The sequence below is a fragment of the Nicotiana tomentosiformis genome, chromosome 12, assembly GCF_000390325.3.
Source record: "Nicotiana tomentosiformis chromosome 12, ASM39032v3, whole genome shotgun sequence".
NCBI classification, from domain to species: Eukaryota; Viridiplantae; Streptophyta; class Magnoliopsida; order Solanales; family Solanaceae; genus Nicotiana; species Nicotiana tomentosiformis.
In genome coordinates, this window is record NC_090823.1 from 129,352,233 (window position 1) to 129,424,321 (window position 72,089).

General features: G+C 40.0%; 2 protein-coding genes, 1 long non-coding RNA gene and 1 pseudogene across 3 annotated transcripts in view; 2 read left to right on the top strand and 2 right to left on the bottom strand.

Annotated features, from left to right (window-relative positions):
- The window catches only part of LOC104108048 (uncharacterized), a 767-nt gene extending 626 nt beyond the window's left edge, over positions 1–141 (top strand). Inside the window, exon 1 of the mRNA XM_009617003.4 lies at positions 1–141. This exon is cut by the window's left edge and continues 626 nt beyond it. The gene's annotated coding sequence lies outside the window, so the exon portion shown is untranslated.
- A 699-nt stretch (positions 142–840) lies between these two features.
- On the bottom strand, positions 841–2,172 carry LOC104108047 (inositol oxygenase 2-like; annotated as a pseudogene).
- Positions 2,173–10,680: 8,508 nt separating this feature from the next.
- On the bottom strand, positions 10,681–12,186 carry LOC138903390 (vicilin-like seed storage protein At2g18540). The gene is made up of 4 exons (XM_070191361.1): positions 11,824–12,186; positions 11,274–11,465; positions 11,091–11,204; positions 10,681–10,974 (listed from the first exon to the last, which is right to left on the bottom strand). Exons 1-4 carry the CDS (start codon positions 12,184–12,186, stop codon positions 10,681–10,683), a joined length of 963 nt encoding a protein of 320 aa, XP_070047462.1.
- A 26,464-nt stretch (positions 12,187–38,650) lies between these two features.
- LOC138903616 (uncharacterized) lies at positions 38,651–39,403 on the top strand. Its single transcript, XR_011412945.1, has 2 exons — positions 38,651–38,814; positions 38,978–39,403. It is a non-coding gene; the product is annotated as an uncharacterized lncRNA (long non-coding RNA).
- Positions 39,404–72,089: the final 32,686 nt, after the last annotated feature.

The following is a 72,089-nucleotide window of genomic DNA, read 5'->3' on the forward strand; positions in this document are numbered from 1 at the left end:
TGTGTTAGTTATTGTTCCTAAGCCATTGTAATAAGGACATAGTGATAGTTTGTTTAGGTTGTTTTACGTTATGTTCATTTCCCATGTAATTGGGATTGTTGGTTTAACTTGTTTCTAATGTTTGAACTTCGTTTCCAAGAATTTTTCCTTTCTAGTTTAACTCTTTAGTCTTTAAACTTATGAAGGCTTTTATTAGCATGTTAAGTATATGGTCATGTTTTCTGCCTTTTCCTTCTTTTTTCATATTATATTTGGAAGGAAATTGAGATGAAACAAATTAAATGATAAGAATCTTACCTCAAGTATGAAACTAAGCACATGTAAGAAAATATGTATACAATAAGGTTACAACTTATGATCAGACAATTACAAATAAATCTCTATGCTAAGTATTAATAGACATGGTAAAAATGGTAACTTCTGCTGCTATAATATGTTAAGCAACACTAGCAATACAAGAGTTGAGTAACAAGAAAATTATCTATTTTTCTTTTTGTTAGTGCTCAAGCACATGCAAGATGCGCTATTTATAAAGTTCATATGATTGTTGGATAATTTCAAGTGGCTTTGACGATCTCAGTAGTAGTCCAGGAATAATCATACTATCATAATTATACAAATTTATTAATTATGTTGGACCAGCTTACAATTTAATTATCTTTTCCGATCTTGAAAATGTTGGATGCCATTGGAGTATCCCCAATTTACAGAGTTGATTTTTTAACAAGATTGTCAATAATATATTCTTATATCAGAATAATATCTAAAGAATAATGATATATATAAATACTGTTACAAAAATAAAAACAAAATAATAATATAGTCATGTCATTAATGATATAACATAAATATTGTATACCATTTTATAAATATCATTTTTTATGAACAAGTATTTCTAATAGGAAAAGAATGGATATTTACATATTTCCCTTTCCATATCCAATATGGGACTATTAAGTCTCCTTATTATTTTCACTCATGTACACATCCTGTTTAACACATACTCTTCTATCTGAGGGGCTTTTTTTTTTTTTTTTTGTTTTTGTTTTTTTTGGTTCTTTACACAAATTTACAACTTTATACCATATATAGACAAATTGTATTTACAACTCCTCATCACCTTCTTCACCACCTTAGCTTTGCTGGGAAATATTTTCCAATGAGAGACATGTAGTAAGGCTTGACTTCTTCCACATTAACCCTAACTTTGCTTTTGCTGTACAAATCATATTTGTTAAAAATATGAAGCCACTTCAAATTCTCCTTATCTTCTTCATTCATTAAATGTTTGTAAGTTCCAGATTTATGCAATGGATAAAATGAATGATATCTTAGGATAAAAAGACCAGCTGATGGTAATGTTGTACCATTCTCTTTTGCAACCATGTACATATAATCGTCATGACCCCATGACATCATAACATTATCTAGTCCACAACCCTCAAAATAAACTCCATTTTTAGTGTTGTAAATTGGGTTATTAAAATCTTGATTTTCTTTGAAGTATTTGTAATGAATAATTGATTCATCAAATGCACATCCAACAGGGAATGCGTCACCTACAACTGCCCATTGAGGAAGTCCTCCAAACTTAGGTAAAACAAGAATTTTACCTAAGTCATGAATTAGGGCAGTTAAATGAATCCAATCTTCATTAGGATAATCTTTTCTAATAGCTTCGGCACTTTGTAACAAGTGCTGAATTTGGGGTTCGTCTAAATCAGGATCACTGTCATCGACAACATCGTTGAGTAATTCGCAACATTCCCATATGCTCACAGCTCATTTGTGCCTTGTCTAAATTTGCATAGTCTTGTCTCATTTTCTTGACAAAGTCATAGGTTTGATGTATGTGTTGTGTTTTGTAGAAATTTTCTACCCCTTGTTGCCTTGCACTTTCTGCATTATTGTAGTCCCTAAAGTTATGGCCAAATGCATTGGTTTGGGGTACCATAAATTGATCACCCTCTAATGCCAATTCTTTTCCATTGCCATGGATTTTCTTTTCCTCTACTTGGATATTCATTTTGTGAATAAAATGTAGAGGCAAACAGAACCACAATCTCAAATTTTAGAAAGTAAAGTAAAACAAAGCAAAAGAGGGACAATCAAGAAGCAAAGAAGGTAGGATAGCTTAGTTTTTTTCCCTTTTTTATCTCAAGAAAGAATGGAAGTTATGTGATGTGATATTTAAGTAAAAAAAGGTTCAGTATTTATAAGTGCTAGAAAGTCCTTCCTAAGTTATTCCTTCCTGAAAAATCTTGAACTAGATAATCTTTTCACCTCCCAAATTTTTCTTAAGTCCAGTATCCACTTAACAAGTGTTTGGATAATTTACGTTAGAGGATAAAGATCAATTAGCTACCTATATGGCTATATCCTATGCAAATAATCTGATCCAATATTGATATTTGCTAATCGCAAATATTTTCAGTGAATATAGATTTAAAATCACTAATAGCCAAGCATTATTTTGGTGAAACAGATTAATATGTTCAGACTTCAGTACCTTCGGAAACTCTTGTAACATGACCAAAGAAAAGAAATAGCTTTCCCATAAGGAAACTCAACGTTTTGGGCTCGATATCTATAGTGTATAATCTAAACTAAATAGAATTTCACATTAAATATATATATATATATATATATATATATATATACCCGATTTCGGTGGCAGGGGAGTTGCCTCGAGGGTAACCTCATAATAGATCGGTATATATATATATATATATATATATATATATATATATATATATATATATATATATACACCCCCGATTTCGGTGGCAGGGGAGTTGCCTCGAGGGTAACCTCATAATAGATCGGGCTCTAGCTCAAAGATAGAACATCAAGCCTGGAGATCGAAGTGCTCACTGAGATCGAGGCCAACAACAATCGAGATCAAGCATGACTGGCTTCGAGTAAGGCATAATAACAGAATGGCGAGATGTCAATAATCGGTCGAAGATCACGGCGAAAATCCCAAAACAGATCAAATCAAAGCGGTTATTAGTGCCAATCATGGGATCTATTTCCGTTATTAGATTTGTACCTTATTTAGGATTCCTCTATTATATAAAGAAGGATCCCATTCACTTGTAAAAAAATAATGATTATTCACTGATAAGAATATACATATACGCTGCTTTCTTTATTTTACTTACTGTTCATCGCTGTTTGTTCCATCCTCCATTGTTCTTATTAACTAATCTTGAGACTATCTCGAATCGACGTCGAGGTATTGTTCGGGGACCGGTTTGATTTATTTTATTGTCCAATTTATCTATTTAATTCGTTATTTATCAATTGGTGCTGGTTCAAATCATATATCCTTAAAACCACAATATATGTTTAATTGTTACTTAATTTTTAGGGTAAACAGTTTGGCGCCCACCGTGGGGCTAAGGATAATAGTGATTGTTCAGTACTGATTCTGGTAAAATACACTATTTTACGCTTGTTCTTGTCAAGTATCTTTGCTTTCAGGTTAAAACATGTCAAACTCACAAAATGCATCCACACACGGTGACAATGGCCTCGGATTCCACGATGAAAACGAAAATGTGATTGCTCCAGGAGTCGAGGTGCCACAGGTTAATCTCGGGGGAGCATCGGTTGCCAACCCAGTCGATGTCAGTTCGCACGTTGCTCTAAACGCGGGCCTAGGCGCAAATCTCGATGGGAGCATACGCAGAGAAGGCCGATCTAGTGGCCAAGGGACACAGGGCAGAGGAGACGAAGGAGTCAGTCTCCAAGTGATATTTGATATGCTTCAGGCTCAGAAAGTCGCTATTGCTCAGTTAAAAAATCAACATAGAGCTCCAAATAGGGTCGAGACGGAAACTACCTACCGTACCGAGCCAGTATCGGAAAGGTCGAATGGTAACGAATCTGGGACTGATCCTGCGGTAATGAAAATGCTCGAGGAGCTCACCAAAAGAATTGAATCAGGGGAGAAGAGAATCAAAGCCAACGATAAAAAAATAGAGACATACAACTCTCGAGTTGATCAGATACCGGAGGCATTGCCAATCTTAAATGGGATGGATTTGAAAAAGTTTGTACAAAAGTCGTTTCCTCCAAGTGCGGCTCCGAAGCCTATTCCAAAGAAGTTTCGTATGCCAGACATACCCAAATATAATGGGACCACCGATACCAACGAGCATGTTACTTCATATACATGCGCCATCAAGTGTAACGATTTAGAAGATGATGAAATCGAATCTGTGCTGTTGAAAAAATTCGGAGAGACCCTTTTGAAGGGAGCAATGATTTGGTATCACAACCTGCCACCAAATTACATCGACTCATTTGCCATGTTAGCATATTCTTTCGTAAAGGCACATGTCGGGGCCATAAAGGTCTCAACAAAGAAATCAAACCTTTTCAAGGTAAGGCAAAGGGATAATGAAATGCTGAGGGAGTTCGTGTCCCGATTTCAAATAGAACGCATGGAGTTGCCACCGGTCACAGATGATTGGGCCGCTCAAGCTTTCACCCAAGGGTTGAAAGAGCAGAGTTCAATAGCATCACGTCAGTTGAAATAAAATTTGATCGAGTATCCAGTTGTAACTTGGGTAGATATGCATAATCGATATTAATCGAAGATTAGGGTCGAGGACGACCAATTAGGATCCCCTTCCGGTTTAGTACATCCAAACAGGTCAGCAGTTAAAAACCAGAGGGACATCGACAGAGAGCCAAGGTCGAACAGAGACCGATATCAACCATATACCGCAGATCGAAAGAACAATGTTTCAGGATTCAATTCCGCCCGGAATGATCGAAGAAGTGATCGAGGATAGAATTCTCGGGGATTTATGAGCACAAGTGGTTTTGACAAGTATGCCGATCCCACAGAGGCACCTTGGTTATCGAAATATAACTTTAGCGTCGATGCATCGGGCATTGTATCGGCAATCGGAAGGATCAGAGATACTAGGTGGCCCAGACTCATACAAACTGATCCTTCCTAAAGAAACCCAAATTTGATGTGGAAGTATCATGGCACTCATGGTCACAAGACCGAGGATTGCAGGCAATTAAGGTAGGAGGTAGCCCGTCTATTCAATGAGGGCCACCTTCGAGAGTTCCTCAGCGATCGAGCCAAGAATCATTTCAGAGAAAGGGACACCAATAGGAAAAATGAACAGAAGGAACCCCAACATGAAATTTATATGATTGTCGGTGGGGTCGATATTCCACAGGGACCCATATTCAAACGCACTAAGATATCAATCACTAGGGAAAAACGAACCCGAGATTATGTGCCCGAAGGCACTTTATCATTCAACAACGAAGAAACAGAAGGCATTTCTCAGCCCCACAACGACGCTCTGGTAATATCCATCTTATTGAATAAAGTTCAAGTTAAGCGTGTTTTAGTGGATCCAGGCAGCTCGACGAATATCATCCGATCAAGGGTCGTGGAGCAGCTCGGCCTACAAAATCGAATTGTACCCGCAGCTCGGGTCTTAAACGGCTTCAATATGGCCAGTGAAACAACTAAATATGAGATTATTCTACAGGTAAATGTGGCTGGAACCATTCAAGATACCAAGTTCCACGTAATCGAGGGCGACATGAGGTACAATGCCCTACTCGGAAGGCCTTGGATCCACAATATGAGGGCGGTCCCTTTGACTCTCCACCAAATGATGAAATTCCCGACGTCGGACGGTGTAAAAACATTATATGGGGAGCAGTATGCTGCAAAGGAAATATTTGCGGTCGATGAGGTAACACCGATATCGACACTATCAACCTCAAAAAGGTCGAGCATCAAAGGTAAACAGGAAGTCAAATAGCAATCACAGCCACCAACCTCGACCTAATCGGGGAAGCAGGAGATAGAAGAAGAAGAGGAGGATTTTTTGACCCCTCAGACTTTTATTGTTCCCGAAGATTCTGACGCCACGGTCGAAGAGCTAGAACAAGTTATATTGATCGAGTACCTGCCCGAGCGAAAGGTATACCTGGGAATGGGATTAGCCCCCAAACTCAGGAAAAAGCTTATTCAATTTCTTATTGATAACATAAATTATTTTGTTTGATCCCATTTAGACATGATAGGGATCCCACCAAAAATAATGATGCATCGGCTAAGCCTGGACCCTAGGTTCAAACCGGTGAAGCAAAAGAGAAGACCCCAGTCCGAGGTAAAGCACGCATTCATAAAGGACGAAGTAACTAAACTTCTCAAAATAGGGTCCATTAAGGAGGTGAAATATCCCGAATGGTTAGCTAATGTAGTTGTAGTCCCTAAAAAAGTGAACAAACTTAGAATGTGTGTAGATTATAAGGATTTAAACATGGCGTGCCCCAAAGATTCTTTTCCGCTGCCTAACATCGATCGCATGATCGATGCCATGGCCGGTCACGAGATCCTTACTTTTCTCGATGCCTATTCTGGGTACAATCAAATCCAAATGAACCCGGAGGACCGAGAAAAGACTTCATTTATCACCAAGTACGAGACATATTGTTATAATGTAATGCCCTTGGGGCTAAAAAATGCAGGAGCTACTTACCAACGCCTAGTAAATAAAATGTTCAAAGAACAAATAGGCAAATCAATGAAAGTTTATATGGATGACATGCTAGTTAAGTCCCTACGCGCAGAGGACTATTTGGCTCATTTGCAAGAAACGTTCGAGATTTTTAGGAAATACAACATAAAGCTCAACCCCGAGAAATGTTCTTTCGGGGTCGGTTCGGGCAAGTTCTTTGGCTTCATGGTGTCGAATCGGGGGATCGAGATCAATCCCAATAAAATCAAGGCCATCGAAGACATCACCATCGTAGATAGTGTAAAAGCCGTGCAGAGGCTAACTGGACAGATAGTTGCCTTAGGCCGATTCATTTCGAGGTCGTCGGATCGATGCCACAAATTTTTCTCTCGACTAAAAAAGAAGAACGATTTCGCCTGGACCCCGGAATGCCAACATACATTAGAGGAATTGAAGCGATACCTATCGAGCCCACCACTACTTCACACTCCAAAGGCAGATAAGAAACTTTACTTGTACTTGGCAGTATCAGAAATCGAGGTAAGTGGTGTCCTAGTTCGAGAAGAGCAAGGTACGTAATTTCCCTTTTATTATGTAAGTCGAACCTTAGGAGAAGCAGAAACTAGATATCCACACTTGGAGAAATTGGAACTTGCACTGATAAGTGCCTTTAGAAAGTTAAGACCATACTTTCAATGTCATCCCATATGCATATTAACCACTTACCCACTTCATAATATTTTGCACAAGACCGAACTATCGGGCCGATTGGCCAAATGGGCCGTCGAACTCAGTGGGTACGATATCAAATATCAACCCCGGATGGCCATCAAGTTTCAAATTTTAGCGGACTTCGTGGCCGATTTCACGCTAACCCCCGTACCCAAAGTTGAAAAGTAACTCTTGTTAAAATCGGATACATCATCGGGGGTATGGACCCTCTTCACAGACGGTGCTTCGAATGTGAAGGGGTCCAGGCTAGGCATCATTTTGAAGCCGCCCAGGGGTAGCACTATTAGGCAATATATCAAAAATTCTAGATTGACTAACAATGAGGCCGAGTACAAGGCCATGATTGCAGGTCTCAAACTATCTAAAAGCTTGGGAGCAGAAGTCATTGAAGCCAAGTGTGGCTCTTTACTGGTGGTGAACCAAGTAAACAAAGCCTTCGAAGTTCGAGAGGATAGAATGGTATTTGGATAAACTGCAGGTAACTTTGCACCGTTTCAAGGAATGAACTTTGCAGCATGTACCTCGAGAACAAAACAGTGAGGCCGATGCACTTGCAAATTTGGGGTCATCGGTCGAGGATAGTAAGATCAGCTCGGGGACTGTCGTTCAACTCTCGAGATCCGTCATCGAGGAAGGTCATACCGAGATAAACTCTACAAGCTTAACATGGGATTGGAGAAATAAATATATTGAATACTTGAAGAACGGAAAGCTCCCATCGTACCCTAAAGAGTTGAGGGCCCTACGAACCAAAGCTGCTCGATTCACATTGGCTGAAGATGGAACATTATACAGAAAGACATTCGATGGTCCATTGGCAATATGCTTAGGACTAGGAGACACTGATTATATTTTATGAGAGGTCCATGAAGGCACTTGTGGGAACCACTCCGGCGCCGTATCACTGATTCACAAAATCATTAGAGCATGATACTACTGGGATATCCTGGAAAAAGACACTAAGGAGTTTATTCGAAAATGTGATAAATGTCAAAAGTTTGCACCGATGATCCATCAGCCCGAAGAATAACTTCATTTAGTCATGTCCTCATGGAAATTCATGAAATAGGGGATGGATATCATCGGTCCTCTGCCATCGGCCCCAGGTAAAGCTAAGTTCATTTTATTTATGACTGACTATTTCTCTAAATGGGTTGAAGCACAGGCGTTCGAGAAAGTGAGAGAGAAAGAGGTTATAGACTTCATCTGGATCACATCGTATGCCGATTTGGGATACCCGCCGAAATAGTGTGTGACAATGGAAAATAATTTATCGGCAGCAAAGTGACGAAATTCCTCGAAGACCACAAAATAAAAAGGATATTATCAATGTCGTATCACCCTAGTGGGAACGGATAGGCCGAATCAACGAACAAGACTATCATTCAAAACCTAAAGAAAAGGTTGAACGACGCTAAGGGGAAGTGGAGAAAAATTCTACCCAAAGTCCTTTGGGCATATCGAACAACATCAAAGTCCAGTACGGGGGCAACCCCGTTCTCCTTAGTGTATGGCTCCGAAGCTTTGATCCCAATCGACTTCGGGGAACCCAGTGCCAGGTTTCGACATACAACAAAAGAGTCAAATCACGAGGCTATGGAAACTAGCCTCGAATTATTGGATGAAAAACGAGAAGCCGCACTCGTTCGAATGGCTGCACAAAAGCAACAAATCGAAAGATACTACAATAGGAGAACCAACCTTCGCCACTTCAGAGTCGGGGACTTAGTCCTAGGGAAAGTCACCATCAACACTCGAGATCCTAATGAAGGGAAGCTCGGCCCAAATTGGGAGGGACCCTACCAAGTCCTCGACATCGTCGAAAAGGGATCTTATAAGCTCGGCACGTTGGATGCGGAACAACTGCCAAATAATTGGAACATATCGCTTCTCAAACGGTATTATTGCTAAGGTATGACTTTATCTCTTTTTTTTTTATTTATATATTCGACACTCACTCACTGCAGGTGTTCGATCGAAGACATCGAGACCTCAAGTTTTAAAGTACGTGTTGCACTCTTTTTCCCTTAGATCGGTTTTGTCCTAAGTGGGTTTTTCCGGCGAGGTTTTTAACGAGGCAACAATTATGTGCTACCTGAGGATAATTCAACAGTATCCAAGGCTTCTTTACAATCAACCTCGAATACTGGGGGGCGTCACCCTCGGATGTTACACTTTCGAGAAAAATACTTCGTGTCAAAGGGTCTCGATAGAGAAACTTTGTAATTGGTCAAACGGTCGAATGAACTGTGTCCGTATAGATTAGTCGAGCCCCGATGGCAAAATATGTACGCATGTATAAATTATACAAAGAAGCATTCTTTCTATATCAAAAATCTCGAGTCTCAAAGAAAATTTTCTACTATACAAGCTCCATACTTATGATTTTGTGAGAAATGACTCAAGGGCCAAGTGCAAATATATCTCGTACAATCGGGGACTACCGTCGACGATCGACATATTCGAATAAGCTAAACTCAAATTCATAAGACCTCAAAGAGGCACCCCTCAATCTATAGGCCAAGAACATCACTCTCGGGGACTAACACTTCGAATAAGTTCGAAGTGTTATTGGGAAATAAGTCCAAGAGGCATACCCAAAGGCTACAACCAAATTAAGGCGGCTCGGAGACGTCTGAATCCCTCAATAAAAGTAGACCTTCGAATTATTTGAAAAATCGGTTAAAAAAGGCTACCCTCGGCAAGTAATCAAAATGGCTTCGATGAAATCAGCCGTAGAAAAACCTTAAGAGGTATCAAAATTTCTTAACACAAATGTGCTAAGGCACAAAAAGCAAAGGGGTTTCAATCGACATCAAACCCTCAAAAAACCCAATGGGTAAAGAATATGTGTTAAGGCATAAAATGTTTTTTTACTAAGTCTTCTAAGCCGAAAAAGGGAAAAAATAGCCATCTTTTAGAGGCCATATCGGTCCAATCTAAAGAGCCTAAGGGCCAATACACTTAGAATTCGAGATTTTGTTCTCACTCAATTCGGACTTGAGGGTTCCCCCATTCTGAGTTCAGATAAAACTGACTTGAATATAGCTCGAGGATTCATCATTATTTGATATAAAACATTAAGGGGTATGTTACTGTGAGTTCGAAACTTACTCAAACTCGGCTATAAAAAAGTATGATTATGGCTTTGATCAAGCCATCCGAAATCAAAATCCCGAACATATTGTTGAGCTCGGGGACTCACCCTCGCTTGACTAAAAAACCTAAGGTTTTGTTCTATCTGAGTTCGAGCTATTGCTCACTCGATTATAGAAGATACAACAACCCGATTGCAACGACGTTTTCACAAGGCAAAGGCAAAACAGAATTTATCATAAATCAGAAATCGGAGACAAAACGAAAAGAAAAAGAGTCTTTCACATATGCAAAGTATTAACAAAGACCACATGGGGTCTTACACAAATTATTTCCTAAGTGCCTAGTCCGCCTCGGGAGCCGCATCTTCGGGAGCTTCATCTTCATCTCCTCCATTCTCAGATCCACTCACAGAGTCTTCATCATCGGAAAGCAAAGCTTCGGCCTCGTCCTCCAAAACCTTCGCACTCTCGATATCGACCGTGAGGTCAAATCCACGAGCATGTACCTCCTCAAGAGTCTCTCTCCGAGACTGACGCCTAGCATGCTCGGCAACACGGGACAATCTAACTTCAGCAGCGTCAGAAATTTCCTTTGCCCGAGTGTTAGCGGCTTCAACTCTGCCTCGGATGTGGCCCTTGCAAGCTCAACAACCAACCGTGTCTTGAGCTTTTCAACCTTCTGGGCTCAGGGCAAGTTCTCCTCCTTCACACTTTGGAGTTGACGCTCAACCAAAGATAATTGGGCCCGAACCTCATCTTTCTCCGAGGCGAGACGGTCCACGTTCTGCTTCCACCCCAAAGTCTCTGCCTCTTTCATCTTGGCCTCCTCACGAAGCTGCTCAACCAATTCGGCCTTCTGCTGAACCTGCAGAATCAAAGTGTTAGTCACCAATATCAAGTTAATACATAACAAGCTCCCAAAAATTTACATTACCTGCTCAATGAGCTCTGTCTGATCTTGATGAGCTCTTGTCAGCTCGGCTCGAATACTCATGATCTCCTCTTCTTTTTGCACATAGAGGAGTTTGAGGGCGTCTCTCTCCTCCATAAGCTTTTTGATATCAGCCTCACATCGGGCTAGCTCAGCCCGGTATTTGGAGGACGATTCTCGATGGAGCGTCGTAGCCTATGCAGAAAGAAATGAAATCAGACATAGAGAAATAAGAACAAACGCAGGCATGGTAACATCATCGACCACAAGTAAAATTCAGTTGGTTCAGAAGCCGCTGAGCCTCATCAAAAATGAGTGATGCGTCCAGGTCGGAAACATCATCGACCCCCGCGAAGCAGCCGCGAAATATATCATCCCCTTCGGGGGCCGTCCCTACATCAGGTGTCCCCATGGACCGGGCATCCTGAAACTGCCCCTCAGAGAACGTGGGGGCGGGAGGTGAATCATCAATGTTAATTTCCCGAAGCTAGTAACTTGGGGCATTCTCTTCTATTTGAAGGGCCTCAGAACTAGACTCTTTCAGCATACCCACCGGTTGCTCATCACGGCAGGAGGCATCCTCAACACCCGATGACTCGGGAACTTTGCCCGGACCTTCTTTCGAAATCACCTCGGTCTGCGTCTGAACCTCCTCGACCGTCATTGGCTCAATAGTTCTTGAAATTTCTATGCCCTCCCTTTTCCGAGCCACCAGCAGACAGTCGACATCTTCTCCCTCCTTGTCTTCATCTCGTAGCGTTTGGACTACATCGGCAGGCAGAATGGCGAGATCAGTCTTCGACTTTCGAGCCCTGCTTTTCTTGGGCTTTGGCGTATCTGGTGGCGAGGCCCTTCTCCTTTTATTGTCTTTGGTTTGCTTCAGGACCTCCTCTTCCCCGAGGGAAGGTGGCCTCATAACGACACTATCTCCAAGACATGTATGAGAAGAAATCAAGTTAAAAGGAAGTATTTCACAGGAAAGCATCAAACACGGACAGGGGAACTTACCATGATTTTTGGCCTCCCATCGACCCTTGGCCAAATCACGCCACGAGCGCTCAGCATACGAAGAGGTTGAAACCAGTTATCGAACCCAACCTGCAAGGACCGGGGCTGTACCAGGAAACCAGGGGGAAGCTGCACCATAAAGAAGAATATAGATGAGAAGAGGTAAAGGAAACATAACAAGTAATCAAACGTTATCGGTGAAATTCTACTTACGCTTCATGTTCTATTCTTCGAGGAATGACATCTTCTCGGCGGGGATTAAATCGGAGGTCCTGACTCGGACAAACCGGGACATCCATCCTCGGTATTTGTCCTCGTCTATGCTCGAGAATAGCACCTTCGTGGCCCGGCGCTGAAGCCTTATCAGTCCGCCTCGATAAAGACGGGGGATGTATAGCATAATGAGATGATCGAGGGTGAATGACATCCCCTCGTTCTTGCTCGAGAAGAATCTGAGCAAAATGAAAATGCGCCTAAAAGAGGGGTAGATCTGGCCTAGGGTTACCTAGTATTGGCGGCAGAAGTCGATTATGACAGGATCAACCGAACCCAATATGAAAGGGTAAGTATACACACTTAAGAACCTTTTCACATGAGTGGTGATGTCCTCTTCGGGGGTAGGAATCACCACCTCTTTATTCTCCCAGTGACAGTCATTTTTCACCTGCTAGAGATCGCCTTCGAATATCGAATAGATGTATCTAAACATGGGCTCGCATCGACGAGGAACCGAAGAGGGTTTTCCGACTTCAAAGTCGGAAGTAAGTTCACATGGCCCGGGGATGCACTCTTCGATACGTGGCTCCACCAGTGTTTTGTCACCGGCCGGCCGCGATGAGGAGGCCTTTTCTTCTTGAGGAACGGTCTTTAATATTTTTTCCATTGCTATATGAGGTTTAAGGAAGAAGAAGGCAAAATTTGTGTTTTAATAAGATATTGGCAAACGAAAACTAGCAAAATTAATGAACTTGAAGAAGATAGAAGAGCTTTTGAAGATTAGAAGAAGTTTGAAAGTAAAGTTTGAGAAGATTATGAAGGTGGTCTATTTATAATAGCCACTTTGACGGTTTGAAAGCACTGGTGGCCGACTATCAACTGGCGTTAATTAATGACCTTGGGAACTGTGCAGACGCGACGCTTCAATCACTTCTGTCGCTTACGTCACGATGTTGACGTCATAATTGATTGAGGTATTAAATCGAATTCTCGAATTCGTTTCTTCTCGTTACACTCCAAAAAACGAGGGGACTATCTGTATACGGTCGAAATACCCGATTTCAGTGGTAGGGGAGTTGCCTCGAGGGTAACCTCATAATAGATCGGGCTCGAGCTCAAAGATAAAATATCAAGCCTGGAGATCGAAGTGTTCATTGAGATCGAGGCCAGGAACAATCGAGATCAAGCATGACTGACTTCGAGTAAGGTGTAATAACAGAATGGTGAGATGTGAGTAATCGGTCGAAGATCACGGCGGAAAGATCCCATTTAGGATCACGGCGGAAAGATCCCATGTCATTAATAACTGACTTCTATTTCCGTTATTAGAGTTGTACCTTATTTAGGATTCCTCTATTATATAAAGAAGGATCCCATTCACTTGTAAAAAAATAATGATTATTCACTGATAAGAATAGACATATACGTTGCTTTCTTTGTTTTACTTACTGTTCATCGCTTTTTGTTCCATCCTCCATTATTCTTATTAACTAACCTCAAGACTATCTCGAATCGAGGTCGAGGTATTATTCGCGGACCGGTTTGATTTATTTTATTGTCCAATTTATCTATTTAATTCGTTGTTTATCAATTGGTGCTGGTTCAAATCATAAATCCTTAAAATCACAATATAAGTTTAATTGTTACTCAATTTTTAGGGTAAACAATATATATATATATATATATATATATATATATATATATATATATATATATATATATATATATATATTGTCTGATTGGATCAGGACAACGGATTGAGTAAATGAGAAGAAATTGCCACAAAAGACTTCTCATGATGATTGTAAAGGTTTTCGAGAATAGTCTCGTCGCTGAAACTTATTTTCACTTAGAAGTTGCCACGAAATATTATTTTGACTTTAGTTGCCACAAAAGTTACTTGTAAAAAGTGTTTAAAAGATGCCGCCACTTAAAAATGAGCTCGTCAAGAGAGGTTTTTATTCTTCAAACAAAGCTTATTAAGCTCAACCCCTTTACCTTCTTCCCTTTTCATCTTCTCACTCAATTCCCTTGATTTCTCTCTTAACTCTTCCCCGTTCTTCTCCACACATCACCCCCCTCTCTTTCACACGTTCGTTGTATCCTTTTGACAGATTCTCATCCATACCACTAACCTTCTCACCAAATAAAAAATTATTTAAAATATAATAATTAAAACAGTTCTCGCATTAATATATAAGACAACATAGTATAATTATAATACTGAAATAAAGTTAGTGGCAAATAGTACATAAGTTTGTATAATGCTGCACCTACAGAAAAGATCCATTTAAGTGCAATGACCGAAGCAAGTTAAAATATAACCAGGTCTCTGTGTTATCACTTGTATTTGTTTTTTTGGTAAATAATTTTTTTTATTAATTCTTCCTTTCCAATTTATGTAACACACTTTTCGTATTAGTTCATTTAAAAAAGAATAATTTTGAAATTTTTTTAACTTTAAACTCTGCATTTTATCTACTTTACTCTTAATGAGAAGTCATTATAGCCAAAAGCCACACACAAGCTTTTAGCTAAACTTTAAGATCATAACATTTAAAAGTATTTATATTTTTATTAAATTGCGTGCCAAGTCAAATTACGTCACATAAGTTAAAACGGGTGGAGTACTGCCAAAAGAGTTATGTAAACTGTAAAGGTATCTAAATAGAGCTTGAGAATTAGGCAAAACAGCCCTAACTTTAGCTTAGCAATTACAAAATTCTGTGATCATGCATGGGGTCCTTTAGGTTGGTTAGTTCCAAGTGAAAATTTTCCTTTGGAAACAAGATCACCAGGACAAAGTATGGTGGTGTGTGTCAACATGATTTTCACAGCACTAATTGCACAGTGTTTCTTGGTTTCACTTTGTCACCTCAAATATGGCATATTTCTGCTGTTTGCAGCTTTGATTATTATTATTATGAGTTGCTTCATATTGTTGCTTTTGCCTGAGACAAAGCAAGTTCCATTTGAGGAAATTTATTTGTTGTGGCAAAGTCATTGGTTTTGGAAAAGGTACCGTGCTCCAGAGGAGAATGGAATTGATTTGAAGAAAGGGCAGCTAGTTTAGAGTGTTACTTGGATTTTTAGGGATGAAAATTTGCTTATTGTTTTTATTTGTTCTATGAACCTATGGTAGTTGATATCTTTTTATGCATGAAAAGAAAACCTTTACTTTATGCACTTTGGATGGGTTTTTGAATCAAGAGTTTCTTAATTTCTTTTTCAATATTTTATTGAAGATATATTTTGGACAGTAGACACTAAGTGGAATAGTTGAGTATATTTTGGACAGTAGACACTAAGTGGAATAGTTGAGTTACGCGCAAATGGCCCCAATACCATAGTTATGAAAAATGACACACACACAAGATAGTCAACTCTATTATTTTATATGCTCAGACATATATTTTTAAAATCCTTCGGCCAATTCTATAGAAACATTAATGATTTACAAATGATACGCGATGGCATCATCATGTTTTTGGATCATCTCCAAATTCCTTATAAATTGTAAGATATAGGCTTCCAAAGTCGGATTTATGACAACATAATTTTCCTTTATGCGTTCGCGAAAAGGCTTTCGCGATCGCGATTCACAGTGCCCAAACTGTCACACCTCCTTTTTTCCGAAGGGGAGATATTTGAATTTTTTCAATTAAAGTGACAATATCCGAAATGGAATTATTTATTAAATTCAGAGTCGCCACTTGGAATAAGTTATGGTGTCCCAAGTCACCGGTTTATTTTAAATCCCAAATCGAGGAAGTTTGACTCCATTTATGGTCTGCGAACACAGAAGACCGGGTAAGGAATTTTATTAACCCGGGAGAAGGTGTGAGGCACTCCCTAGTTCCGTGGTTTTAGCACGGTCACTCAACTATTAATAATTGGCCTAACTATCTGATTTATTACATATTTAAAATCTATTGTGCTTTTTAGCTTTCTGACCGCTTTTATTATTTATGAAATTTATTTGAAACAAGTCACGATGTCGTACATTTGTCGTTTTGACACACGTCGCAAACCGCGCCACATGAAATGCACTCGCGATTTACGATATGCTTATTTTTATTATTATTAGAAGTTATGGTCGGGTCACATGAAATGCACACCCGAATGGGATTTGCGTATCGTGACCATACCACGAAAATCGTACCCATAGTCACGATAATTTATTATTAATCGCGTCTAAAGCAAAACTATAATTTTTATGAATTAATTAACCCATCCTAAAATTTGAAATTATATATGGAAAGGTCCAAAATGTATGGAAAAGGAATGTTGGAAAGATAGCAACTTGCTCTTTTGAATCCATAATGAAATGAATCTTTCGTTGTCACGAACCTAGATAACAATTATAAACGTGACCCAATCCATTTTTTATTATTTTTTAGTCAGTTCTTAACTACTTCGAAGGAAATCAAAATGAACTAAGATTGCATCGAATAATACGAACGCGAACATGAGTAGCTAATCAACATAAACTGGGCAAATTCGAGATACTCTAAACGAAAATCTGAAAGTCTAACTGCATTCTTGAGACACTGAATCTAAATACAATAATTTGAGATACACTGAAGAGCCCATACACGTTTTAACAAACTGAAATTAGCTACTGCATTTTGGAGTACGAACCTGGGCTATAGAATGAGCCCAGTAACATGAAACTCTGAATATGCTACTAGCGCAATCTCAAGTGGAGTTCTATATGAACAAAGAAAAACAATTGCAAATGAATCGACAACCCATTGGTCCTGAAATAAATTACAAAGTTTAACTGATAGAATTTTAAATCTATGCTTTAATTACAACAACTTTCCAAGAGAAATCATTCCCGGCACATTACTTCCATTCTTTTCGCACATTTCAAGTTTACAATAAGATAGCCACTGAGTTACTCTTGGAACCGAAATCTGCCAAACGAACTAGCAAGTGAGAAGATGGCATCAAAACTAGCTTAATGAACAGGAATATCACTTAGGATAAAGTGCTTCATTTTAGAAAGACAAATCAATGTTAATACCTTGAATCCTATCGGCCAATAATACTTAATTTGGACTTTTCAATAGAGCATGAGGAGAATTCATCAAAAGAAAGAAAAAAGAAAATAAAACATATAGATAGATTAAATCACTTAACACACGATGGTTTGTATTTTTATTTAACAGACAACCATGGAACACTACAGGTGAGCATAGACATACCTAGCTGCAGAAAAGCCAACCGAATGACCAAATAAAGGTCTAAATATGAAAGAGGAAAATTCAGCTACGAGCCAGCAGAAGCAGCAATTTCCAGCAACAGAAAGACAGCAGCAAGACCAAAATAAAACCCAAAATCCCAAAGCTGGAGCTTGGTCACAGGAGAATGAATAAAAAGAAGTAAAGTGAAGGCTTCTTTGACTCAAGCAAATATGAAAATCCAGGAAAACAAACAACCACTGAGTATAAACTTAGCAAAACAAATTTTCTTCTTCTATGATTTTTCTGTCTCTAAGTTTAAATTCAGAGTGCCATTTTTATTTTTGGAAGATCAGTGAGTCTCTAGAGTGTGTGTTCTTCAATGTATTTGAGAGGAATCGAAACTCAGTAAAAAATTCCACCCTTCATTTCTGTGTGAAGGGTGTATATATAGGCTATCTAAAATCAGAGAAGGTCTGTTGGGGGGAAGGAATATGTCAGCGTGAATTCAGGGAAAATAGACGAGGGGAGGGAATCTTTTTCCAACTGAAAAATGCCAGCTGTTCCTTCTAGAAATAGACTATCTGCTTAGGCTTGGGCCAAATGTTATGACCCAAATGGCCCAAGACCAAGCCCAGATCTGACATTAAAGAAAACATCCCAAAAAATAACAAATGCCATATTTCAAATAAAATCAGAGATTTGACTAAGTACTTAACCTTTAATTAATCTAAATCAGTTTATTAGTTGAACAAATTGAACATGCAATTAACGACGAAGCTTAATCAACCAACTGAAAAAAAGAAAAAGAAGGAAAAACAACAAAACAAAAACAAACAAGAAAAACACAGAGCCGGAACAAATGAGGAAAAAGAATACTAGTTTAACGCTATAGAAATGAATAAACAACCCGACGGGCAACGGGAACGATGAACTCTGGCCGCGAATCGATGAAAGGACCAGACTCCTGTAACTTCGAAACGGGTCGAGACTAGCCTAGAATAGATGCTCTCAACAAGATTACTCGATGCATGTGAGTATTGAACTAAAATAAACAGAAACACCAAAGTCATTTAGAAATAAACCAGACTAGGGTTTATCTGGAATTTTAGACCTAAGATTCGCTAATTTTGGTGGGGTTTTTGATGAAATTGATGGGGGATTAGGGATTAGGAGGGTATGAGGGTTATAGGGTGTGAGTTTGAGAGGATTCGGAGTGGTGCCGTCGGCGTGGGGATTCTGGGCGGCTAGGGTTTGGAGTGAGTTTGAGAGAGAGAGACGAGGGGTTTGGGGGTGGCTAGGGTTTGGTGATTGAAGGAGAGGGAGAGGAAAATGAGGGGGGTCTCGAGGGTTTGGGGGGTGGATCCGACAGATATAAGGGTTGGGGGAGGGGGGAGTTACGGGCCGTTAGATCAAAGGAGATCAACGGCTGAGATCGCCTGTTAATGAAACGACGTCGTTTTGGTTAAGTGACGAGGCTGGGCTGGGTGAGGGGTTGGGTTTAGCGGACTTGGGGCGATCGTTTGGGCCAGACATTGTTTTGGCCCAAGTTTGAGACCAAACAAAATCTCTTTCTTTTCTTTTCTTTTTCTTGATTTTAAATTCTAATTAATTAAAACCTAAATTAAGTATTAAATCAAACTAATTTGTAGAAATAAACCTAGTTATCTATTTTACCATAATTAATTAACTTAGACTAATAAAAGAAGAATTACTAATTTGCAATTTAAAGCCTAAAAATGTAAATACAACTCATATTTTTCGTGATTTTTGTTTAATAATGCAGTTAACTCATGCAATTAAATCCTAGATGCGATTAGACCTAAAATGTTATGCACGAAATACTTTAGACATTTTGGTATTTTTCTTATGATTTTAGAATGTTAAATATGCAACTAAATACGAGCAACTTTTAACCGAAATTCCTACAAATTCTATAAAACTAAAAACAATTAAGAAAAAAATCTATTTGTGAATTTCTATAGGAATATTTTAGTCGGGCAAAAATCACGTGCTCACAGCTGCCCCTCTTTGCTTGGAAATATGAAGAGTTTTCGGGCAAAGATACCTTGAGCAAATACGAGCGATTTTTGACCGTTTGTATACTCTATGGAAGCATTTTGAAAACGTTTGACCGAACCTTGCTTTCGAGGTTGCCTACATATCCTCGGCTATGGAGGAATCAGGTCAGTGTAGTTCTGGATGTTTTGGTAGCTGGAACTACCGAGAAGCTGTGATTTCACTGTTGCTGCTGCTGCTGCTCTTTCTTGCTGAGCTCCCTATTACACCAAAGTCAAAATGAAAAAAAAACTAACTAAGCCCATCAGCTACGAGTTACAAGATTCCTATCTATGAGTCTTCTGAAGCTTGATCTTGAGTCTTGAATGGTTCTTCATGCGGACTTTTGACTTGAACCTTGATGCTTGCTAACTGCAGGTGCTAGTTCTTTCTTCTTCAGCTTTTCGGATCAAGATGGGACATGCAAAGCTTGCGACTTCAATCATGTCTTGAGCAGCCCATATCTTTTCATCTACTTCTGCATTTTGGATTCACTTCTTTTTTTTTTCTTTTTATTCTGGATTGAGACTTCTTCCTTTGGTCATCTCGGACTGTCAGCTCATATTCTTGAGGCGAGATTCTGCTACTTCTAACTTAAATTGAATCCTCAAATGGCTTCCCTCGTTCTCCAGGTGGGCGCCTGATGACTTAAAACTCGAAATAAATTCCCTCATTCTCCAGGTGGGCGCCTGCTGACTTAAAAACTTGAAATAAATTTCCTTATTCTCCAGGTGGGCGCCTGTGCTGACTTAAAAATAGAAATGAATTCCCTCATTTTCTAGGTGGGCGCCTGATGACTTAAAAACTTGAAATAAATTCCCTCGTTCTCCAGGTGGGCGCCTGATAATGACTTAAAAATGAAAACAAATTCCCTCATTCTCCAGGTGGGTGCCTGATGACTGACTTGAACTTAAAATAAATTTCCTCATTCTCCAGGTGGGTGCCTGCTTACTTAAAAACTTGAAATAAATTCCCTCATTCTCCAGGTGGGCGCCTGATTACTTAAAACTGAAAATAAATTCCCTCGTTCTCCAGGTGGGCGCCTGATGACTTAAAACTTTAAATAAATTCCCTCGTTCTCCAGGTGGGCACCTGATATTGACTTAAAACTTGAAATGAATTCCCTCGTTTTCCAGGTGGGCGCCTGCTGACTTAAAACTTGAAATAAATTCCCTCATTTTCCAGGTGGGTGCCTGCTGACTTAAAACTGAAATAAATTCCCTTATTCTCCAGGTGGGTGCCTGCTAACTTAAAAACTTGAAATGAATTCCCTCGTTTTTCAGGCGGCGCCTGATGTTGAATTAACACTTGAAATAAATTCCCTCGTTCTCCAGGTGGGCACCTGCTGACTTAAAACTGAAATAAATTCCCTCATTTTCCAGGTGGGCGCCTGCTGACTTAAAACTGAAATGAATTCCCTCGTTCTCCAGGTAGGCGCCTGCAATCATGACAACACAGACAAAACAGAGAAAATTTTCTGCCCCAGTTTGTACCAGGAACATTCATTGATTGTTAGTTGCATCCCATTATCCAGGAGGGTCCTGAAAACTTAAAACTAGATCCCATTATCCAGGAGGGTCCTGAAAACTTAAGATTGAACTTATCTGGAACATACTTTCCTCATAGGGGATTCCTAGCAAAGCAAACAAGATTTCTTTCCCCTGCTTAAAACAAAGAAAATTTTGTCAGTTTGAAACTATGGTGGTTAGTTTGTGGCATCCTTGCTGAAGGTGTCTGCTTCTGCCACTATCCTGCTTCATTCTGATTAGCTTCTTCGGGCTATGAAGAATTGTTTGACCTTTCAATCGGACCTCGAACACAAAACCTCTGAATGACTTGAATCCCTTACATTCAACTCGTCGTATAACACTTTCATTCTGACAACTGTGGAACCTTTGCATTTCCTACAAATTCACGAATCACTTGACCACCTGAACTTCAGTTATCATCGCATTGCTCATTCTAAACCATGTCACTTGGAATGTGCCTGGCCAAATTTCGCTTGGTGCAAATAAAAAGCCGGTAATGAGCTTTGAAGTCCTTTCTTGCTTGCTTAACAAAAAACTAATTTGACAGAAACTTACAAAAATAGACCCAAAAGAAACGAAGTGAAGTGACTTCGAGAATTAGGAATAAAAAAGAAAAACTGAGATGACTATTTGAAGAAAAATTGAAAAGAAACTTATCTGAATGAATCAGCTGGCTCTAAAGATCATGACATGCATTTCGGATTGATCAGCCTAATCCATCCAACTAATCACATTTCTGTTCATGTCATGTATTCATACTTCAAAAACCCGGGCTTTCAACGATCCAACTTTTCCGTAAAGTCACCAACCTCTTTTGACTTGTAGTGCCCCAAAAGGTTTTCACCAACAAGCCTCTCTCATTTGTTCATCTCTCAACTCACCGCCGCCTTACGGTGCCCGTGAGGGTTTTCACCAATAAGACTCTCTCATTTTAAATTTTTCCTCAGCTCACCATCGCCTTACGGTGCCAGTGAGGGTTTTCACCAATAAGACTCTCTCATTTTATTTATTTTTCTTGTACCCAATGAACAAAGTGTTACCCATGATGGAAATTATACCTCTATCTCACTTGACTTGGTATCCTCAAAGATTGATCGGAAGGTCTTTCTTTGGACCGTAGTATAGGCTTTTGGAAAGGGTTAGAAAGAAAAGGTGGTATAAGGCTCAACATGACTTAAGATGAAAGGGTTCAAAATTACAACTTTTGGAATCAAACCTATTGCAAAACTAAAACTTCTGCCCTAGTTTTTGAATCTGGGGAATTTTGAATTTTATTTGATGGGACTGAACCTCAGAGTAAGGCTGCCTACGTATCCTTAAAAGGAATCAAGTCTAACGTAGTTCCAACATAAGAGTTTTGTTTTTGTTACTTTGCTTTTCTTTTTCTCCTTTCTTTTCTCTTTTCTTTCTTTGCTTTTCTCTTTTCCTTCTCTTCTTTTTTTCTTTTTTTTCTTTTTTTTTTTTATATTTCTAACTCTGCTTCTGATTCCAAAAGAGGGGTATGAAAGAAAAATAAAAGGCTCAAAAGGGGTAACAAATGATAACAGTGTTTGTGATAGCAGAATAAAATGCCTTCATCATTCCAACTTTGAACATGCCTAGTACAAAATGCGATTGAAGATAAGCAAAGAAATCATACATAATATCTCTTGACTGCATCAGAATTGATAGCAATATCCACACATTTACCTTCTATATCTGTTAAATACAAAGCACCATTGGGCAACACCTTTGTCACAATGAACGGCCCCTTCCAGTTTGGGGTGAACTTGCCTTTAGCTTCAGCCTGATGTGGAAGGATGCGTTTCAATACCAGCTGACCCACCTCAAATTTTCGGGGACACACCTTCTTGTTGTATGCTCTTGCCATTCTTCTCTGATACAGTTGACCATGGCATACTGACGCCAATCTGTTTTCATCAATCAAACTCAACTGCTCTAGCCGGGTTTTGACCCACTCATCATCATCAATTTCAGCTTCAACAACGATCCGCAGGGATGTAATCTCAACTTTCGCAGGTATAACTGCCTCGGTTCCATATACCAGCAAATAGGGAGTTGCGCCTATTGAAGTAAGAACAGTAGTGCGATAACCCAGTAAAGCAAAAGGTAACTTTTCATGCCATTGCCTAGAACCTTGCACCATCTTACGAAGTATCTTCTTTATGTTCTTGTTAGCAGCCTCAACAGCTCCGTTTGCCTTAGGACGATACGGAGTGGAGTTTCGATGCATGATCTTGAACTGTTGGCAAACCTCTTTCATCAAATGACTGTTGAGGTTGGAAGCATTATCTGTGATGATTACCTTGGGAATTCCGAACCGGCAAATGATGTTTGAATGAACAAAATCTACCACCGCCTTCTTGGTCACGGACTTGAAAGTTACAGCTTCGACCCACTTGGTAAAGTAATCAATGGCCACCAGAATAAACCTATGTCCTTTTGACGCCGCCGGCTCAATCGGTCCAATGACATCCATGCCCCAAGCAACAAAGGGCCAAGGTACCGACATTGTGTGCAGCTCAGATGGTAGGGAATGAATCAAATCACCGTGCACCTGGCATTGATGACATTTGCGAACAAAGCTGATGCAATCACGTTCCATGGTGAGCCAATAATAACCTGCTCGAAGAATCTTCTTCGCCAAGACATACCCACTCATATGTGGCCCGCAAACCCCGGAATGCACTTCGGCCATGATAGTCGAGGCTTGTTTAGCATCTATACACCTTAGTAATCCTAGATCTGGAGTTCTCTTATACAATATTCCCCCACTTAAGAAGAATCCGCTAGCCAGACGTCGAATGGTTCTCTTTTGATCGCCTGTGGCATGTACCGGATATACCCCCGATTTGATGTATTCCTTGACATCATGGAACCAAGGCTCGCCATCAAGTTCTTCCTCAACCACATTGCAATAGGCATGCTGATCACGGATTTGGATTTGCAGAGGGTCGACATAAGTCTTATCTGGATGGTGTAACATTGACGCCAGAGTAGCGAAGGCGTCGGCAATCTCGTTATGAATCCTGGGAATATGCCTGAATTCTACCGACCTGAATTGTTGACAAAGATCATGCAGACATTGTCGATGCGGTATGAGCTTCAAATCCTGAGTCTCCCATTCTCCCTGAATCTGGTGAACCAACAAATCTGAATCTCCCAAAACCAATATTTCTTAAACTCCCATGTCTATAGCTAGCCTCAAACCCAGAATGCATGCCTCATATTCAGCCATGTTGTTAGTGCAATAAAATTGGAGTTGAGCTGTTACGGGGTAGTGATGCCTTGTTTCAGAAATGAGTACATCCCCTATTCCGACACCCTTCATGTTAGAAGCTCCATCAAAGAAGAGTTTCCAACCTGGCTTTTCATCATGATCAGCCTCGTCAACATACATCACTTCTTCATCAGGAAAATAAGTCTTCAGTGGCTCATATTCTTCATCCACTGGATTCTCGGCCAAGTGATCGGCCAGGGCTTGGGCTTTCATCGCGGTCCGAGTCACATAGATGATATCAAACTCTGTGAGTAAAATCTGCCACTTTGCCAATCTTCCTGTGGGCATAGGCTTCTGAAAGATATACTTTAAAGGATCCATGCGAGAAATGAGGTAAGTAGTGTAGGATGACAGATAATGCTTCAACTTTTGTGCCACCCAAGTCAGGGCGCAACATGTCCTTTCAAGAAGAGTATACTTAACCTCATAAGGAGTGAACTTCTTGCTGAGGTAATAAATGGCTTGCTCTTTCTTGCCTGTGATGTCGTGTTGACCCAACACATAACCAAAAGAATTATCCATAACCGTCAAATAGAGAATTAAAGGTCTCCTAGGTTCTGGCGGGACCAACACAGGGGGGTTTAACAGGTAATTCTTGATCTTATCAAATGCTTCCTGACACTCATCAGTCCACTTAACCGCAACATTCTTCTTCAACAACTTAAAGATGGGCTCACAAGTTGTCGTGAGTTGAGCAATAAACCTGCTGATGTAGTTTAACCTCCCGAGCAGGCTCATCACCTCAGTTTTATTCTTTGGCAGTGGTAATTCCTGGATGGCCTTGATCTTTGACGGGTCCAACTCAATACCGCGTCGACTGACTATGAATCCCAACAGTTTCCCAGACGGGACACCAAATGCACATTTTGCCGGATTGAGCTTGAGGTTGTACCTGCGGAGCCTTTGGAAAAACTTCCTCAAATCCCCAACATGGTCGGACTGCTTCTTTGACTTTATGATCACATCATCTACATAAACCTCAATTTCCTTGTGTATCATGTCATGAAATATGGTAGTCATTGCCCTCATGTAAGTTGCCCCAGCATTCTTTAAACCGAATGGCATTACCCGGTAGCAATAAGTCCCCCATGGCGTGGTGAATGCTGTCTTTTCTGCGTCTTCCTCGTCCATCAGGATTTGGTGATATCCCGCATAACAATCCACAAAAGACCCGATCTCATGCTTGGCACAATTATCAATCAGAATGTGGATGTTCGGCAATGGAAAGTTATCCTTTGGACTCGCCTTGTTGAGATCATGATAATCAACACACACCCTGGTCTTACCATCCGTCTTTGGTACTGGCATGACATTAGCTAACCAAGCGGGATATCGAGTGACCTGAATGACCTTTGCGTCAAGCTGATTTGTGATTTCTTCTTTGATCTTCACACTCATGTCAGTCTTAAACTTCCTTAACTTTTGCTTGACTGGAGGGAATGCCGGATCAGTTGGCAATTTATGAACTACCAAATCAGTGCTCAAACCCGGCATGTCGTCATACGACCATGCAAAAACATCTTTATATTCAAACAGTGCTTTGATTATTTCTCCCTTGATTTGTGGTTCCAGATGCACACTTATCTTGGTTTCCCTGAGATTATCTTGATCTCCTAAATTGATTGCTTCAGTTTCATTCAAATTAGGCTTGGGTTTTTCTTCAAAGTGATTTAGTTCTCTACTGATTTCCTGAAATGCTGCTTCTTCATCATATTCTGTTTCATCATCACACTCTACTTCTTGGATTGTTGTTTCGGAATTAGATTGGCTTTTAAGATTTGGCTAAAAATTCCTCATGCATGTCATGTCATTGAAACCAGCATAAAAAGAACTGTACAGAAAAAATAAACAAAACAAAAATGAAACGCTATCAGGAATAATGGAAAACGGGAAATTGTATTTCATTGAAAATAAAAGGATAGGAGGGTTTGTACATCAAAACAAGCAAAAAATAAAAAATCTGGATTACAACCCTGGAATAACCCAGATAACAGAAAGGAAAACAAAGCAAACTACCAAAACTCCTTCCCGGTGGGGAGAGGAGTAGCTTTCCAATTGCTAAGCTTCACATTTGGCCCAACGAGCTGCACATCGGCATTACTGGAACCTTCCCCGATTTCTACCATATTAACCTTATCAAACAAACTCTGGAACCTCTTGATCAACTCTTCATCAAAGTCGACCACAGGTTTTGGGACCGCTGATATTGGGCGTTTTGCGACCCCTGGCTTGACAAAACACTTGGAGATATGTGGAATAAGCTTAGGAAGTGACCATGCCTTTCCTTTCAAACTTTTAGCCTTTTTCACGTCCTTCCCTGTGGGTGTGAATCCCAAACCAAATGTACCGAAACTTTCACGTGGACACACCGGATGCACAATACCCTGCAGAGATGAACCCAGACCTTTGCCCGACAGAAAACCATTCTTCAACATTTCATTTGCTACCATGACATACGCGGATGGTATCTTCGGACCTAGGATGCATTCTTCTTCGGGAATTTTCCCGACAGACACTGTTTCGAACATTTGGTAAACCCAAGGCCCTTTATCATCTTCAACTTCAATAAATGGAACGATTGTGTCATTGTAAGCAGATGAGTTCTCATCACTGTGCACAACTATTTCCTGCCTGTCGCATTCGAACTTTACCATTTGATGCAGAGAAGACGGGATAGCCTTGGCAGCATGGATCCAAGGCCTGCCCAACAACAGGTTATAAGAGATAGCCACATCTAGCACTTGGAACTCCATAGTGAACTCAACCGGCCCTATTGACAAATTGAGCATTATATCACCGACAAAATCTTTCCCTCCTCCATCGAAGCCTCGAACGCATACATTATTAATGTGGATTCTTTCGGTGCCAATCTTCAACTTTTGCAAAGTGGACAGAGGGAAAATATTTGCACTAGAACCGTTATCCACCAGTACCCTTGAGACAGCAGAATCCTCGCACTTCACTGTGAGATAAAGAGCTCGATTGTGTTCTGTACCCTCTATAGGAAGTTCATCATCTGAGAAAGTGATCTTGTTTGCTTCAAAAATCTTGTTAGCAATCTTTTCCAAGTGGTTCACCGTGATCTTATCAGGAACATGGGCCTCATTCAAAATCTTCATCGGGGCTTTGCGGTGTTCATCTGAATGTATCAGCAAAGACAGAAGAGAGATCTGAGCTGGTGTTTTCCTCAACTGTTCTACAATGGAATAGTCTTGCATTTTCATCTTTTTCAGGAATTCCTCAGCCTCTTCTTCGGTGACCGGCTTTTTTACTAGGATGTGGCCGTCCCTGAATGGCTTGGTTTTCCTCAGTTCTTCTGGGGTAAAACATCTCCCAGAACGAGTCAGTCCTCCGGTTTCATTGATTTCTTCCTCTATTTCTTTCCCTTTGTATGTTACTATCACCTGTTTGTAATTCCACGGGACGTCCTTTGTATCAACCATTGGTAACTGGGTCACTGGCTTAATAATAACAGGGGTAACACGAGCTCCTTCCACAATTATGATAGGCTTGCCCGGGACCCCTGGCATGATCACTTTTTGCTTTTCCTGGTTCGCTTTAACATCAACCGGAGGCCCTTTCACAACCAATAAAATGGCTTCACGTTGAGCGTGCTTGGCTTCTCCGACACCCCTTCAACTGTCAAAGGCATTGCTTTTGCAAAATTTGGAGCTTTAACTGGATTACTTTCGCTAGCCCGGATCATCATGACAGACTTGGAAGAATTCTTGGGCCCCCCGTCCTTATGAACTATCTCAATCATATGTGTCTCTGCATGGGCTGGCAAAGGATTTTGGTTGATGTTTGGCGCCTCCGGGCTCTGGACCACAATTTGATTTGTATCAATAAGCTCTTGGATCGCCCTCTTCAAATGCCAACACTTCTCTGTGTCGTGCCCTGGGGCATCAGAATAATATGTGCATCTGAGGGAATAATCAAGGTTCCTTGGAGGTGGATTTGGTGTCTTTGGCTCAATCGGCCTCAAAACGTCCAACTGCCTCAACCTCTGAAACAAACTGGTATAGGACTCTCCAAGATGGGTGAAGGTTTCTTTCCGTTGTTGCCTCTCTTTTCTATAATCCGGCCTTGATCGAAAGCTTGGACCAGTAGGGTCTCGGTATGGTTGTGGGGGTGGATAAGGATTTTGTGGAGTTGGAGCAAGCCATTGCGGGTAAGGAGGGGGTTGAGCATATGACTGTGCGTGGTGAACATGGTATTGGGGTAGCTCGACAGAATATCGAGGGTCTTGTGGTGGGAAATAATGCTGGGATGGATTATATGGAGCTTGGGTGTAGGTTTGAGGCCGGGGTTGAGTTTGGGTGTACTGGTGAGGCGGCCATGCCATGATCCGGAGACAAACATAGCGACATCTTCTTTCTTCTTTTTGCCTAACAGGCTTCCAGTGCCACTTTGAATTGCTTGTGTGGTTGCTTTTATGGCAGAGTAGCTCATGATCTTGCTTGACTTGAGTCCCTCTTCCACCATTCCTCCCATCTTTACCACATCGTTGAAGGACTTACCTATGGCTGAGATCAAATGGCCAAAGTAAGTGGGCTCTAGGGCTTGAAGAAAGTACTCGACCATCTCATCTTCTTCCATCGGAGGGTAGACTCGTGCATCTTGTTCTCTCCATCTGAAACCATATTCCCTAAAGCTTTCATTGGGCCTCTTCTCTACCTTGGTCAAAGATAGGCGATCTGGGACAATGTCTAAATTGTACTGAAAGTGCCGAGCAAAGGCCTGAGCCAAGTCATCCCATGTGTACCACCTGCTAGTATCTTGGCGGGTATACCATTCTAAAGCTGCCCCACTCAGACTCTGACTGAAATACGCCATTAATAATTCATCTTTCCCATCGGCGCCTCTCATATTGCTGCAAAAGCCTCTCAAATGGGCCACGGGATCTCCATGTCCATCGTACGGGTCAAACTTGGGCATCTTGAACCCAGCGGGCAGTTGGACATCCGGAAATAAGCATAAATCCTTGTAAGCCACACTTACTTGGCTTCCTATCCCTTGCATGTTCTTCAAAGATTGCTCTAGACTCTTCACTTTCCTGAACATCTCGTCCTGCTCCATATTCCGGGATGGTTTCTCAGTTTCGACAGGAGGTTCAAAGTGAGGGGCATGGGAATAAGGATCCGCGACTTTGAAAGTTGGTTCCGGAACATAATATTGGGTATCTGGAGCTTGGAACGCGGGTTCACTAGAAGATCTGTGAAGGGTAGCTCGCGGAGGGGCTACGAAAATAGGAGCGGATGTCGGAGCAGGGTATGCGGTTGTTTTGGCTGGTGGAGCATGAAAGGTTTGGGACGAGGTGCCAGGGTAGTGGTGATAAGGGGTAAAGCCTGGGGCGTGCTGAGGGGAAAGGTCAATGGTAATGGGATCTTGGGCTTGTGACAGTGGTGGGATGAAAGCGGGATTTTCTGGGTAGTTAGCGGGGAATGAAGGTGGAGGATGCCCCCTGACCCAGGCTTGATACATTTCTGCCATTTGATGTTTCAGCCTGTAGACCTCATCTTTCAATTCATACTCCGATTCTACAATCTCCCTTGGCGGGTCGACAACACCCGTGTCCGATTCTTTGCTAGTCATGACTGCCTTGCACTTTGATCTGGTGTTATAGGGGTGACTTGCCAGGATGCCAACAAACTAACCACCTAAAACAGAACCTGTCTCTTGCACACACAACAACTTGGTCAGTTTTAAAGCAATTTACAGATAGGTAATCGCACATTGGGGATACAATGCACCTGAGCAGTTAAACATTTCTAAATGCTTTGCGACGGCTCGTATGTTTCATCCCGGCTTTTCCAAATTCTCCAATCCTGACTTTTCCATCTCTCCTTCTGCTGTGTTTCGCTCTTTTAATTCTTATTTTTTTTTTCTTTAGTTTGGCCTCTCTTTTCTTTCTTCCCTCATTTTCTCTCTTTTTCTCTCTCTTCTTTTTTCTATTTTCTTTTAAGATTATGATTGAATCCTATGGGGATTGCCTACGTATCATGACGCCGCATGAATTAGATCATTACGTAGTTTAGAGAAATAGATACGAAAATAAATTATTTCATCAATAAAAGATATCTTTTTGAATTTTCTATTACAAGGACTAAAAGTAGCGATGACTGCAAAAGAAAAAATCTACAGACTCGAAATAAAGTAATAGACAACCTTGACAAAGACGAACAAGACTCGGAGAAAGTAAAATACAGATTATTAAAGGAAATCAAAAATACATAAGAGCCTCCACTGGTACTCCGGAGGCTTGCGGGACATCAGCCGGTCTCCGCACAGGCCTGCGGGCAATATCTTCTTGAAGGCGGTCTAGGTCAACCATCACCTGGCGAACAAATATCATCACAGAAGCAAAAAATATAGACCTGGTCATGTCTTCACATTCATGGCATTTCATTACAACATAATCAGCTATCTCCTTAATCCCCATTCTGATGACACCCTTTTCTTGAAGTAAACGTCCAATCTGTTGGGCCCGAGCCTCCAACACCTGTGCATCTGTGTTGTTTTGGTCTTGTAACTGCTGCATGCTTTCTTGTAATTGATAAATCAATGCGTAGCAATACTCTCTTTCTGCCTTGAAATCCTTTGTTTGCTTGATCATTTCATTTTCCAGGGCAACCAGCTTTTTCTGTAAAATTGCTACTTCTTTATCATATTTCTACTTCAACTGGTGGGCTAATCTAGCGTGTTCTTCCGCACCTTTGGCCAGCCTTGCTTGAGCATTGAACAAGTCCCTTTCGGCCTTTGTCAAGTCAAAACCGTAATCATGCACTTTCCGCCTCAGGTTGGTTATAATTTTCTCATCTCTCTCACTTCTTGCTGGTGTCTCGGCGGCTATTTTCATTCTCTGGATCTGGGCTCGAAGGGCTTCATTTTCCTTGGCCAACCTCTTCTTTTCCCCTTCATCTTCAGCTGCCTGCAAACTACTATCAAATTTGATTTTTTCAATTTGTTCTTCTAGCTTAGTTATAGTAGTTCAGTATTCCTTTTCTTTAGCCAACCAAACCCATTGCTCTCGTTCTCCATCGGTGAATTGTTGGACATGGGGCCTTTTGGCGGGCTGTTCTGGCTCTTGACCGACCCAACTTCTTTTCTTGTACCACGTGGCATAGTTGGATCCTACTTCACCTATGGACAGATCTCGTACTTGAGTCTGTGGTTCCAGGAACCTACATTGGTGCCAAATCTGGCGAACCCTTTCTTCTGGAAACGTGGCTTTCGGGCATATTTCAATAACCTGTGGACTCAAATCTTCGTCATAGGGGATTGTTTGGTATCTGCCCAACTGGCGTAGGACCCGATGTGGGGCATATGGCTGAATACTCCGAAGACCCATTAATAAAAGAAAGCACACTCCGGCGGAAATGTAGATAACTTCGTCGACCGGGAGCCAACCGAAAGCCCACTCAATTCGATTTGCGTTTAAAGAACCCAAATACGTAAACCATGCCTCAGTACCTTCTGGAAACTCATGACCGTTTACTCGGTTTTCATATTCTTCGATGCAATTGAGTCCGGTCAGACCGTAGTTCATGTAACCTGGGCGATGACAAAGATGTTCTACCAACCACATTTGTAAAAGCAAGTTGCAACCCTCAAAAAACTTTGTCCCGGCTCGACAAGCGGTTAAAGCTCGGTAAATTTCTGCGAGAATCATCGGTATGATAGTGCCATTGGCCTTTTTGACCATAAAGTCGGCCACTCCTGCGAGCCCCAATTCTATATGTTTGTCACTCCTTGGGCATATCAGAGTGCCTAAAAATGCCACCACAAAGGCCAAACCCTGCGTGCTTCCCATTTGTCTTTATTTCCCTGATGACTCAAACCAGTGTCCGGAGCCTCAAATCCGTGGGGGTCCCCATACCGGCTGTATAAGAAACGGAATGTGCAGAATCCTCCGGCTAAATTTTCATCTTTAACCTGCAGGCTAATACTGAGGAGGTCCAAAAACTTATGAGGGGTTACAGTTCTTGGTGCTACTGGATATTGATACCTTAACTTCCCTTCGAAACCAATATAACCTGCTATCTCCTCTAGTGTAGGGGTCAACTCAAAATCAGAGAAGTGAAAAACATTGTGTGTCGGGTCCCAAAACGGTATCAAAGCTTCGATTATATCAACCCTTGGTTTAATTTCCAGAAGACCAGTGAGCCCACCTAAAGCCTTTGTCACAGAACGCTGACTGACCTCCCCCAGGTCGTTCCACCACATATGGAGTCCTAGTGGAATCTCGTCTACGACTCGAAAAGGTATATTTTCAACAATGCTCATCCTGCACATTTTATTTAAGGCGACTGGTTAAAAACAAGTGATTTTTGTTTTTTTATTTTATTTTTGACCCCAAAAGAAAGCATATTTGTGCAAAATAAAACTCAAACAACTCAAGGCCACCTTTGCAAATAATGGCCCTTCAGCCCTTCAGAAATGAAGATTTTAAAGTTGTGCTTGCTAAGTGGCTAAAATTAGGAAAAGAGCCATAGGTGGCTATTCTGGTAAAGCAAACTTCCTGCGTCCCGTCGGGACATTTCTGGCTATTTGGACAGAAAGTGACATCCCCTAAATTTATTTATGACAAAATGACGCATTTTCAAATTTTCTGGTTATTTTTTGCAAAAACGGGGCCGAACCCGATGAGGGTTGCCTACGTATCTCACATCCGGTGAGAATCAAACCCGCGTAGTTCGGTCCATCTTGATGCACAGAAAGATATGATTTGTTTTGAAATGATTTTTTTTCTCTTTTTTTTTGAAACTTTGGCAGAGTAAAGGGATTTTTGAATATCTGGATTATCAAAACCTGGTATTTTTCTATCTTACCTCACTCTTTTCTTTTTTTTTCTTTTTTTTTTTTTACTCTAGAAGCCGGTCAATATAAAAACCAAGCAAATTAATGCACAAGTAGCACGTAAAGAATGCATCAGGATGGTCTTTTAATTTTCGGGTGCACCTATCCTAGACGGACCCAACCCCTGTGTTGAGTCCCCTAAGTCAAATGCACGTGATGCAAGCAAACGTACCTACTAGGGATCCGGCATAAGGCTGTGTTATTCTAAGTTTTAAATCCTGGGTGTATTGTTCTAGACCTGGCTTACCCGAACGGATAACTCGAGCGGACAACTCGAACCGAGGGGGAGCAGCGTACCGGGAATACAGAAGTTTCACCGGCTTTGCAACTTGTCCGAACCTCATTCTAAAATTAGGATATGACTCTAACAGAAAAGAAGCCACGCGAAGCGCACGCTCCCCAGAAGATTTAGAAGACTCAGAGAGAAGGAGGGTTTCGTAGCAATTTATATACAGTTCAAACAATATCAAAGCAGTAAAAATAGGCATTTAGCACATTAGGCTCAAACACGTAAAAAATCAGATAATAAGTAAAAGCCAAGTATAACAGTCATCTAAGCTCGAATTCTGAACCCTGAACCAGAGATTCTGGGTTCGGTCCCCAGCAGAGTCGCCAGAGCTGTGACACCTCCTTTTTCTCGAAGGGGAGATATTTGAGTTTTTCCAATTAAAGTGACAATATCCGAAATGGGATTATTTATTAAATTCAGAGTCGCCACTTGGAATAAGTTATGGTGTCCCAAGTCACCGGTTTATTTTAAATCCCAAATCGAGGAAGTTTGACTCTATTTATGGTCTGCGAACACAGAAGACCGGGTAAGGAATTTTGTTAACCCGGAAGAAGGTGTGAGGCACTCCCGAGTTTCGTGGTTTTAGCACGGTCGCTCAACTATTAATAATTGGCCTAACTATTTGATTTATTACATATTTAAAATCTATTGTGCTTTTTAGCTTTCTGACCGCTTTTATTATTTATGAAATTTATTTGAAACAAGTCACGATGTCGTACATTTGTCGTTTTGACACACGTCGCAAACCGCGCCACATGAAATGCACTCGCGATTTACGATATGCTTATTTTTATTATTATTAGAAGTTGTGGTCGGGTCACATAAAATGCATACCCGAATGGGATTTGCGTATCGTGACCATGCCACGGAAACCGTACCCATAGTCACGATGATTTATTATTAATCGCGTCTAAAGCAAAACTATAATTTTTATGAATTAATTAACCCATCCTAAAATTTGAAATTATATATGGAAAGGTCCAAAATGTATGGAAAAGGAATGTTGGAAAGATAGCAACTTGCTCTTTTGAATCCATAATGAAATGAATCTTTCGTTGTCACGAACCTAGATAACAATTATAAACGTGACCCAATCCATTTTTTATTATTTTTTAGTCAGTTCTTAACTACTTCGAAGGAAATCAAAATGAACTAAGATTGCATCGAATAATACGAACGCGAACATGAGTAGCTAATCAACATAAACTGGGCAAATTCGAGCTACTGTAAACGAAAATCTGAAAGTCTAACTGCATTCTTGAGACACTGAATCTAAATACAACAATTTGAGATACATTGAAGAGCCCAGACACGTTTTAACAAACTGAAATTAGCTACTGCATTTTGGAATACGAACCTGGGCTATAGAATGAGCCCAGTAACATGAAACTCTGAATATGCTACTAGCGCAATCTCAAGTGGAGTTCTATATGAACAAAGGAAAACAATTGCAAATGAATCGACAACCCATTGGTCCTGAAATAAATTACAAAGTTTAACTGATAGAATTTCAAATCTATGCTTTAATTACAACAACTTTCCAAGAGAAGCACATTACTTCCATTCTTTTCGCACTTTTCAAGTTTACAATAAGATAGCCACTGAGTTACTCTTGGAACCGAAATCTGCCAAACAAACTAGCAAGTGAGAAGATGGCATCAAAACTAGCTTAATGAACAGGAATATCACTTAGGATAAAGTGCTTCATTTTAGAAAGACAAATCAATATTAATACCTTGAATCCTATCGGCCAATAATACTTAATTTGGACTTTTCAATAGAGCATGAGGAGAATTCATCAAAAAAAAGAAAAAAGAAAACAAAACATATAGACAGATTAAATTACTTAACACACGATGGTTTGTATTTTTATTTAACAGATAACCATTGAACACTACAGGTGAGCATAGACATACCTAGCTGCAGAAAAGCCAACCGAATGACCAAATAAAGGTCTAAATATGAAAGAGGAAAATTCAGCTACGAGCCAGCAGAAGCAGCAATTTCCAGCAACAGAAAGACAGCAGCAAGACCAAAATAAAACCCAAAATCCCAAAGCTGGAGCTTGGTCACAGCAGAATGAATAAAAAGAAGCAAAGTGAAGGCTTCTTTGACTCAAGCAAATATGAAAATCCAGAAAAACAAACAACCACTGAGTATAAACTTAGCAAAACAAATTTTCTTCTTTTATGATTTTTCTGTCTCTAAGTTTAAATTCAGAGTGCCATTTTTATTTTTGGAAGATCAGTGAGTCTCTAGAGTGTGTGTTCTTTAATGTATTTGAGAGGAATCGAAACTCAGTAAAAAATCCCACCCTTCGTTTCTGTGTGAAGGGTGTATATATAGGCTATCTAAAATCAGAGAAGGTCTGTTGGGGGGAAGGAATATGTCAGCGTGAATTCAGAAAAAATAGACGAGGGGAGGGAATCTTTTTCCAACTGAAAAATGCCAGCTGTCCCTTCTAGAAACAGACTATCTGCTTAGGCTTGGGCCAAATGTTATGACCCAAATGGCCCAAGACCAAGCCCAGATCCGACATTAAAGAAAACAGCCCAAAAAACAACAAATGCCATATTTCAAATAAAATCAGAGACTTGACTAAGTACTTAACCTTTAATTAATCTAAATCAGTTTATTAGTTGAACAAATTGAACATGCAATTAACGACGAAGCTTAATCAACTAACTGAAAAAAAGAAAAAGAAGGAAAAACAACAAAACAAAAACAAACAAGAAAAATACAGAGCCGGAACAAATGAGGAAAAAGAATACTAGTTTAACGCTAAAGAAATGAGAAAACAACCCGACGGGTAACGGGAACGATGAACTCTGGCCGCGAATCGAAGAAAGGACCGGACTCCGGTAACTTCGAAACGGGTCGAGACTAGCCTAGAATAGTTGCTCTCAACAAGATTACTCGATGCATGTGAGTCTTGAACTAAAATAAACAGAAACACCAAAGTCATTTAGAAATAAACCAGACTAGGGTTTTTCTGGAATTTTAGACCTAAGATTCGCTAATTTTGGTGGGTTTTTTTGATGAAATTGATGGGGGATTAGGGATTAGGAGGGTATGAGGGTTATAGGGTGCGAGTTTGAGAGAATTCGGAGTGGTGCCGTCGGCGTGGGGATTCTGGGCGGCTAGGGTTTGGAGTGAGTTTGAGAGAGAGAGACGAGGGGTTTGGGGGCGGCTAGGGTTTGGTGATTGAAGGAGAGGGAGAGGAAAATAAGGGGGGTCTCGAGGGTTTGGGGGGTGGATCCGACAGATATAAGGGTTGGGGGAGGGGGGAGTTACGGGCCGTTAGATCAAAGGAGATCAACGGCTGAGATCGCCTGTTAACGAAACGACGTCGTTTTGGTTAAGTGACGAGGCTGGGCCGGGTGAGGGGTTGGGTTTAGCGGACTTGGGGCGATCGTTTGGGCCAGACATTGTTTTGGCCCAAGTTTGAGACCAAACAGAATCTCTTTCTTTTCTTTTCTTTTTCTTGATTTTAAATTCTAATTAATTAAAACCTAAATTAAGTATTAAATCAAACTAATTTGTAGAAATAAACCTAGTTATCTATTTTACCATAATTAAATAACTTAGACTAATAAAAGAAGAATTACTAATTTGCAATTTAAAGCCTAAAAATGTAAATACAACTCATATTTTTCGTGATTTTTGTTTAATAATGCAGTTAACTCATGCAATTAAATCCTAGATGCGATTAGACCTAAAATGTTATGCACGAAATACTTTAGACATTTTGGTATTTTTCTTATGATTTTAGAATGTTAAATATGCAACTAAATACGAGCAACTTTTAACCGAAATTCCTACAAATTCTATAAAACTAAAAACAATTAAGAAAAAAATCTATTTGTGAATTTCTATAGGAATATTTTAGTCGGGCAAAAATCACGTGCTCACACAAACAATAAATTTTCTCTTCGCGAACGTGACCCAAAGTCCGCGATCGCGATGCACACCCATGTGGCCAAAAACCAGCAACTATAAATGGTCTAGAAATGATCCGAAACCACCCCTAAACACACCTAAGCCCCTCGGGACCCCGTCCGAACATACCAATAAGTCCCAAAACATAACACTGACCCATTCGAGGCATCAAATCACACATAACAACATCGAAACCACGAATCGTCGATCAAGATCAATCTCTTAAGTTCATAAACTTCAAATTTCGAACCAAGTGTCCGATTCAAGCCTAACCAATCCGGAATGAATCCAAATTTTTGCATACAAGTTCCAAATGACATAAAAAACCTATTCCAACTCCCGGAACAAAAAATCGAACCAGATATCATCAAAGTCAACTCTCGTTCTCGGTCAAACTTATGAACATTCCAAACGTTCAAATTTTATACTTTCGCCAATTAGTACCAAAACCTTCAAGAAATATCCAGATGCAAATTCGAGCATATGCCCAAGTTCAAAATCACAATCCGGACTTACTGGATCCATCAAAATTCCGATCTGGGGTCAAATACACAAAAGTCAAACTTTGTCAACTTTTCCAACTTAAAGCTTCCTAGTTGAGAATTATTCTTCTAAATCAACTCCGGATCACCTGAAAATCAAAACGGACGATTCACACAAGTCATAATACATCATATGAAGCTACTCAAGACTTCAAACAGCTGAACAGAATGCAAATGCTGAACGGTTGAATCGTTACATCTATAATAATATATAAAATGAAAATGTCAAGTGCATTATAAAATGAAAATGTCAAGTGCATTACAGATATTGTGTAGCATAATCGGGGCGAATTGTCTATTGTTCAAAATTGGCCGGTGAGGAAGTATGATTTCTTTTTAAAAAAAAATAGTCAACCGATCTGCAAGTGTTAAATTAAATTGTCAATTATACTTTCAATAATGAAGCTAAGAGTATGACTTTACTCTTTTATTTAATGTATCAACAAATGAATATGTACAAAGAGACAAATATTTATACTAAGAAGGAAAGAGGCAAATATTTCTGTATATAAATAGTGGCACTAAGTTATTGTGATCAACGAACTGAGCATCAACAGAGATAAACAAAATATTCCCAACAATGGCTAGAGCCAACTCTCTGAAATTCGCTTCCTACTTCATTCTTTTACTAATCGCTGGTAAGTTATATATAATTTTATCATATATAGTATATATTTTCTCCTTTTCTCGCACAAGCATTTTCTTTTTTAATTTATTTTTTTTACATACAAATTAAAAAGATATACTGTAATATATTATGCTCCTACTTATACTCACCTTGATTCGTATTTTGAATTGCAGCTCAATTTACGTTATTTTCTAAAACACACGTAACTGCTGCTGGATGTTGGGACCTGTGTGTCTACAGTGATGAATGCACTGATGCAAAATGTTGGGCGTGCGATCTCAATGCTGGTCAGGGTGGTGGTTTCTATGGGCGCTGTATAGATCCATCCATTTGGAATGACGAAAAAAAGAACTAAATATTCGTACGTTCAATATAATACCGTGCGAATGTTTTTCCGAATTTCAATAATCCAACATACAATATATCATGTTGGTATGTGCATGCGTATTTTCGTTCTTTATTTGAATCTGTGTCAAAGTCCAGCGCTAGCTATAGCTGCTGGTACATAAGATTGTTGTGTTATACTTTGTACGTCTACCTATGTCAAAATTATTATCAATAATAAATAAAAAAAATAAGTCCTATCGTGCTCTATATAATTGTTTCAAGAAGGCTCTCGGTTGTTATGTGAGCCCAGCTGCTTGTATATATGATTCAATAATTAGTAGAAGTAGCATTCAGTCGGTACTCTTTTTTATTTATTTATTTAGAAATTGTCATTGTCATGTAATTTCATATTTCACAAGTAAAACTTCAAGATATTATCCAGTAGTTTTACTTGCGAAATTTGAAACTCTAATAACTATTTTTAGGAACTCCTGTTATGTCTTTCTGAGGTAATATCTAGAAAAATAAGCATATATAGCATAAAAATGCAAAACATTTTTCTTTAACAAGTAAAATCTAAAGGATGAAAGAAAATCATATCTAACAATGGAACCAAAAATAATAAAAAAAAAAAAAAAAAATAAAATAATAATAATAATAATAATAATAATAATAATAATAATAATAAAGGAAATAAGTTACTGCCTTGCTCTTGCAGAAGCTGGAAAATGCCAAAGTGGCTGTAACGAAAATTCTGTAAATCTAAGTCATTATAGCCAAAAGCCACACAAAAGCTTTCAGCTAAACTTTAGGATCATAACTTTTAAAAGTATTTATATTTTTCTTAAATTGCGTGCCAAGTCAAATTACGTCACATAAGTTAAAACGGGTGGAGTACTGCCAAAAGAGTTATAAGATTAAATATTCAAAACAAGAGATGAACTAATATTAAGATCTGAATCAACGTAGAATAAATTATTTTTTATGTTAAAATCAAATAATTAAATCTTTTAATTAATTATTTAGCAAGAGAATCCAATTCAATTATTTTTTAAATTCATCATATGAGTAAAATTCTTTTTAAAGTAAAAAAAATCTTAGGGTACATAAATATTTTTCATAAAAGAGCGCTAGAACATAAAGTAAAAAGGTTAGTATATTATTAAGAATTAAAATGCTATACAAATGTCTGAGGAAGCACAATCAAAGCTAAATCCTAAACAAGATCAAGTTTTCAAGACTATATTATAAAGAGTCGACTCTGGTATAACAAGATTATTCTTTATAGATGCCTCCGGCGAAATCAAAATAATATTTCTATGTCATGCATTACTTGCAAATATCATATCAAGAGGCATGACACTATTAGATAGCAAGTGGTGTACAAACAACGATTTTATTATGATACCACCCACTTTAGATTTGATATACCTCTTCAAACAACTTAAATAACCATCTCAAATATATCAAAGCAGAGCAATGATGCTAAATTTATAAGGAAATCAAAATTGATAATATGGGATGAAGCACTTATGACTAAGTGTCAAACGATCGAAATAATTGTCCGGAGTTCTTGAGATATATTAGATATTAATGAACCGTCTGGTGAAAAAATAATGGTTTGGGAGGTGACTTCTGTCAAGTACTACCAGGTTGTTCCAAAATCGACAAAAGCATAGACTGTAAAAGCTAGCTTACCAAAGTTATACTTCTGGCCTCAACGAAAAAGATTCAACTGACAAGAAATATAAAGTAATTAAGAACATATCCAATATTCAGTGTCTTCTTGCTTCGTGTCGGAAACGAAGAAGAGGATCCAATAAAAGATGATTTGGTTCTTCCCGGACACTTGGTTATCAATCCCAATGGTAATAGTAGTGCATTTAATAAAAGAAATATTTCTATCATTAGATTAAAACGCAATTTGTGCAAATCGCATGATAGAATTAAAAAGATATCTTAGCTAGCAAAAATGAATATGTTGATCAACTAAATAAAAGGTTGATTGCAAAATTTTATAGTAAAAGCAAAATGTTTTTCAGTTTTTGACTCAACAGAAAATGACACTAATAATTACTACCAAGAAAAATACTTAAATACTTTAATACCAGATAACAAGAAAACGGAAGCAAAAAACATATATATAAAAACATAACTGGTTATAACATAAATCTAAGTATAAGAAAATAAGAGAATACTATAGATCCTATAGGTAAGAAAAAGATACACTCGTGACTACCTACTGACTTTCTACCTTAGCTAGTTCTCAATCTCCATGCCTTTTTATCAAGGGTTATGTCTTGAGTAAGCTGCAGATGTACTATAACCTGCCTTATCATCTCTCCCCAATACTTTTTAGGTCTACCTCTACCGCTCCTCAGACCCACCATGGTCAACCTCTCATACCTTCTTACTGGGGCATCTGGACATCTCCTCATTATATGACCCGAACTATCTTAGTCTTGCTTTTCGCAACTTGTCCGTCACGGGGGCACTCCCACCTTGTCCCGAATATTTCATTCCTTATCTTATCTCTCTTAGTATGCCCACACATCCATCGCAGTATCCTCCTTAATTTATGCTACTTATAACTTCTGGACATGAAAGCTCTTGATTGGCCAACACTCCGTCCCATAAGCCATAGTCGCATCATACGTTGGTAGCTACCATTTTCTTGTTTTATAATTCCATTAAGAATTAGTGACGAGATCAGGCATAGTCGACCTCTATTTGTTGTTTTATCATTGCATCAAGATTTGGCGAGGATATTAGGCTTAGTTCACCCCCATTTCTTATTGATTGAAAGGTATACCTCAAACTTACAGTTCCGGATGTTGTTTGATTTAAAGACGAATTATATTGTAATATTTAATTTAAAATATGTGATTGACTTTTGAACAAAACAAACGTTGTTTACTATAATAAAGGTTACTTTTGTCTTCTTAGTATTTTAAATACATGTATTACTAATACATACATTATATCACAATTCGAATAAAATAAAGGTGATCAACAAATGATATATTTGGATTCCATACGATACAAAATATGAGCTACTAAGATTAGATTATTGCAAAAACGGATATGAAATAAATATAACTTTTGTTTGAAATGTACATAAATAGAATTCAACTCTAGAACTACCTAGGAACAAGTCGTACCCACACCCGGAAGACACGAACATCTTCAGAGTCATCTCCCGTCATCCATCGCAACTCCGCTCCAAGATATGCACGGAAGGTGCAGAATTGTAGTATGAGTACAACTGACCACATATACTCAATAAGTATCTTCACTAACCTCGGTGTAACGACCCGACTTGTCGATTTGAGTTATTACTCTCCTTTCTACTATTTGAAGTCTTGAATAGCTTCATATGATGTATTATGAGTTGTGTGCAAAATTTGAGGTCAATCGGACTTGATTTGCTATATTTCGGCATAGAACCTAGGATATTTCGACATCGATTCTTCAAGAATACGTAGTATCATATTAAGCAAATGAGCTTCAAATTCAGTTTTGATTAAAGAATTAGATCCGTATTGAAATTTTGGAGCCATAGCAAAAAGAATCGTCGAATTCGGATATCGTATGAGAGAGTTATGCCCATTTCCATGTCGGGAACGATTTTCCATCGCCGTCAGCGCCCCACGCCACCTGTGGCGCCTGAAACAGCTGAGACCCTATAAACGGGGGTTTTCTGCCATTTTTGACAAAAATAGAGTTGGGGAGCTCGGTTTTGATGATTTTTGGGCGATTTTTACAGGTAAACATTGGTGAAGTGTTCCTTATCCTATTTTGATTATATTTCATGATTCCATACTCATTTACATCATGAATCCGTGAATTTATAGAAGAAAAATCAGATTTTTTTGTAAAATCTTCCAAAAATATAAAATGAAGATTTGAAGCTCAATCCGATATCGAAATTTGATAAAATTGGTATGGGTGAACTCGTAATTGAATGAGTTGTCGGATTTTGTGAGTTTCGTCGGATTCTGAGACGTGGGCCCTACGGGCGATTTTTGAGTTAAATTTCGAATTTTGCTGGAAAATTAGTATTTTCATATGGAATTAAGTCTTGCGATTCGTGTTGAGTATATTGAATTGTTTGTGACTAGATTTGAAGCTTTTGGACACGAATTCGCGAGGCAAAGGTTTATAGGAATCTTGAAATTGGTTGCGAAATGAGGTAAGTATCTTGCCTAACCTCGAGTGGGGGAATTACCCCTTAGGCATCGAGTCTTATGTGCCATTTATGAAATGTGAAAAGCCGTGTACGCGAGGTGACGAGTACGTACTCGGGCTTATATGTGCAAAATTGATCGGGTTAAAGTCTTAGGCATATTTTGTAGTAAATTGAATAATTGTTGGCATTTATTAAATCATCTATTTGCCATGCCTCAATTCGCGTTTGTTGAATTTATTTTTATATGATAATTTGGTGTGGTTATTGCTTGTATATTTATGTGAATTCCGTGAGTTGGGTGATTTGATATTTTCTGGAAATAATTATATTATGAATTTTTCATCTGCAAATAATTAATAAAATTAGTTTGAACCGAGACGTTATATAATTATCAAAAATTTGGATTAATGAAAGCGTTTCCCTATACTGAGTATTTTCCATCTCTGTTATTATTTTTAGGTTTTATACACATTGTGTGGAGCCTTGGGTTATTTGTTGTGAAATTAATTAATTTTGTTATATCTTTGGAATTGGTTGTGGCCATTGGACAAATTGTGATATGAATTGATTTTGTTATGTTGCCGGGATATTATTTCGAGTAAATTATTGTGTTATTTGAGTTATTATTTTGAGGATATAAGGGTGGCATTTCACAGTTGATATTATGCGGGTATAAGGGTGGCATTTCACTGTTGTTATGTGTGTTGGGATATTGTGTGGGCGGAGCGATAAGGGTGGTTATATGAGAGATAAAGGTGACTATAGGAGCGATAAGGGTGGCTATTAATATTATCAGGGCGGGGGATAAGGGGGGCTATTATATGAGCGATATTGGCTATATGAGCGATAATGGTGGCTATTGATATTGTTAGGGCGGAGGGATAAGGAAGGCTATTATAGGAGTAATAAAGGTGGTTATATGAGAGATAATGGTGGTTATTGTTAGGGATGATATGTGATGATGTGGGGTTATTGCATTGGTAATTTTCATGTGAGGTTGTGATTTTTCTTGTGTTCATTTTTATACCTTGTGCAATTTGTCTTGTTGTTGGTAAATTGATAATAGTCTGATCTATATTGAAATTGAGAGCCTGTGGATATTGCCAGGCGGATTATGAAATAAAATGTGGGCACGAGGTATCGTGAGTAAATAATGATGATATTGGCACGTGAACTATCCGTGCAGTTGTGATATGAAATGTGGGAACAAGGTGCCGTAAGTAAATAATGATGATATTGGCATGTGAACTGTCCGTAAAGTTGTGATATGAAATATGGGTACGAGGTGCCGTGAGTAAATAATGATGATATTGGCACGTGAATTGTCCGTGCAGTTGTGATATGAAATGTGGGCACGAGGTGCCTTGGTTAAATGAATGATGATATTTGGCACGTGAGTTGTCCGTGCGATTGTGATAGAGAAATTGGCATGAGGTGCCGTGGAAATATAAAAGTAGGCTGAGACCCGTATTTTATGATTTTGAAATGCTGTATCACAGGGTGACTTTTATTCGAAAGAGATTTAATTGGTTGTACTTGTATTCATTATTTGTTGCACAATATTTATGGTATTCTTGTCGCCCTGCTATGTATATCACTGGTTGATTATTGTTGCCATTACTGTTATTTGTTTTCTATTATTTTTGTATACTATATTGCACATGCTATTAAACTGGTGAGTGTCTCGACTGTACCTCGTTACTACTCCACTGCGGTTAATCTTGATACTTACTAGGTACCGACCGTGGTGTACTCATACTATACTTCTGCATATTTTTGTGCAGAGCCAGGTATTGGAGCTATCAAACTCGGACAAAGTTAAAGTGTGATCGCAAGGATTCAAGGTAGAGCTGCTTGGTCATCGCAGTCCCTTGAAGTCTTTTTATTTTATTATACTGTTAATTATTAATCAAATAGTATTGAGTATTCGATCCTTGAGATCACTTCATGTATTTAGTTATAGTTCGTGACTCAGTATTACTAGTCTTGGGAGGTTGTTATAATTGTTTCCGCTTTTGGTTTAAAAGAAAAAAGGCTCAAAATATAATTGTAATCGGCTTACCTAGTCTTAGAGACTAAGTGCCATCACGACGCATTTGATGGGATTTTTGGGTCGTGACACTCGGTGAAGTAGTGACGAGGCTTTATAGTTAGAAGATACTCATTGATATAACATGTGCAGTAGACTAACAATAGAATAATACTAGAACATAACAGAAAAGGGTACAAGAAAATAAATATGTGAAGCAGTAATGATTACTAGAAGAAATCATGATTAATACTCCTCAATATCACGACCAATCATTTTCTTATAGCGATAACCAACAAACCACGATAGTAAATCCATAACTTTCATAGTGTGAGAAATATACTCAAGACATCAAATCAAATAGCACGGCAACACCCTTCGTACATTTATCTTATCCTCACCAAGTATGCGTATAGAAGTTCCAACCAGGTGAAATAAATGCTAATAACAGTAATGACAAAGTGGAAAATACACAAGTAGCAATAACGAACAAGGCACTACATATGGACAATGGTAATAGACTAGGTAAAAGGCATAGAAGTAATGACAGCAATTAGGAAAGATGGACATAAATTTCACTAGCTAACATGGTAGAAGGCCTAGATGTAGATATGACAAACAAGAGGGAAAGCATGATCTTCATGAGCTAACAAACACAAGACATGAATAACTAACATGGTAGAAAGCTTATACGAAAGTGCAACAAATGAGAAACGACATGGACGTAGCTATGACAACAAGAAGGAAAGTATGATATTTGCAAGTTAAATAGATAGAAGACATGGACAACACAACAACAATTGAGATAGAGGATAAAGACAGAACAACAACGACAAACCACATAGAAAACACAGGTGCAATAGTAATAACTCAAGGTAAAGGCATGAATGTATACACAAGGAAAGGATATCACAACATAATGCATGTTCCTCATCCTCGCTTGCACGAAAACACCTTCGTGCCATGAACACATGATAATATAACAACATGATAATGTAAATAAAATGGCATGACATCACCCTTCGTGCTTTTACTCTCATCCTCACATGATAATGTATGATAACATGATAATATAAATGAAATGGTACGGCATCATTCTTCGTGCTTTTACGCTCATCCTCACATGATAATATAAATAAAATGGCATGGCATCACCCTTCGTGCGTTTACTCTCATCCTCACATGATAATGTAAATGATAACATGATAAAATAAATGAAATGGCACGGCATCACCCTTCGTGCTTTTACTCTCATCCTCATATGATAATGTAAATGAAATAGTACGATATTACCCTTCGTGCTTTACACTCTTCCTCACACGATATTGTATATGTAATGGCACGACATCACTCTTCGTACTTTATACTCTTCCTCACATAATAATATGTATGCAATGACACGATATCACCCTTCGTGTTTTACACTCTTCCTCACCAAGCACATGTATATCAATAACAAGCAAGGTAGGAAGCATGAATTACATCAAAGAGAGTGTTTAAATGAATATTCCAAATGAACATCAATCACAGCTTTCAAGCCAATAACAATTCAATAAACCTCAAGAACCTTATTGTTCAAGTATTTCAACAAGTCTCAAAGATGATCTTCAACTCAAGTATAGAATCCAATATCTCAAGAATAACGATCGTAGCGATATATTAGTGATTAAACATAGTGATGACCGAATTTAACACATCAATAGCTTTCACAAAAATTTGTCAAATTTTAATCAAGTTATAATAAGCTAAATTTTGGTTTATAGCGTTTAATTTCACATTCTTAGTAGTCTAGAAGTCAAGACATGAAACAAGAAGGTCACATAATTTTATAAGGTACAATTAATTGTATAATTTACCCCCGAGCATGATTAACCTTGGCACATGCATATACGCTCATCACCTCATATACGCATCACCCCAGCATGTAGCAAACAATGACAATTAGTAAGAAGCAAACCCAATCGATAAAGGTCGAATCTTTACAGATTTACTCAAAGTTAACCAAAAAGTCAAACCCGAGCCCACACCTCGGAACCCGACAAAACTTACAAAATCTGATAATCCATTCAATTACGACTCCAATCATACTAATTTTACTTAAATCCGGCTCTGAATCGATGTTCAAAACTCAAATATTTACTTTAGGTAAATTTAGACAAAACCCCTCAATTTCTCTTTTGAAATTATCAACCAAATGCCAAAAATGTAGATTGATTAATGAAATATAATCAATACCGAGTAGAAAATACTCACCCCAATCCATGACATGAAAAGCGCCTAAATAATCGCCTCAATCCGAGCCTCATAGCTCAAAATATGCTAAAATGTCCGAAAACTTCGAAATAAAGTATTTTATACACTGTTCCAGAGGTACCCTTCGCGACCGCCGTCACAAACCTCGCGATTGCGATTATAAAATTTTCTAGGACAATTCTTACCCTATGCAATCACGGACATCTCCCCACAATCGCGATGAACAAACTTCCATTAACCCTTCCCAAACTCGTCTCAGGCAGCCTATAGTATATCAACCATAACTTTATCTACATAACTCCAAATAATAAACAATTTGATTTTTTGAAAACTATGTATGAAGGGCTACAACTTTTATTTTTGAATCATCTCTAAGTTCCTTATAGATTGCAAGATATAGGCTTCCAAAGTCGGGTCTGTGACAACTGAATTTTCCTCTACGCGGTCACGAAAAGGGTTCCGCGATCGCGATTCACAATGCCCAAACAACAAATTTGTTCTTCGCGAACGTGACCCAAAGTCCGCAATCACGATGCACACCTCTCTGGCCAAAAAGCAGCAACTATAAATGGTCTGAAATCACCTGAAACTCACCTGGTCCCCTTGGGAACCCGTCCGAACATACCATTAAGTCCCAAAGCATAACACTGACCCATTCGAGACCTCAAATCACACATAACAACATTGAAACCACGAATCGTCGATCAAGATCAATCTCTTAAGTTTATAAACTTCAAATTTCGAACCAAGCGTCCGATTCAAGCCTAACCAATCCGGAATGAATCCAAATTTTGCATACAAGTTCCGAATGACATAACGAACCTATTCCACCTCTCGGGAAAAACAATCGAACCCGATATCATCAAAGTCAACTCTCGGTCAAATTTATGAACATTCCAAACCTTTAAATTTCTAACTTTCGCCAATTAGTTTCAAAACCTTAAAGAAACATCCGGATGTAAATTCGGGCATATGCCTAAGTCCAAAATCACCATCCGGACCTAACAGAACCATCAAAACTTTAATCCGGGGTCAAATACACAAAAGTCAAATTTGGTCAACTCTTCCAATTTAAAGCTTCCTAGTTGAGACATATTCCCACAAATCAACTCCAGATCACCTGAAAACCAAAACCGACGATTCACACAAGTCATAATACATCATATGAAGCTACTCAAGATTTCAAATAGCTGAACGGAATGCAAATGCTCAAAACGACCGGTTGGATCGTTACATCTATAATAGTATATAAAACGAAAATGTCAAGGGCATTACAATATATATTGTGTAGGATAAGAGGGGGGGAATTGTATATTGTTCAAAATTGGCCGGTGAGGAAGTATGATTTCTTTTAAAAAAAACAAATAGTCAACTGATCTGCAAGTGTTAATTAAATTGTCAATTATGCTTTCAATAATGAAACTAAGAGTATCACTTTACTCTTTTATTTAATGCATCAACAAATGAATATGTACAAAGAGACAAATATTATACTAAGAAGGAAAGATAAAGGCAAATATTTCTCTATATAAATTGGCACTAAGTTATTGTGAGCAACGAACTGAGCATCAACAGAGATAAACAAAATATTCCCAACAATGGCTGGAGCCAACTCTCTGAAATTCGCTTCCTTCATTCTTTTACTAATCGCTGGTAAGTTATATATAATTTTAACTTTTATATATATATATATATATATATATATATATATATATATATATATATATATATATATATGAGTTATATATAATTTCCTACTTCCTTATATATAATTTCGCTTCCGAACATTATACAAACTTATGTACTGTCTGCCACCAACTTCTCCACACATCATACCCTCTCTTTCACACGTTGGTTGTATCCTTTTGACAAAATCTCATCGATACCACTAACCTTCTCTCACCAAATAAAATATTATTCAAAATATAATAATTTAAAATAAATAATATTTAATACTTAATATATATATATATATATATATATATATATATATATATATATATATATATATATATATATATATATATATATATATATATATATATATATATATATGTATGTGTGTGTGTGTGTTACTTTTATATGGACACTATATCCTATCTATATATCTATATATACATAATATTTAATTGATTTAACATCCTATATTGTAATAATATTCAATATTTAATTAATTTTGTATTTATATACATACACACATACACACGTATGTGTGTATATATATATATATATACATATATATATATATATATATATATATATATATATATATATATATACATACGTGTGTATTTTATATATATATGCGCGCACACACATAATCTTGAATGTTTTATTCTCGATCACCTTATTAGTACTTTGCTCATATACTTCATCATATATATATATATATATATATATATATATGCGCGCACACACATAATCTTGAATGTTTTATTCTCGATCACCTTATTAGTACTTTGCTCGAATACTTCATGTCACGACCCAACTCCATGTCAGGTCGTGATGGCGTCCAGCACCGTTGCTGGATAAGCCAATAGTGAACAACTTATGATTTCCCATTCTTTTTTTTTTTAAAGAAATTCCAACATTTAGCTTTACTTACATTTAAAGCATTTGATGAATAAAGGATTTTTAAGGCAAACAAACGGAAACATCTAAAAGCAGTTATAACTATTGAATTACAACCCAAAAAGCAAAGTACCAAGATCTGGTGTCACAAGTATGTGGGCAACTAGTAGGATATACAAAAGATGACTATCCTACTGTCTGAAACAGAATAGACAGATAAAAACAAAAGAGAAACTCTGGCATGTTGCTGAACAACTCAGAAGGGCAGCTCACCGTGAAGTCTCGGTCCAAAATCAAGTATGCGTGCCGGGTGGGTAACTAGATGCACCAGCCTCAGATCTTGTACAATTAAGTACAGAAGTATAGTATGAGTACATAAACAATATGTGCCCAGTAAGTATCCCGCCTAACCTCGAAGAGGTAGTGACGAGGGGTCGACTTGACACTTACTAGGCCAATAATAATGTAATTTAAAGCATTATACTAAGCATGGATATCGTAAATGATACTGTCGGTTCAACAACAGGAAGAGATAAGTCCTTCTTTCATAATTATAATTTAAATTTTAGTAATACCATTTAGCAACTTACATTTTAAGGCATTTAAACAGAATAAACCATGGAAAATTTTCAAATAATTAGCATGCGCAATTATGATGAGGTCGTACGGCCCGATCCAATAAAATATTTAAACTGTGCACTACCAAGGGTCAAACGACGCGAACCATAGATGCATCTATTTTTCTCGCTCGCGAATCATTCATGCGACGCGGTCAAATATAAATTTAAGGAATTACCCCTCTCGCGAATCATACATGCGACGCGGTTACACAAAGAATCTCATAAATTTTTATAGTACTCTCCCATTCTTTTCAAAATACGACATTCAAATGAAAACTTTTAAGATCCCATTATTTTTCCTCAATTCCAAATTCCTTTTGAAATATTTAATAAGCACACTCCATTCTGCCCTTCTCAAGGCAAACAATACACATAAAGCAATAATCATATCAGCAAGGCATGGTGTAAGCCTAAGACAACCCAGGCATAACAGGAATAGTAGCTACGTACGGACTCTCGTCACTCCGTGCGTACGTAGCCCCCACAAATATCAACATATAATTATTTAGTTTACCTATGGGGTAATTTCCCTCTTACAAGGTTAGAAAGGAGACTTACCTCGTCTCAAAGCCTACTTTCCAATTCAAGAACGCGCTCAAATATCCAAATTTGATGCCAAACGACTTGAAACTAGTCAAACATTACATAAACTAATCAATCTATAGTCAAAGGTTCATAATTCTACCATTTAAGTGATTACCCAACTTAAATTGCAAGATTTCTAAAATTCACCCCGGGCCCACATGCTCGGATTTGCGAAAATATTTAAAGAAAGTTGTTACCCATAACCTTAGGAACATAAATATATGATTTTTACTAAATTCCATAACGAATTTCGAGGTTAAATCTCATTTTTATGAAAAACCAAGGTTTTCATCTAAATCCGTAATTTTTACTAATTTAAATGTTATAACCTACCCATAAACCATGTATTTAACTCACATTTGATAGGAATTACTTAGCTCAACTAGTTGATGGAAATCCCCTCTCTAAACAGCTCCAAAATCACCCCCAAGAAGAGTAAGAAGTGAGCAAAAGTGCTCAAAGTCCGATTTAAAACACACGACTCTTTAGCGACTTCCGCACCTGCGGTTAAATTGGCGCACCTGCGGTATCGCTTCTGCGGACAACTCGCACAGGTGCAGACCAAAGCCAGGATGCCTCATCTCGCTTTTGCGCCCAGATGATCGCACCTACGACCACGCATCAGCAACAAATGACGTGCATCTGCGACACTACCCGCTCTTGCGATGCCTGCCTTCGCACCTGCGCTTTCGCAGGTGCGGTCCTTCTTTTGCTTTTGCGATGGCTGGGCAGCCTATGCTAGGATGTATCTGCGATCATGGGCTCGCACCTGCGAGCTTACACCTGCGGCTGACCAAGCGCATGTGCGATTATGACAGCAGCTAGATCTTCAGGTTTGGCTTCCAAATTCCAACTTGGTCCGAGCCTTGTTTGATTGACACTCGGGGTCCCCGGGACCCCGTCCGAACGTACCAACAAGTTTAAAATCATAAAACGAACTCGCTCGAACTCTCGGAATGCCCGAAACAACATTAAAACTAAGAATCACACCCTAAAACCAATTGAATCAAACTTAAGATCTTCAAGTTCTTCAATTTACTTCCAATGCGCCGAAACGTACTTATACTACTCGGAATGACACCAAATTTTGCGTGCAAGTTTTAAATGACATTACAGAACTATTCCCTATCTCGAAATTCCGTTTGGACCTCGATATCATCAAAACCCGCTCCAAACCAAATTTTAAAGAACTTCTAAAACCTTCAAGAACCAACTTTCACTATTGGGTGCCAAAACGCCCTCGGGTCATCCAAAACCCGATCCGAACATACGCCTAGGTCCAAAATTATTATACGAACTATTGGAACCGTCAAATCCCAATTTTAAGGTTGTTTACTCAAAATATTGAACGAAGTCAAACTTGGCCTTTCAAACCAACCTTAAGGAACCAAGTGTTCCGATTTCAACCCAAACTCTTCCAAATCCCGAACCAACCGTACCCGTAAGTCATAAATCAGTAAATGCATGTACGAGAAGTCTTATTTAGGGGAACGAGGTTCTAGAAAGTAAAACGACCGGTCGGTTCGTTACATTCTCCACCTCTTAAACAAACGTTCGTCCTTGAACGGGTTTAGATTCATACCTAATGTGTTGAATAAGTGTGGATATCTTCTCTGCACGTCCTCCTCGGACTCCCAAGTCGCCTCCTCGACTAGTTGGCCCCTCCACTGAACCTTTACCATGGAAATCCTCTTGGACCTCAACTGGCGATCCTGCCTAGCAACAATAGCAACTGGCTCCTCCTCATAACCCAAGCTCTCATCTAGCTGAATAGTGTTGAAGTCTAACACATGTGACAGGTCGGCATGATACCTCCGGAGCATAGACACGTAAAAATCTGGATGAACCCCTGATAGGCTGGGAGTTAAAATAGGCTCATAAGCAACCTCCCCAACTCGCCTCAACACCTCAAATGGGCCTATAAACCTTGGGCTCAACTAGCCCTTCTTTCCGATTCTCATTGTAATGATTTATGACTTGCGGGGATTGTTGGTTCGGGATTTGGAAATGTTTGGGATGAAATCGGAACACTTGGTTCCTTAAGTTGGCCTTAAAGTGCTAAGTTTGACTTCGGTCAATATTTTGAGAAAATGACCCCGGAATAGAATTTTGATAATTCCAACAGCTCCGTATGGTGATTTTGGACTTAGGAGCGTGTTCGGAATTTTATTTGGAAGTCCGTAGTTAAATTAAGCTTGAAATGACTAAAAATAAAAATTTAAGTTTGGAAGTTTGACCGATGAGTTGACTTTTTGATACCGGAGTCGGAATCCAGTTCCGAAAATTTTCATAGCTCCTTTATGTAATTTATGACTTGTGTGTAAAATTTGAGGTCAATCGGAGTTGATTTGATAGGTTCCGACATCGAATGTAGAAGTTGAAAACTCTTAGTTTTATTTAAGCTTGAATTGGGGTATTATTCATGGTTTTAGCGTTGTTTGATGTGATTTAGAGGTTTGACTAAGTTCATATGATATTTTAGGACTTGTTGGTATATTTGGTTGAGGTCCCGAGGGCCTCGGGTGAGTTTCGGATGGTTAACGGATCAAAAGTTGGACTTAAAAAGATGCTGCAATTTTCCCTTCTGCTGTATATTCTGGGCTGTGATCGAGCCCACGATCGAGGCCTGAGTCGAAGCCAGGGACAAGGCTCAGTATCGAAGCCACGATCGAAGGCAAGGCTCGAGGGCCATGATCGAAGGCAAGGCTCGAGGACCAGGATCAAGACCCACGATCGAACTTGATCGAGGCCATGACCATGTCCCAGGCTCGAGGCCTGATCGAGCCCATGACCAGCTCCCAAGATCGAGCTCCCATGATCGAGCTCCCAAAATCGAGCTCCCAAGATCGAGCTCCCAAGATCGAGCTCCCCGAGATCGAGCTCCCCTGATCGAGCTCCTTGATCGAACTGGACAGAGCTGTAAGTTATAAAAACAGAGGACATTCGTCCCATTTGCCATTTTTGACGAACTTGAGCTTGAGCAGAGGCGACTTTTGACAGATTTTCAAGGGAAAAACATTGGGGTAAGTGATTCTAACTCGGATTTGGTCTACATATACAAGTATATCATTGTTTTTACCATAAATTAGTGTTTTGAGATTTAAATTTGGGAAATTTTTAGAAATCTCATAGAAACGAATTTTTGAGATTTCGGTATCGATTCGGAGTCGGATTTGAGTGAAACTGGTATGGTTGGACTCGTAATTGAATGGGTTATCAGATTTCATAACTTTTGCCGGATTCCGAGACGTGGGCCCCACGGACAAATTTTTAATTAATTTCGGGATTTTTATTTTAAAAATGTAGTATTTTCTTATAGAATTGATTCCTATAATTTTTAGTGATTGTATCGAATTATTTTGGATAGATTTGAGCCAGACAGAATTGGATAATCGTGGAAAAGGTCTTATAGTGGATTAATTGGAGCAAGACGAGGTAAGTATCTTGTCTAATCTTGTGAGGGGAAAATTACCCCATAGGGATTAAATTGAATAATTATTGCTAATTGCGGGGGCTACGTACGCACGAGGTGACGAGAGTCTGTGCGTAGCTACTATTAATGCTAAAGTCCGGGTAGTTTAAGACTCAAAGCATGAATTACTTGTGTGAATTGTATTCTTTATTAATTAAAATAATTGATGTATATATTGTGAATTGTTAAGAAAAGTAGAAAAATATGAAATTTTCATATGCTTAATTTTTGTTTAAATCAATTAATTGTTAAAAAAAATTATTCTCCTCCCAAATTTATCTTGTAATAAATATACTCTCCTTCCGGAGGCACATAAGAAAATGTCCTCCTTTCTTGTGGAGCGGGCCGAACGCCTCGGCAGGATAGATGCATCTATGGATCGCCCGCACGTCCCTCGGCAGTGTACACGATACTCTGGATCGGGCCGTACGTCCTCGGCAGAAGTCGTGCGTAATAATAATAATTATACGATACTTTAATAATTTATTTCGGCTTGTGAATCTAGTTAATAAATTGAAAAATTCTTGGAATTTAATGAATTATTATTCTTGCTTGTTAAGGAATTAATTGTTACTCATGTAAATAAGGTTTAATTGATAAATTTGAAATTATTTGAATTGAAGGAATTTAATTAATATATTGAGAATTGTTACATTTGAAGGAATTTGATTATTTCTACTGATTAAATAAATTATTGTAAATTTTGTAAATTATGCTGATTTAAATATCCTAGTTTTATTTCAGTTATTATTATTGACCCATAGTGAGTGTCAAAGTCGGCCATCTCGTCTCTACCACTTCGAGATTAGGCTTGATACTTACTGGGTACATGTTGTTTACGTACTCATACTACACTTGCTGCACTTTTTGTGCAGGATCTGAGATAGGTACTAGTGGAGGACCTATCATCACATACCCACGTCATCCCGAGGCATAGTGGTGAGCTGCCTTTCTGAGTCGTTCTGCAGCTACCAGTGTCTCTTCTTATATTTATATTCTGTCTATTTCATTTCAGACAGTATTTGAAGTTTTGTATAATCTACTAGATGCTCATGCACTTGTGACACCGGGTCTTGGCACACACATTGATTGAAGTTGGTATTTTATTATTTTTTTGGAATAAAAGTTTAACCAATGTACGTGTGAATTATTAGTTGGCTTGGCTAGCTGTAGTGTTGGGCGCCATCACGACCTATAGGTGAAATTGGGTCATGACAACATGATATCAGAGCACTTGGTTCACGTAGGTCTCACATGTTATGAGCAGACCTAATAGAGTCTTGTGGATCGGTACGGAGACGTCTGTACTTATCTTCGAGAGGCTATATGGTGTTAGGAAACTACCTTTCTTCATATTCCATCGTGCAATTGATGTAGTACTAAATATCCTTCTCTTATTCTCTCACAGATGGTGAGAACACGCTCAAATGAGATTCCAGACCAGGAAAGAGCTACTCCCCCAGTTGCTAGAGGCCGAGGGAGGGCTCCAGGCCGTGGTAGAGGGCGAGGACGTCCCATGACTGTTCCAGGTATGCCGCCAGTGGATCCAGCAGAGAATCCCATTATTGAGGAGCAGGGTGAGATGCCTGTGGCAGAGACAGCTCCGGTGGACTTCACATCTGCACCAGGATTTCAGGATATCACGGGTCGTATGCTGCGATTCATGGACAATATGACTCAGGCCGGTTTATTTCCGGCAGACCCAGCCACATCTCAGGCGGGTGGGGGAGCACAGACCCCTACCGCACAGGCTCATGGACAGGTAGCTGCTGTATATCAGACCCAGGGTGCACTACCCATGTGTGGAGTCCAGCCAGTGGCAGCAGCTACACCTGAGCCCAGGCCAGCTGTAGCCGCCGATCCTCAGAAACTATTGGACAGATGGACTAGACTACATCCTCCTATCTTCGGGGGTGAGCGACATGAGGATCCACAGGATTTCATTGATCGTTGCAAGGATAGACTGTACAACATGAGGATATTGGAATCCCATGGGGTTGATTTCGCTACTTTTCAGCTAGAGGGTAGAGCCCGTAGATGGTGGCAGTCTTATGCTCTTGGCAGACCAGCAAATTCTCCTCCCATGACTTGGGACAGGTTCACCTGTATCTTCTTGGATAGGTATATTCCACCCTCCCAGAGGGAAGAGTTGCGGTTTTAGTTTGAGCAGCTCCAGCAGGGTGAGATGTCAGTAACTGATTATGAGGCGAGGTTTTATGAATTATCTCGCCATGCACTAATGATACTCCCTACTGAGGCGGAGAGAGTGCAAAGGTTTGTAGCCAGTTTACATACTAGTATTCAGGCCACTATGGCTCGAGAGGTTGAGATGGGTACTTCTTATGAGCGAGTTGTGGAGATAGCCCGGAGGATTGAGGGTGTACATCAGCGGAGCCGAGTGCAGATTATGAGAGATAAGCGGTTCAGGTACTCTGGAGAGTTCAGAGGTGCTCCATCCGGGGGCAGAGGTCAGTTCGTGAGGGGGCAGTCCAGCAGACCCCCATATCCAGCACCACCATCTCCTTGAGGTGCTCCAGTACGACCTTATTTCAGTGCTATACCAGAGAGTTCTTATTGCCCACCAGTTATTCAGGGTTCTTTCCGTGGGTATTCAGGTACCCATGACCAGGCACTTAGTCAACAACCCATCGTACCGAAGAGTTGTTACGAGTGCGGGGATCCCAGTCACATGCGGAGGTTTTGCCCTAGGCTTCGGGGTAGACCAGTATAGCAGGGTCAGCAGCTTATGCTTATCGGACCAGTTTCTCCACCAGTAGTTCGACCACCTAGAGGTGGAGGACAGGTGGGTAGGGGCCGTTCTAGAGGTGGAGGTCAGCCAGGCGGAGGCCAGACAGTTGGCGCTCCAGCTCGGTTCTATGCTTTTCTGGCTAGACCAGATGCAGAGGCCTCAGATGCCGTGATTACAGGTATTATTTCTATTTGTGGCAAAGATGCCTCAGTATTATTTGATCCAGGATCTACGTATTCATATGTGTCATCTCTATTTGCTCCATTCCTGGGTGTTTCTCGTGAGTCCTTGAGTACTCCTTTTTATGTGTCCACTCCTGTGGGCGATTCTATTGTTGTGAACCGGATCTACCGGTCCTGTATTATTACATTCTGTGGTTATGAAACTAGAGCAGATCTCCTATTGCTTGAGATGACCGATTTTGAAATTATTCTGGGCATGGACTGGTTATCTTTATATCATGCTATTCTAGATTGTCATGCCAAGACTGTTACCTTGGCTATTCCAGCATTGCTTAAGCAGGAGTGGAAGGGTTCGCCTGTTAGTTCATTTAATAGAGTTATTTCTTTTATAAAGTCTCAACACATGGTTGAGAAGGGTTGTTTGGCTTATCTAGCCTATGTTCGGGATACTACTAGAGAGGCTCCGGCTATTGATTCAGTGCTTGTAGTTCGGGAGTTCCCTGATGTATTTTCATCAGATCTTCCAGGTATGTCACATGATCGTGATATTGATTTCTGTATTAACTTGGCTTCAGATACCCAGCCTATATCTATCCCACCATATCGCATGGATCCGAAAGAATTGAAAGAACAACTTGAAGAGTTACTAGCCAAAGGGTTTGTTAGACCGAGTGTATCGCCTTGGGGTGCACCAGTATTATTTGTGAAAAAGAAGGATGGAACAATGCGGATGTGTATTGATTATCGCCAATTGAACAAAGTCACTATTAAGAACAAGTACCCGTTGTCGCTTATTGATGATCTATTTGACCAGTTGCAGGGTGCTAGGGTATTCTCTAAGATTGACTTGAGGTCGGGGTATCATAAGTTGAAGATTCGGGATTCGGATGTTCCGAAGACTGCTTTTCAGACTAGATATGGACATTATGAGTTTCTGGTGATGTCCTTCGGTTTAACTAATGCCCCGGCAGCGTTTATGAATCTGATGAGCAGGGTATTCATGCCATATATTGATTAGTTTGTCATTGTCTTCATTGATGACATATTAATCTATTCACGCAGTAAGAAGGAATATGAGCAGCATATGAGAGTAGTGCTTCAGACATTGCGGGAACAAAAGATATATGCTAAGTTCTCTAAATGTGAGTTTTGGCTAGAGTCTGTTGCATTTTTGGGACATATTGTATCGGGCGAAGGTATTAAAGTTGATCCCAAAAAGATTGAGGCAGTTCAGAATTGGCATTGTCCCACTTCGGCGACTAAGATCAGGAGTTTTCTGGGTTTAGCAGGTTATTATCGTCGGTTCGTGGAAGGTTTTTCATCTATTGCAGCACCTTTGACCAAATTAACCCAGAAGGGTGTTCAGTTCCGATGGTCCGATGATTGTGAGTCAAGCTTTCAGAAGCTCAAGACAGCACTGACTACAGCACCCGTGTTAGTTTTACCATCTGGTTCGGGAATATATACAGTGTATTGAGACGCATCACGCATTGGCTTGGGTTGTGTATTGATGCAGGAAAGGCGAGTTATTGTATATGCTTCACGTCAGCTGAAGCCCCACGAGAAGAATTATCCAGTACATGATTTGGAGTTAGCTGCGATTGTTCACGCTCTAAAGATTTGGAGGCATTATCTTTATGGGGTGTCTTGTGAAGTTTACACTGATCATCGCAGTTTGCAGCATTTGTTCAAGCAGAGGGATCTAAATTTGAGGCAGCGCAGATGGCTGGAGTTACTAAAAGATTATGATATTACTATCTTGTATCATCCGGGCAAAGCAAATGTGGTTGCAGATGCCTTGAGCAGGAAGGCGGAGAGTATGGGTAGTTTGGCTTTCATTTCAGTAGAGGAAAGGCCATTAGCCTCAGATATTCAGTCCTTGGCTAACAAACTTGTGAGGCTGGATATTTCAGAGCCCAGCCGAGTTCTTGCATGTGTGGTTGCCCAATCTTCACTATTTGAGCAAATCAAGGCTCGCCAGTATGATGACTCATACTTGATGGTTCTTCGTGAAATGGTACTACAAGGTGGTGCTAAGGAAGTTACTATTATAGCGGATGGTGTTCTGCGACTTCAGGATCATCTATGTGTTCCTAATGTGGATGGACTGAGGAAAAAGATCCTGGAAGAAGCACACAGTTCTCGGTATTCTATTTATCCAGGTGCTACTAAGATGTATCGTGACTTGAGGCAACATTATTAGTGGCGACGAATGAAAAAGGACATAGTTGAGTATGTATCTAGGTGTCTAAATTGCCAACAAGTTAAATATGAGCACCAGAGGCCAGGTGGCCTACTTCAGCAGATGACTATACCAGAGTGGAAATGGGAACGAATTACTATGGACTTTGTAGTTGGGTTGCCGCAGACCTTGAGGAAGTTTGATGCAGTTTGGGTGATTGTTGACAGGTTGACTAAGTCGGCACATTTTATTCCTGTTGTGACTACGTATACTTCAGGGAGGTTGGCCCAGATTTATATTCAGGAGATAGTTCGATTGCACAGTGTGCCAATTTCCATCATATCAGATAGAGGCCCTCAGTTTACTTCACATTTCTGGAGAGCAGTACAGAGTGAGTTGGGGACCCATGTAGAGATCAGCACAGCTTTTCATCCGCAGAGCGATGGACAGTCAGAGAGGACAATTCAGATTTTGGAGGATATGCTCAGGGCATATGTGATTGACTTTGGAGGTCAGTGGGATCGTTTCCTGGCTTTGGCCGAGTTTGCTTATAATAACAGTTACCAATCCAGCATTGAGATGGCTCCATTTGAGGCTTTATATGGTCGGCGATGTCGTTCACCTATCGGATGGTTTGAGCCAGGTGAGGCTAAGTTATATGGTACTGATTTGGTAAGGGATGCCTTGGAAAAGGTAAAGTTGATTCAGGAGCGACTTCGTACAGCACAGTCTAGACAAAAGAGTTACGCGAATCAGAAAGCGCGTGATGTATCATTTATGGTAGGTGAAAAATTTCTCTTGAAGGTTTCGCCGATGAAGGGAATTTTAAGATTCGGGAAGAAGGGCAAGTTGAGACCAAGGTTTATAGGCCCATTTCAGGTGTTGAAACGAGTTGGGGAGGTTGCTTATGAGCTTGCATTGCCTCCCAACCTATCGGGACTTCATCCAGTTTTTCACGTATCTATGCTCCAGAAGTATCATGCCGACCTATAACATGTGTTAGACTTCAGCACAGTTCAGCTAGATAATAGCCTGGGTTATGAAGAGAAGCAATTGCCATTGTTGATAAACAGGTTCGCCAGTTGAGGTCCAAGAGGATTTCTGCAGTAAAAATCCAGTGGAGGGGCCAACCAGTCGAGGAAGTGACTTGGGAGGTCGAGGAAGACATGCGGAGCAGATATCCACACTTATTCAGCACTCCAGGTATAATTCTAAACCCGTTCGAGGACGAATGTTTGTTTAAGAGGTGGAGAATGTAATGACCCAATCGGTCATTTTAACTTTTAGAACCCCGTTCCTTAATATAAAACTTTGCGTAGGTGCTTGTAATGATTTATGACTTGCGGAGATGGTTGGTTCGGGATTTGGAAGTGTTTGGGGTGAAACCGGAACACTTGGTTCCTTAAGTTGGCCTTAAAGTGCTAAGTTTGACTTCGGTCAACATTTTGAAAAAATGACTCCGGAATAGAATTTTGATGATACCAACAGCTCCGTATGGTGATTTTGGACTTAGGAGCCTGTTCGGAATTTTATTTGGAAGTTCGTAGTTAAATTAGGCTTGAAATGGCTAAAAACAAGAATTTAAGTTTGGAAGTTTGACCGATGAGTTGACTTTTTGATACCGGAGTCGGAATCCAGTTCCGAAAATTTTCATAGCTCCGTTATGTAATTTATGACTTATGTGTAAAATCTGAGGTCAATCGGAGTTGATTTGATAGGTTCCGACATCGAATGTAGAAGTTGAAAACTCTTAGTTTCATTTAAGCTTAAATTGGGGTATGATTCATGGTTTTAGCTTTGTTTGATGTGATTTAGAGGTTCGACTAAGTTCGTATGATATTTTAGGACTTGTTGGTATATTTGGTTGAGGTCCCGAGGGCCTCGGGTGAGTTTCGGATGGTTAACGGATCAAAAGTTGGACTTAAAAAGATGCTGCAATTTTCCCTTATGTTGTATATTCTGGGCTGTGATCGAGCCCCAGATCGAACCCAGATATCGAGCCCACGATCGAGGCCTGAGTCGAAACCAGGGATGAGGCTCAGTATCGAAGCCACGATCGAAGGCAAGGCTCGAGGGCCATGATCGAAGGCAAGGCTCGAGGGCCAGGATCAAGACCCAAGATCGAACTTGATCGAGGCCATGACCATGTCCCAGGCTCGAGGCCTGATCGAGCCCATGACCATCTCCCAAGATCGATCTCCCAAGATCGAGCTCCAGTGATCGAGCTCCCAAGATCGATCTCCCTGATATCGAGCTCCCCCGATCGAGCTCCTTGATCGAACTGGACAGAGCTGTAAGTTATAAAAACAGAGGACATTCGTCCCATTTGCCATTTTTGACGAACTTGAGCTTGAGCAGAGGTGACTTTTGACAGATTTTCAAGGGAAAAACATTGGGGTAAGTGATTCTAACTCGGATTTGGTCTACATATACAAGTATATCATTGTTTTCACCATAAATTAGTATTTTGAGATTTAAATTTGGAAAATATTTAGAAATCTCATAGAAACGATTTTTTGAGATTTCGGTATCGATTCAGAGTCGGATTTGAGTGAAACTGGTATGGTTGGACTCGCAATTGAATGGGTTATCGGATTTCGTAACTTTTACCGGATTTCGAGACGTGGGCCCCACAGACGAATTTTAATTAATTCGTGATTTTTATTTTTAAAATGTAGTATTTTCTTATAGAATTGATTCCTATAATTTTTAGTGATTGTATCGAATTATTTTGGATAGATTCGAGCCATACAGAATTGGTTAATCGTGGAAAAGGCCTTATAGTGAATTAATTGGAGCAAGACGAGGTAAGTCTCTTGTCTAATCTTGTGAGGGAAAAATTACCCCATAGGGATTAAATTAAATAATTGTTGCTAATTGCGGGGGCTACGTACGCATGAGGTAACGAGAGTCCGTGCGTAGCTACTATTAATGCTAAAGTCCGGGTAGTTTAAGACTCAAAGCATGAATTACTCGTGTGAATTGTATTCTTTATTAATTAAAATAATTGATGTATATATTGTGAATTGTTATGAAAAGTAGAAAAATATGAAATTTTCATATGTTTAATTTTTGTTTAAATCAATTAATTGTTAAAAGAAATTGTTCTCCTCCCAAATTTATCTTGTAATAAATATACTCTCCTTCCGAAAGCGCATAAGAAAATGTCCTCCTTTCTTGTTGAGCGGGCCGAACGCCTCGGCAGGATAGATGCATCTATGGATCGCGCCGCACGTCCCTCGGCAGTGTACCGAACACTCTGGATCGGGTCGTACGTCCTCGGCAGAAATCGTGCGCAATAATAATAATTACACGATACTTTAATAATTTATTTCGGCTTGTGAAGCTAGTTAATAAATTGAAAAATCCTTGAAATTTAATGAATTATTATTCTTGCTTGTTAAGGAATTAATTGTTACTCCTGTAAATGAGGTTTAATTGATAAATTTGAAATTATTTGAATTGAAGGAATTTAATTAATATATTGAGAATTGTTACATTTGAAGGAATTTGATTATTTCTACTGATTAAATAAATTATTGTAAATTCTGTAAATCATGCTAATTTAAATATCCTAGTTTTATTTCAGTTATTATTATTGACCCATAGTGAGTGTCAAAGTCGGCCATCTTGTCTCTACCACTTCGAGATTAGGCTTGATACTTACTGGGTACACGTTGTTTACGTATTCATACTACACTTGCTGCACTTTTTGTGCAGGATCTGAGACAGGTACTAGTGGAGGACCTATCATCACATACCCACGTCATCCCGAGGCATAGTGGTGAGCTGCCTTTCTGAGCCGTTCTGCAGCTACCAGTGTCTCTTCTTATATTTATATTCTGTCTATTTCATTTCAGATAGTATTTGAAGTTTTGTATAATCTACTAGATGCTCATGCACTTGTGACACCGGGTCTTGGCACACACATTGATTGAAGTTGGTATTTTATTATTATTTTGGAATAATAGTTTAACCAATGTACGTTTGACTTATTAGTTGGCTTGCCTAGCTGTAGTGTTGGGCGCCATCACGACCTATAGGTGAAATTGGGTCATGACACTCATAATACCCTTCATCGGCGAGACTTTCAAGAGAACCTTCTCGCCTACCATAAATGATACATCACGCACCTTCTGTTCCGCGTAACTCTTCTGTCTGGACTGTGCTGTGCGAAGTCGCTCCTGAATCAACTTTACCTTTTCCAAGGCATCCTTCACCAGATCAGTACCATATAACCTAGACTCGCCGAGCTCAAACCACCCGATGGGAGAACGACATCACTGACCATATAAAGCCTTAAATGTGGCCATCTCGATGTTGGCCTGATAACTGTTATTGTAATAAAGCTCGGCCAATGGCAAGAACTGATCCCACTATCCCCCAAAGTCAATCACATATGCTCTCGGCATGTCCTCCAATATCTGTACTGTCCGCTCTGACTGGCCGTCGGTCTGTGGATGAAACGTTGTGCTGAGCTCTACACGGGTCCCCAACTCACTCTGTACGGCTCTCCAAAAATATGAAGTGAACTGAGGGCCTCTATCTGATATGATGGAAACAGGCACACCGTGCAACCGAAGTATCTCCCTAATATAAATCTAGGCCAATTTCTCTGAAGTATAGGTAGTCACAACCGGTATGAAGTGTGCCGACTTAGTCAATCTGTTGACAATGACCCAAATTGCATCAAACTTCCGCAAGGTCCGCGACAATCCAACTACAAAGTCCATAGTGATGCGCTTCCATTTCCACTCAGGTATAAGTCATTTGCTGAAGTAGGCCACCTGGCCTTTGATGCTCATACTTGACCTGCTGGCAATTTAGACACCTAACTACATACTTCACTATGTCTTTCTTCATCCGCCGCCACCAATAATGATGTCCCAGGTCATGATACATCTTTGTAGCACCTAGATGAATAGAATACCGAGAACTATGTGCCTCCTCTAGGATCCTCACCCTCAAGCCATTGACATCAGGAACACATAGACGACCCTGGAGTCACAAAACACCATCCTCGACAATAAAAACTTCTTTATCACTACCCTGAAGTACCGTCTCTCTAAGAACTGCCAAGTGCGGATCATCAATCTGTCGGGCCTTGATCTGCCCAATAATGAAGACTGAGAAACAACACATGCAAGAACCCGACTGGGCTCTGAAATATCCAACCTCACAAGTCTATTAGCCAAGGACTGAATGTCCAAAGCTAGTGGCCTCTCCTCCGCCGAAATATATGCCAAGCTACCCATACTCTCTGTCTTCCTGCTTAAAGCATCTGCGACCACATTTGCCTTGCCCAGATGATAAAGAATGGTGATGTCATAATCTTTCAGTAACTCGAGCTATCTACGCTGCCTCAAATTGATATCTCTTTGCTTGAACAAATGTTATAAGCTACGATGATCAGTATAAATCTCACATGGCACCCTATACAGATAATGCCTCCATATCTTAGGAGTATGAACAATCGCGGCTAACTCCAAATCGTGCACAAGGTAATTCTTCTCATGAATCTTCAGCTGACGCGAAGCATATGCAATTACTCGCCCCTCCTGCATCAATACACAACCCAAGCCAACGCGTGAAGCGTCGCAATATACCGTATACATCCCCGAGCCGGAAGGCAACACTAGAACCGGTGTTGTAGTCAAAGCTGTCTTGAGCTTCTGGAAGCTCGCCTCACAATAATCGGACCAACGGAATGGGGCACCCTTTTGGGTCAATCTAGTCAAAGGTGCTGCAATGGATGAAAAGCCCTCCACAAACCGGCGATAATAGCCCGCTAACCCCAAGAAACTCCTGATCTCAATCGCCGAAGTGGGACGAGGCCAACTCTAAAGTTCCTCAATCTTCTTGGGATCCACTTTAATACCATCTCTTGATACAACATGCCCCAAGAATGCCACGGACTCTAACCAAAACTCAAATTTGGAGAACTTAGCATATAGCTCCTGCTCTCGCAATGTCTGAAGTACCACTCTCAAATGATGCTCGTGCTCCCCCAGGCTACGTGAGTAAATCAGGATGTCATTAATGAAGACAATAACAAAGGTATCAATATAAGTCCTAAACACTATGTTCATCAAGTCCATGAATGCTGCTGGGGCATTAGTCAAGCCGAAGGACATCACTAGAAACTCATAGTGACCATATCTGGTACGGAAGGTAGTCTTCGGACCATCTGAGTCCCGAATCTTCAACTGATAGTACCCTGATCTCAAGTTGATCTTAGAAAACACTCTAGCACCCTACAACTGGTCGAACAAATCATCAATACGCGGTTGCGGGTACTTGTTCTTGATGGTAACCTTGTTCAATTGGGGGTAATTAATGCACATCCGCATAGTCCCATCTTTCTTCTTCACAAATAATACTGGTGCACCCCAAGGCGATACACTTGGTCTCACAAACCCCTTTGGTAACAACTCCTCAAGTTGTTTCTTCAACTTCTTCAATTATTTCGGAGCCATACGAAACAGTGGGATAGATAGAGGTTGGGTGCTTGGAGCCAAATCAACACGGAAATCAATATCACGATCTGGCAGCATGCCTGGAAGGTCAAAAGGAAACACATCGCCGAACTCCTGGACTACTGGCACTGAATCAATCATTGGAGACTCTGCGGTGGTGTCCTGAACATAAGCTAGATAAGCCAAACAACCCTTCTCGACCATATGTCGAGCCTTCAGAAAAGAGATAACCCGACTAGCTATACTAACCGAGAACCCTTCCACTCCAATCTCGATAATTCTGGCATCGATAACGCAATAGTCTTGGCATGACAATCAAGGATGGCGTGGTATGGGGATAACCAGTCCATGCCCAGGATGACCTCAAAGTCGATCATATCAAGTAGCAGAAGGTCCGTCCTAGTCTCGTAACTACGAAATATGACCATACAGGACCGATAGAACCGATCCACAACCATATAATCGCCCACAGGAGTGGATACATAAATAGGAGTACCCAAGAACTCACGAGGAACATCCAGGAAATGAGAAAACAGAGATGATACATATGAATAGGTAGATCCTGGATCAAATAACATCGAAGCATCCCTACCGCAAACAAAAATAATATCTGTGATCACGGCATCTAAGGCCACTGCATCTGGTCTGGCCGAAAATGCATAGAATCTAGCTGGGGTGCCCCCTTACTGGACCCCGCCTGCCGAACCTCCACCTCTAGGACGGCTTCTACCCACCTGTCCTCCGCCTCTGGGCGGACGGACTGCTGGTGCGGCTGCTGGAGCTGAAATCATGGGCTGCTGACCCTGCTGTATTGCCTTGCCCCGAAGCCTGGGGCAGGATCTCTTCATGTGACCCGGATCTCCACACTCGTAACAATCTCTCGGTACCATATATTTCTGTCCCGAAGTCTGACCCTGATGGCCTGAATACCCACTAGAAGAACCCTGAATGGCTGGTGGGCAGTATGAACTCTCTCGCATGGCGCTGAAATAAGCACTGGAAGAACCCTGATGAACTGGTGGGCGATAAGAACTCTCTGGCATAGCACTACAATAGGGTCATGCAGGAGCACCCCGAGGAGGTGGTGGTGCTGAATATGTGGGCCTACTAGGCTGACCCCTCCCGATCCGACCTCTGCCCCTAGCCGGGGCATCTCTAAACTCTACAGAGAAACGGGCCCTCTTCTCCTGCTGCATCTGCTCTCTACCCCTCTGACAGTAGCCCTCAATCGTCCGAGCAATCTTCACTACTAGTTGATAACCAGTACCCATATCAACCTCGCGGGCCATACTAGCCCGAATATTGGGGTGCAACCCCGCAACAAATCTCCGCACTCTCTATGCATCCGTAGGAAGTATCATAAGTGCATGGCGAGACAACTCAAAAAACCTCGCCTCAAATTCGGTCACTGACATCTGACCCTGCTCAAGCTGCTCAAACTAATACCGCAACTCTTCCCTCTCGGAGGGTGGAATATACCTATCCAGGAAAAGATGTGTGTACTGGCTCCAAGTCATGGGAGGATAACCTGCTGGTCTGCCAAGAAGATAAGACTGCCACCATCTACGGGCCCTGCCCTCCAGCTAGAAAGTAGTGAAGTCAACCCCTTGTGACTCTAGTATCCTCATGTTGTGCAGTCTATCCCTGCACCTATCAATGAAATCCTGGGCATCCTCATGATGCTCGCTCCCGAAGACAGGAGTGTGTAACCTAGTCCATCTGTCCAATAACTTCTGTGGATCGCCGTCCACAGTTAGTCTAGGCTCAGGTGCAGCTGCCGCAACTGGCTGGGCTCCACCCATGGGTAGTGCACTCGGGGTTTGATATATCGCAGTTGCGTGCCCAGGAGCCTGAGAAGTAGGGGACTGTGCTCCCCTTTCTGCCTGAGATATGGCTGGGTCCGCTGGAAATAAACCAGCCTGAGTCATGGTGTCCATGAACCGCATTATACGACCCATGACCTCCTGAAAGCCCGGTGCAGTCATGAAATCTACCGTGGCTGGCTCTATGGCAGGCACCTCGCCCTGCTCCTCAATAATGGAATCCTCCACTGGATGCGCTGGTGGTGGTACTGGGGTAGCTATGGGTCGCTCTCGTCCCCTACCTAGGGCCGGTGCCCTCCCCCAGCCTCTGCCTCGACCTCTAGCAAAAGGGGGAGCAGCTCCTCTCGGGTCTGAAACGTTCGCCGTGCGCGTCCTCACCATCTGTGAGAGAATAGAAGAAGGAAATTTAGTATACTATCAATTGTACGATAGGAGACGAATAATGAGTAGTTTCCTAACACCCCATAGCCTCTCGAAGATAAGTGCGGATCTCTCTGCACTAATCCGCAAGACTCTACTAGGCCTGCCCATAACTTGTAAGACCTACATGAACCTAGTGCTTTGATACCATATTGTCACGACCCAACTCCATGTCAGGCCATGATGGCATCCAGCACCGTCGCTAGACAAGCCAACAGTGAACAACTTAGTGATTTCCCATTCTTTTTTTTAAAAGAAATTCCAACATTTAGCTTTACTTACATTTAAAGCATTTGATGAATAAAGGATTTTTAAAACAAACAAACGGAAACATCTAAAAGAAGTTATAATTATTGAATTACAACCCAAAAATCAAAGTCTACTAATACGTACCAAGATCTGGTGTCACAAGTATGTGGGCAACTAGTAGAATATACAAAAGATGACTATCCTACTGTCTGAAACATAATAGACAGATAAAAATAAAAGAGAAACTCTGGCTTGCTGCTGAACGGCTCAGAAGGACAGCTCATCGTGAAGTCTCGGTCCACAATCAGGTATGTGCGTCGGGCGGGTAACTAGATGCACCAGCCTCAGATCCTGTACAATTAAGTACAGAAGTATAGTATGAGTACATAAACAATATGTGCCCAGTAAGTATCCCACCTAACCTCGAAGAAGTAGTGACGAGGGGTCGACTTGACACTTCCTAGGCCAATAATAATGTAATTTACAGCATTATACTAAGCATGGATATCGTAAATGATACTGTCAGTTCAACAACAAGAAGAGATAAGTCCTTCTTTCATAATTATAACTTAAATTTCAGTAATACCATTTAGCAACTTACATTTCAAGGCATTAAAACAGAATAAACCATGGAAAATTTCCAAATAATTAGCAAGCGCAATTATGTCGAGGTCGTACTGCCCGATCCAATAAAATATTTAAATTGTGCACTGCCGAGGGTCAAACGACACGAACCATAGATGCATCTATTTTTCCCGCTCGCGAATCATACATGCGACGCGGTCAAACATAAATTTAAGGAATTACCCCGCTCGCGAATCATACATGCGATGCGGTTACACAATGAATCTCATAAATATTTATAGTACTCTCCTATTCTTTTCAAAATACGACATTCAAATGAAAACTTTTAAGATCCCATTATTTTCCCTCAATTCCAAATTCCTTTTGAAACATTTAATAAGCACACCCCATTCCGCCCATCTCAAGGCAAACAATATACATAAAGCAATAATCATATCAGCAAGGCATGGTGTAAGCCTAAGATTACCCGGACATAACAGGAATAGTAGCTACGTGGACTCTAGTCACTCCGTGCGTATGTAGCCCCCCACAAACATCAACACATATTCATTTAGTTTACCTATGGGGTAATTTCCCTCTTACAAGGTTAGAAAGGAGACTTACCTCATCTCAAAGCCTACTTCCCAATTCAAGAACGCGCTCAAATCTCCAAATTTGACGCCAAACGACTCGAAGCTAGTCAAACATTACATAAACCAATCAATCTATGCTCAAAGGTTCATAATTCTACCATTTAAGTGATTACCCAACTTAAATTGCAAGATTCCTAAAATTCACCCCGGGCCCACATGCTCGAATTTGCAGAAATATTTAAAGAAAGTTGTTACCCATAACCTTAGAAACATAAATATATGATTTTTACTAAATTCCATAACGAATTTTGGGGTTAAACCCCATTTTTATGAAAAACCAAGGTTTTCATCTAAACCCGTAATTTTCACTAATTTACATGTTATAACCTACCCATAAACCATGTATTTAACTCACATTTGATAGAAATTACTTACCTCAACTAGTTGATGGAAATTCCCTCTCTAACCAGCTCCAAAATCGCCTCCAAGAAGAGTAAGAAGTGAGCAAAAGTGCTCAATGTCCGATTTAAAACACACTGCCCTTCAGCGACTTCCGCACCTGCGGTTAAATTGGCACACCTGCGGCATCGCTTCTGCGGATAACTCGCGCAGGTGCAGACCAAATCCAGGCTGCATCATCTCGCTTCTGCGCCCAGGTGATCATACCTGCGGCCACGCATCAGCGACAAACGATGCGCATCTGCGACACTGCCCGCTCCTGCGATGCCTGCCTTCGCACCTGCGCTTTCGAAGGTGCGGTACTTCTTTCGCTTCTGCAATGGCTGGGCAGCCTATGCTGGGACGCATCTGCGATCATGGGCTTTTACCTGCGGATGACCAAGCGCATGTGCGATTATGACAGTAGCTGGAGCTTCAGCTTTGGCTTCGAAATTTCAACTTGGTCCGAGCTTCGTCCGATTGACATTCGGATCCCCAGGAACCCCCGCCGAACGTACCAACAAGTTTGAAATCCGAAAACGGACTCGCTCGAACTCTCGGAACCCCCGAAATAACATTAAAACGAAGAATTACACCCTAAAACCAATTGAATCAAACTTAAGAACTTCAAGTTCTTTAATTTACTTCCAATGCGCCGAAACATACTTATACTACTCGGAATGACACTAAATTTTACGTGCAAGTCTTAAATGACATTAAGAAACTATTTCCGGTCTCAGAATTCTATTTGGACCTCGATATTACCAAAATCCGCTCCAAACCAAATTTTAAAGAACTTCTAAAACCTTCAAGAACCAACTTTCACTATTAGGCGCCAAAATGCTCCCGGGTCATCCAAAACCCGATCCGAATATACGCCCAAATGAGAAATCATCATACGAACCTATTGGTACCGTCAAATCCCGATTTCAAGGTCGTTTATTCAAAATATTGACCGAAATCAATCTTAGCCTTTCAAGCCAATCTTAAGGAACCAAGTGTTCCGATTTCAACTCTAACTCTTCCAAATCCTGAACCAACCGTCCCCGCAAGTCATATATCAGTAAAAGCATATACGGAAAGTTTTATTTAGGGTAACGGGACTCTAGAAAGCAAAACGATCGGTCGGTTCGTTACACTTCATAAGTGGATCAATTGGAAATTCAATTATATTCGATTAAATCTTACTATAACACATTTAAAAATAAAGTGTATAGTTCTATAAGATGTAGTGCTATAATAATATTATTTAAGTTTTAGCAACAACAATATATGAATATAGCATATATTAATATAGCATTAATATGTACACATATGTTGTTGTTACTACAACTTAAGTATTAATATAGTACTACATCTTATAGATAACATGCACTTTGTGGACCATTAATTTCAAATGAAATATGTAGAATCTTGAAATTTCCAATCGAAGTCGGTCGTAAATGTCTTTTTAATTTTTTTTAGTATACCGACCGATTTCGGTCGGTTTATTACAGTTTACAAATAATTATAAAATTATAATATATTTAAAATTCCGACCGATGTCGGTCGCTATTTGAAAAA

Bases quoted from the DNA above. Each gene is read 5' to 3' on its own strand.
- LOC138903390 (XM_070191361.1), bottom strand. From the start codon at position 12,186: ATGAGGCCACCTTCCCTCGGGGAAGAGGAGGTCCTGAAGCAAACCAAA. The intron at 11,466-11,823 runs GTGGGTATGCTG...CTTTCTGCATAG, and splicing joins CCTGCCGTGATGAGCAACCG to GCTACGACGCTCCATCGAGA. The intron at 10,975-11,090 runs GTTCGGGCCCAA...TGAGCTTGCAAG, and splicing joins TCGCCTCGGAGAAAGATGAG to GGCCACATCCGAGGCAGAGT.